General features: G+C 37.3%; 1 protein-coding gene across 1 annotated transcript; it reads right to left on the bottom strand.

The window, feature by feature from the left end:
- Positions 1–23,118: 23,118 nt before the first annotated feature.
- On the bottom strand, positions 23,119–61,831 carry LOC308696538 (protein NLRC3-like; the record flags this gene model as incomplete). The annotated part of the gene is made up of 6 exons (XM_081375332.1): positions 23,119–23,122; positions 34,973–35,134; positions 35,946–36,119; positions 41,701–41,874; positions 46,280–48,235; positions 61,563–61,831. The coding sequence occupies 6 exons, from the start codon at positions 61,829–61,831 to the stop codon at positions 23,119–23,121; spliced, it is 2,739 nt and encodes a 912-aa protein (XP_081231458.1).
- Positions 61,832–68,678: the final 6,847 nt, after the last annotated feature.

Genomic DNA, 68,678 nt, shown 5'->3' with positions numbered 1-68,678 from the left:
TTCCGACCTTTAACTATCGTGTTAATTGATGTTGATATGCGCGAGGGAGAGAGATACAGCGCTCGTGTCTGAAGATGGTGAGAGTGCGCGCGCGGCCGGGTCTCGGTCTCTCTCTCTCTCTCTCTCTCTCTCTCTCTCTCTCTCTCTCTAAATAATTCGTTGTTACGGCGACTTATTTGTTCCCTCGTTTTAATAAATCGTGGACTCGTTGAACTAACAATTCCCTCCCTCACTTTGATTTAACGAATTACAACGTGGCCACAATATAGTAAAACGAGGGAACAAATTAGTATAACGTGCTGAGGTATTATTAATTCGTGGCCACGAAACACTATTCAGACAAATCCACAAAAATATAGGTCTTTTCCGATTGAGTGAAAGGAGCAAGGGTTTCACCTCTATATTGCGGGACGAGATGCGCGTCTGTTGATGTAACGCACTGCTGTCTTGCCTGGGCTTATTTTGGTCGTCTTTTTGTTGGAGCGAACTTGAACTTGCATAACAGCGAGCCGGTGTTACGGATCAACTGGGGATCATGTTAACTGGGGGAACGCGCGTGCACGAAGATAGTTTTACCTGGATTTCCAGACGGCTACAGATTCGTCGCAGCCATTTTTCACGGATCCATGATTAAAAACGTATGTTTCACCAGTTGTATACACACTAGTATGCATAATAAAGCGATTTGTTTTTGAAGTGTATATTCCTGCGTATTTGACGCAATTTCAAAGAAGTTTAACATACTTTAGTGTCAAGCTCAGAAACCACGTCTATGTTAACATGGGGCATTCGGTTTCATTGGATGAACAGACTTGTCCGCGCACTTCAGAAGACGTGTAAGAATCTTCTTCTTAACATTAGTGGATCATATTTTCTGTAGTGTGTTGTCATGAGTTCTAATCACAAATAACAACAGATGTAGATTAAATTAAAGTAGCTAGACTACCTAAAAGAAACAAATTGCAAAGTCATTTACATTTTTTTCCAGTTGCATTTATTGATCTGCATATAGCCTAACTTTATAATGGATTATTATTTTTTTATATAAAAACACTTGTCAGCTTATTTTACTCTGCTGATTATATTAAGATCTCTTTTCTTAACCAGCTCTGACGCCTCCATATCCTTTTCCCTGGACATAAAGCAGCTGCTTATAGGGTCATGAAGTTAATTATCTCATGAACTTGTAACATTTTCAACAGATTTATAAAATAAAAAATAAATAAAAAATAAAAAATAAATAAAAAATAAAAAATAATTTTGACTCTTCTTCTTTCAGAACAATTCTATATAGCAAATATAGTAATATTGAATTGTACATTGTGTCGAGTTTTCCTGTAGCTCAAACAGTAGAGCGTTGGTGCTTGCAACGTCAAGTCCATGGGTTCGATTCCCAGGGAAAGCAAGAACTGATAAGAATGTAAATGTGTAGCTTGAAATGCAATGTAAGTTGCTTTGGATAAAAGCGTCTGCCACATCTGTACATGTACATTATGCTCAGTAGGAGCATGAACTTGAATGTTGTGTATCTAATGTCTTGTATTGGACATGTAGAGAACACTTTGTCTTTAGTGATTAAAGTCATGTGAAAAACACTGAGAGGCAACCACAAATTGTATTACTGAAATAAGCAAAACATATGATATAGTGATAATGAATTATTACAAATATATACTGATATTCTCTATGGCTAATATTCTCATAGGCCTACATCACTAACCTCTTAATCATTTGTCACCTCACACAATTAGCATGACCCTAGCTCTCTAAAACAATAGGAAATGCTTTATTGTTTACTTTTTTGCTGACCTCTTTAACAAAAGAAATATGACACAATCTTTTTATGTAATATACATTTAAATTATGCCAGTTCTCTTCATTTGACTGGTACCATGAATCTCATTAACATATTCTCTTTACTTGTTATTCATCACATCATGTGCTTTCATTATTGTCGTCTGCTAACCGTTAGGAACAGATTAAAAGGTCTATAAATTAAGTGTCGTTGTTAGGCCATATACTGCCACAGCAAATGGACGCAATTAAAGTTAGACAAATCAAAAACTTTACAGGATAACCAACATCCCGATCGCTGCTCAAGAAAGGAGCGTGATTATATAAAGAAGGAGATGTGAACATTTCACAATGAAGGGTGATGGTGTGTTAAATTGTTCTTAAAAAGATAATACAACTGTGACATTTATTTACTAATATAACATGATTATATTAGATGGAGAGCAGCATAGGTATGAAGGCCAAACTGGCCAATGGGTAAGAAAAATGTATACATATACATTGCAAAACAAGTGACTGTTCTTCATTAACATGTAACTTATTCTATAGTTTGTTCTTCCTTAGATTGAATGTTCAGGATGTTGAAGGTGGGACTGTGTGGTCAGATCTCCCACTGTTGGCAAATACGTCTGTCCTGCATGCATGCACATTTGCCTATTTTTTTCCTTTTTTTTTTTCTTCTTTTGTTATTGTTGCTTTCATACCTGTTAGCTAATAAATATGTTTGTTGAACATTCCTCTGAATAAATGCTGTGGGGGATTCACTGGATCCATAAGCTATGGCTTCTCAATTTTCAACACTCTTTAGGAACATTTATGGAGTGTAGCCTACTGTATGCTTTATGCTTTAACTCATTCCTCAGTAACATTAAAATAACTAATAAATACATGCTTGACATCCCTTTTACCACAGCAGTATTGCTGCTCAATTTAAATTAAGCCACAAATGGGCATCATAACAATAATCTGCGAATACACACGCACTGCAAAGACACAAATGTCAATAGCATAATTTATTTAATCTACTTACAGTTGTTGTCAGATATTTAATTTCATTGAAACGAATGTAACAAAATAATGTGGCCGTGGTCTGTGTCGTGAAATTAAAACACATTAAAACTTCCCTTAACCCTCTGGGCTTCTTCGTAAAATAGTCACACTTAGCTTCCTCCCGCCTGAAAACGGGCGAAGCCTAAAAATTTTACTTTACTTTTTCCCAGGATAACCAATCAAATATATTTTTGTTCTAATGTTTTTTGATTATTATTTAGAATTTTTAGAATTTTTTATGATACTTTGCATTAATTATATAATTTTTATGAGCTATTTTTTCCATTAGAATTAATATATATATTTTTATTTTATTTATTTTATTTTATTTTTCAATAAATGCAACATTTCACATCAAAATAGAGTGCAGGCCTAAAAAAAAAAAATGTTTCAAGTGAGAAGAGCGCCATCTAGTGGCTTCAAAATGTATTAACTCAGCAATCACTGAATGGAACAACACAAATTATATATAATTTTAAAGGCACACTATGCAGCTTTCCGTTTTTGTCAAACAGCGACCCCTAGAGTCGCTGTGGAGTACTTGTATTTAACGTTACTGTCGTAAATAGCACTCGCGCAGAGCCGTCTCTGCACTCACGGCCTGATCCCTTCCGCCCTCTATACCGGTACCTGTTCAATAGGATGGAAGCTGTAATGAGTGGAAATAAGGTGTGGCCCCTTTAAGAGCTGCGCGCGCCCTGTTGAACTGTCGTCGGCAGTCTGTGTTGTATCATGTGCACCTCAAACACCCGTATGCGGGTTATTTCAGTTTGATGCTCATTCTTATCCTACTTTTGTTTATCAAGTAAAGATGTGGATGGTAGAACGGGAGACAGACAGTTACACGAGTTCGACTGGGGAATAAAGTGCAAGTTGTGAGATGCCAATCGCCTCCGTGAGTCTGTCTGGCTCTCGGTAAGCTCTCGGTAATAACTTCATCTGTGAGCTATCCCTATTTCTCCTCCTGACAGAACGCGTTACAAAGCGTCGGACATCGAACAGGCACAGATAACCTCTGAAGATGTCTACTAGTCCATCAACAAGAACGATATTTACTCGAGTCTGACTCCTTGCTCGGGCAGTCTGCCGTTTCCGTTCTTTCGTCCTCCGATAAAGCTTTCCTAGCTTTGTGTGCAGTGCCGTAAAGCAATTTGTTACATCGCGAGACCTGATATCACGCGATACTTCCTGACGCGACCAGCCGGCCCAAAGTTGCAAGGGTGGTTTTTCCGCTCACAGGCGCTCGGGGGATGCGCGACGACCACCATTCAACCCGAAACAAGTCATATAACTATTCCAATGACTCCGAAGCTGTTCGGTTAAGGTAAAAAAGTTACTTAGTGCACCTTTAAAGCTTAGGATCTCAGCTTTTTAATGCATCTAATTACATTTATTAACTCCTAACGAGTGCTGAGTAATATAGAGGAGGGGTTTAGCCGCTGTTTAACGGGGTTCACATTGAGTGTTGTGCTTATTGAGTGACCTGACTTCACCAGAGTGGGTGTGTGTGGATACAGGGCCGGCCCGAGGCATAAGCGAACTAAGCGGCTGCTTGGGGCCCCCTCGCCACCAGGGGGCCCCTAAGCGAGTTTTTTTTTTTTTTTTTTTTTTTTTTTACATATTAATTAAATTAAACAAGTGACATAAATTAATTAATGGATTAATAATTCAAGACAAGAAAATTCTGATTTCATGATCAATATACCTGCCTACAACTGCTGCTGTGTCTGCCAGTGTTTGAGTCATGCGCATAACCTCGCGTGCATAGAAAATTCGTGCGCAAAGTCACGGTAATGTTAAGCCATTTCACACAAATTTGATTTGATCAATGATTTATCCTTTAAATTTAATGATATTCAGAACAGAACAAGAATAAAAAAATAACTATAAACAAGCCAAAACGAAATAATTTAAAGCGAAAGTGAAAGCGGATCTCTCTCATTAGAATCAAAATGTTTCAACATTCGCGATAGATTTGGATGGTAAACTATTCTTTATTATAGGCTTCTTTGTACTTCACCCACGTTCCAATATCGAGGGAAAAAATCATCCTCTTCACAAGCGCAAAAATGTGCTTGAAATCCAATATCGAGGGAAAAAATCATTCTCTTCACATGCGCAAAAATGTGCTTGGAAACATCACAGTGGAGCGGTGCTTAGGCTACGCAGCGCTGAATGGTACGAATTGTAGGCTACTACTGACTATTTAAAAAGAGCAGTGTAATTTTTATATGTTAGTTTGACTATTTTATTATTATATTTTATTACGGCTATAACGAACAGGCTGCGATGTCAAGATTGCGGTGCTGGAATATGTTGTGTGTGTGTGTGTGTGTGTGTGTGTGTGTGTGTGTGTGTGTGTGTGTGTGTGTGTGAGGCGCAGGCGCGATCGAACAGTGGAAACATAAACACATACTCCGTCATGTTCATATAAGACATCATTCAAACTGCAAAGGGTTGCAAAACGGTGGAGGATATTTTGCAAATAAAATTTTTTTTAATATGTTTTTTGACAGTTTGTTTTCAGAAGTTTCAAAGAGTTAGTAAAAGAGTAAAGAAAAAGTTAAAACATTTTTATTTAAGTATCTATTTTTTATTAAGTAGGCTATTTATTTTGTATTAATACATAACCTCATTGTATTAATTTATAATGTAACATTATAGAGTGACATTGTGTCAATAATCGTCAAGCACAGGTGACTCTGCGTGGTGGGAGGGGGCCCCCAAATCAAATTCTGCTTAGGGCCCCCAAAAGGCTCGGGCCGGCACTGTGTGGATATTAAGTGTGTTGTGTGAATTGAGGGTCACAGCAGGCCATCTCCCTCCTAATTAAGCTTTCTCGTGTATTTGTTTTTTTTGTATTTATTATTTCTTTATTTTGAAGTTTTGTAAAGTGGTGTTTGTTTTCCTTTTCTTTTTGACATGTGAATATTGAGCCCTTGATGTTAATGTATTGATGGTTTTAAATTGTGTATTTGAATAAAGCTGCTTCATCTTTAGTACTCCCTGGCCTATGTCTCTCTGCTCACCCATTTCTTTTGGTTACGAACCTGTGCGCCCCCTGTCTTGGGGCTGAGTTCCCGGGATATACCGGGTGGCGTAGTCGACCGTTATATAATTGTTGTTTCATACAGTCCCCTCAAGTACCTGACGCCACTGGCCACAGTATCAAACTGTTTTTCTAACCTGTGAAGACAGCTCTTCAGTGAAGGCCAGCTAGTGTTCTCGTACAGTTTTTTATTCCTTTTGCAAAGAAATTGCCGTTTTTTTAATAAGCAGGAAAAATTTCCGACTTTAAACAAATACCCATTTAAATGCTTAGGATGTTTGCGTTGTAAAAATGTACAGGGAGACTTTAGATTTAAAAACGGTGTCTCGTTAGGCAATGTTTTCTCAGTCAAATCATAAAATTTCCTATTGATTCAATAGAAGGCGTGAGCTCACTAGAGAATACCAATATGGCGGCGCGGGGGCTTCACTGTTTATGACGTCATGAGCGATCCAGTCACTCTATATAGATCAGTGGTTTAGAGCAGCGTTTCTCAAACTTTTTCTGGCATTCTCCACTTTGGAGGTAAGAAAGGGTTAATACAATGTATTTTATTACCATTTCATTTTAAAAACAAAATCAAATAACAGCATTACAAACTTTCAAATAGAGAAAATAAAAGTGCAATTATATTATCACTTTGCATGAAATAAGACTTTGTTCAAAAGTAAATAATAATAATAATAAAGCAATTGTGTTTTGCCTATGATAACATCGAATTAAAATAAAATAAGTGTGGACAAGTTGTGCTTTGCTTCATTTTGTCACTTTGCAAACTGCATGCAAAAAGAACAAACAAAATTGACACAAAAAAAAGACTAATCTTACTCGCTATTTTTTCAAAGGCGACCGTTATTTAGAGCGTATCACTTTATTGTTTCCATGGTGACGCGTCATTGCTAGTCACGTGACACACCGCAACCACAATAGAGCATCACAGTCCCGCCCACAGCCCGAGAGCGCTTAGGTGCCGGAAGTAAATTTCCCATTCATTTCTCCCATTGACCTTTTGGGAAAATCCGTATCTAAAGAGTTTTAGAGCATGTCTGAGGATAACCAGCTACGGCTGAACTCATAAGCATACAACATATCATTTCGAGTGAAAAAACGAAGAGAAAATCCAAAAAAAGTCAAAGGTACAAGACTGTGTACATATTTTCATTTCCGAGCGAAGGAACTACTCATCCCATAAACCACCGCGCCTCACTGAAGTCGACTGAAGCCACAACCGCGAAAGAGCTTTTTGAGCGACTTCCAAATCTGACGACGGCCACGCAAACCTTTTTACACGCATATATATATATATATATATATATATATACACATACATACATACATATATATATATATATATATATATATATATATATATATATATATATATATATATATATATATATATATATATACACACATATAACAATTTTATTTTATATAGGCCTATATATAAAATTGTGTTTTTTTTAAGCCACTACACAGACAGTAATCAACATTTATACCACTCAAGTCAGTCAAAAGAGACAGTGCTGTGACAAAACATTGCATGACAACAAATCATCTGCACAAAAAATACAAAGTGAGCTTCAACAGCGGATGTCAAGCTGATGAGGGAAAGTTACTACACATAGTTAACTACTGTCTGCCTTTTTCCGTCGACTTGTGGCTGTCAGACTGCATATGAGATTTAACGGCGTTGATTCCCATTGTAGCTACCCAACTTAAATACCTTTTTACAAACGCTGCAAAATCCTTCTTTATTTTGACCACCAACGGGCTGCAACCATGTCCTAAATTGTTTGTCTTCCTTGCACTTTCCCATTTTTCTGGTCTAGTTTTATTCCTGTTGTTCCTGCTGTTCAAAATGCCCGCGTCATCTCCGCATCACGGCAACTTTGCTCCGGTCGGAGGCAATCACCAAACTGGTTCCGCGTGTTTTTAATCACACTAACGTACATATTTTGCGACAGCAAATAAAAAAAATTAATTATGAATGCTATATTCAAATAAATTCATAATATAAAATTGTCTTCAAAACGATTTTAATGCCTGTAGGATTACAATTTAATGCTTTTTTAATGCCATTTAAGGCCCTAATTATCGCAAAATCCTTTTAATGCTTTTTAATGCCCCGCGGAAACCCTGTTTTAACCCATTTAATCCACAATAGTGACCGTAAAAAAATGTTTAATTTCTAAGGCTATAAAAATGTTACTAAATGATCTATCAATGCATTTCCAGCAGATATTGCAATAATAAAGGGTCTCAATGAAATATGTGCAGTGTCGCATGTTTACTGTAAATTGTCACATGACCAGAGCTGTTTACTTCCTGTTTGCGCCAAGAGAAGAGGATGGCAGCAAGAAAGCTCCCAAAGAATATGTTAGTAAAGTATGTTAACATAAAGATAGGACATAGATTTTTGGTACACATCATGTTTAAGGTGTCTAGTATTGATATATGCATTTGCAATTACTCAACTTTGTTTAATGTGGTCATAGAACTCACAAACATGTCAACGGCAACAATAGTGACCGGTGGGATAACCCATTGTATCTACATGCTAATACACATAGGCTAACTGTTCTACCTTACTTTCTGCTGCTACCTAACTTTCTACCTAATTTTACACACAGACACACACACAGAAACACACACACACACGCACGCACGCACGCACACACAGACACACACACACACACACTGCACAGGTCAAATAGACCTATATTCAGTCTGTCCAATGGTTGATACAACTCACACAAACACACACACACACACACACACACACACACAGAGAAAAACACACACAGAAACACACACACAGAAACACACTGCACAGGTCAAATAGACCTATATTCAGTCTGTCCAATGGTTGATACAACACACACACACACACACACACACACACACACACACACACACACACACACACACACACACACACACACAGAAAAACACACACAGAAACACACTGCACAGGTCAAATAGACCTATATTCAGTCTGTCCAATGGTTGATACAACACACACAAACACACACACACACAAACACACACACACACACACACACACACACACACACACACACACACACAAAAACACACTGCACAGGTCAAATAGACCTATTCAGTCTGTCCAATTGTTGATACAACACACACACACACACAGAAACACATACACAAACACACTGCACAGGTCAAATAGACCTATATTCAGTCTGTCCAATGGTTGATACAACACACACAAACACACACACACACACACACACACACACACACACACACACACACACACACACACACACACACACACACACACACACACACACACACACACACAGAAAAACATATTTGTTTTGTGGCTACTTAAACATACGAGAGTAGTTTTTTTCCCCGTTTCTAAAAAAAAAAAATCCCAAATCTGTGACCCTGGTCTTTATTCGGAATATGTTCTATAAAAATAAAAAGCATTTGATTTATCATTTGCGATGTCCGTTTAAGCATTTGATTTGCCATTTTCGATGTTGGTTTTAGCATTTGATTTATAATTTGAGCATTTGATTATTTAACTAGAAAAAAAAGTTTGTTGAGACAAACTTTAAGTTGGCTTGAGAAAGCCGGACCAGAGAGTTTAAAGAAGTTAAAAGTAGTTAGAAGTTTTAAGTAGTTTGAAGTTTAAAGTAGTTTAAATTTTGATTGATAAATTAGTTAGAAAGAAAGAATAGTTAGAAAGAAAAAAGATTAGTTAGAAAGAAAAAGAAAGAAAGATTAGTTAGAAAGAAAGAAATATTAGAAAGAAAGAAAAAAAATAGTTAGAAAGAAAGAGAAAGATAGATAGATTAGTTAGAAAAAAGAAAGATAAGTTAAAAAGAAAGATTAGTTAGAAAGATAGATTAGAAAGAAAGATTAGTTAGAAAGAAAGCAAGCAAGAAAGAAAGAAAAGATTAGTTAGAAAGATAGATTAGAAAGAAAGATTAGTTAGAAAGAAAGCAAGCAAGAAAGAAAGATTAGTTAGAAAAAAGAAAAAAGATTAGTTAGAAAGAAAAGAAAGATTAGTTAGAATGAAAGAGAAAGAAAGATAGATTAGTTAGAAAGAAAGAATGAAAGAAAGAAAGAAAGCAAGCAAGAAAGAAAGATTAGTTAGAAAGAAAGCAAGACAGAAAGAAAGAAAGAAAAATAATAGGTAGAAAGAAAGAAAGAAAGAAAGAAAGAAAAAAGAAAGAAAGATAAGTTAGTTAGAAAGATAGATAGATAGATAGATGGATAGAGAGATAGATTAGTAAGAAAGAAAGATAGATAAGTTAGTTAGAAAGATAGATAGATTAGTAAAAAAGAAAGATAGATAAGTTAGTTAGAAAGATAGATTAGTAAGAAAGAATGAAAGATAAGTTAGTTAGAAAGATAGATAGATTAGTTAGAAAGAAAGAAAGATAGACAAGTTAGTTAGAAAGATAGATAGATTAGTAAGAAATAAAGAAAGATAGATAAGTTAGAAAGATAGAAAGATAGATAGATTAGTAAGAAAAAAGAAAGATAGATAAGTTAGTTAGAAAGATAGATTAGTAAGAAAGACAGAAAGAAAGATAAGTTAGTTAGAAAGATAGATAGATTAGTTAAAAAGAAAGAAAGATATATAAGTTAGTTAGAAAGATAGATAGATTAGAAAGAAAGAAAGATAGATAGATACGTTAGTTAGAAAGATAGATAGATTAGTTAGAAAGAAAGAAAGATTGTTAAGTTAGTTAGAAAGATAATAGATTAGTAAAAAATGAAGATAGATAAGTTAGTTAGAAAGATAGATAGATTAGTAAGAAAGAAAGAAAGATAGATAAGTTTGTTAGAAAGATAGATAGATTAGTTAGAAAGAAAGAAACATTGTTAAGTTAGTTAGAAAGATAGATTAGTAAAAAATGAAGATAGGTAAGTTAGTTAGAAAGATAGATAGATTAGTAAGAAAGAAAGATAAGTTAGTTAGAAAGATAGATAAGTTAGAAAGAAAGAAAGATAGATAAGTTAGTTAGAAAGAGATAGGTATATTAGTTAAAAAGAAAGAAAGAAAGAAAGAAAGATAGATAAGTTTGAAAGATAGATGGATTAGTTAAAAAGAAAAAAAGATAGATAAGTTAGAAAGATAGATGGATTAGTTAAAAAGAAAGAAAGATAGATAAGTTAGTTCAAAAGATAGATTAGTTAAAAAGAAAGAAAGAAAGAAAGAAAGAAAGAAAGAAAGAAAGAAAGAAAGATAAGTTAGTTAGAAAGAAAGATAGATAGGTAAGTTAGTTAGAAAGACAGATAGATTAGTTAAAAAGAAAGAAAGAAAGAAATTAAAAGATAGATAAGTTAGTTAGAAAGATAGATAGATTAGTTAAAAATAAAGAAAGAAAGATAAGTTAGTTAGAAAGATATATAGATTAGTTAAAAAGAAAGAAAGAAAGATAGATAAGTTAGTTAAAGATAGATAGATTAGTAAGAAAGAAAGAAAGAAAGAAAGAAAGATAAGTTAGTTAGAAAGATAGATAGATCAGTAAGAAAGAAAGAAAGATAGATAAGTTAGAAACATAGATAGATTAGTTAGAAAGAAAGAAAGAAAGATAGATGTTAGTTAGTTAGAAAGATAGATAGATTAGTAAGAAAGAAAGATAGATAAGTTAGTTAGAAAGATAGATAGATTAGTAAGAAAGATAAGTTAGTTAGAAAGATAGATCAGTAAGAAAGAAAGAAAGATAGATAAGTTAGTTAGAAAGATAGATAGATTAGTAAGAAAGAAAGATAGATAAGTTAGTTAGAAAGATAGATAGATTAGTAAGAAAGAAAGATAGATAAGTTAGTTAGAAAGATAGATAGATTAGTAAGAAAGAAAGAAAGAAAGAAAGAAAGAAAGAAAGAAAGAAAGATTAGTTAGAAAGAAAGAAAGAAAGAAAGAAAGAAAGAAAGAAAGAAAGAAAGAAAGAAAAAGAAAGAAAGCAAGGAATAAAGAAGGATTAGTTAGAAAGAAAGAAAGATTAGTTAGAAAGAAAGAAAGAAAGAAAGAAAGAAAGAAAGAAAGAAAGATTGATTAGTTAGAAAGAAAGATAGATTAGTAAGAAAGATAGATAGATAAGTTAGTTAAAAAGATAGATAGATTAGTTAAAAAGAAAGAAAGATAAGTTAGTTAGAAAGATAGATATATTAGTTAGAAAGATAGAAAGATTAGTAAAAAAGAAAGAAAGATAGATTAGTAAGAAAGAAAGAAATATAGATAAGTTAGTTAGAAAGATAGATAGATTAGTAAGAAAGAAAGATAGATAACTTAGTTAGAAAGATAGATAGATTAGTAAGAAAGAAAGAAAGAAAGAAAGAAAGAAAGAAAGAAAGAAAGAAAGAAAGATCAGTTAGAAAGAAAGAAAGAAAGAAAGAAAGAAAGAAAGAAAGAAAGAAAGAAAGAAAGAAAGAAAGAAAGGAATAAAGAAAGAAAGAAAGGAATAAAGAAAGAAAGAAAGAAAGAAAGAAAGAAAGAAAGAAAGAAAGAAAGAAAGAAAGAAAGAAAGAAAGAAAGAAAAAGAAAGAAAGAAAGAAAGGAATAAAGAAGGATTAGTTAGAAAGAAAGAAAGATTAGTTAGAAAGAAAGAAAGAAAGAAAGAAAGAAAGAAAGATTGATTAGTTAGAAAGAAAGATAGATAGATAAGTTAGTTAAAAAGATAGATAGATTAGTTAAAAAGAAAGAAAGATAAGTTAGTTAGAAAGATAGATAGATTAGTTAGAAAGATAGAAAGATTAGTAAAAAGAAAGATAGATAGATTAGTAAGAAAGAAAGAAATATAGATCAGTTAGTTAGAAAGATAGATAGATTAGTAAGAAAGAAAGATAGATATGTTAGAAAGATAGATAGATTAGTAAGAAAGAAAGAAAGAAAGATAGATAAGTTAGTTAGAAAGATAGATTAGTTAGAAAGATAGAAAGATTAGTTAAAAAGAAGGAAAGATAGATTAGTAAGAAAGAAAGATAGATAAGTTAGTTAGAAAGATAGAAAGATTAGTAAGAAAGAAAGAAAGAAAGAAAAAGAAAGAAAGAACGAAAGATAGGTTAGTTAGAAAGATAGATTAATTAGAAAGAAAGATAGATAAGTTAGTTAGAAAGATAGATAGATTAGTAAGTAAGAAAGAAAAAAAAGATAGATAAGTTAGTTAGAAAGATAGAAAGATTAGTAAGAAAGAAAGAAAGAAAGAAAGAAAGAAAGAAAGAAAGAAAGAAAGAAAGAAAGAAAAAGAAAGAAAGAAAAAGAAAGAAAGAACGAAAGATAGGTTAGTTAGAAAGATAGATTAATTAGAAAGAAAGAAAGATAGATAAGTTAGTTAGAAAGATAGATAGATTAGTAAGAAAGAAAGAAAGATAGATAAGTTAGTTAGAAAGATAGATAGATTAGTTAGAAAGAAAGAAAGACAGATAGTTAGATAGATAGATAGATAGATAGATAGATAGATAGATAGATAGATAGATAGATAGATAGATAGATAGATAGATAGAGAAGGTTTGAAGATAGATAGATAGATGGATAGATAAGGTTTGAAGATAGATAGATGGATAGATAAGGTTTGAAGATAGATAGATAGATAGATAGATAGATAGATAGATAGATAGATAGATAGATAGATAGATAGATAGATAGATAGATAGATATAGAATGGTAGTTTAATTGAGTCTAGGGCTTCAGAGAATTTAGATTTGAGATTTTGGTTTGTGCACTAATGGGCCACCGTAGTCTTGGCTCAATTTGAGCAGTCTGCAATGAAAGTCTATGGGATTTTTATGATTTTTAATATTAATTTTTAAGAAAACCGTAACTCAAACCAGTCTGAAAAGATATAGCACACCAAGTCAGAACAGTATGAAGGTCTGACCCGAGTTTGTAGCTTGAACGGTCTAGGGCGAGTTAGTGTCCCAAAATTTGCGGTCAGAAAAAGAAGAAGAAGAATAATAATAAGTTTAAATAGGATTTCAGTAAGTTGGCTTTCTCAAGCCAACTTAATTATGACAGGTTTATAGCCTACTAGGTTGATAATGAAAATTAAAAATCAAATGCAAGTGCATATTGATTTGTTTGTTTTTTAAACAGTTCATGCTTTCCCGAATGAGAAAATAAAATTGCATTTGAGCATTTGATTTATCATTTGAGCAGGCCACATCCACACATTTCCCTCGTTCTAAAAATAAATTCCGTAAACATAGCGTCGTCTCAAGAAATATCTACGTACACACAAAACCACTGAAAACGATGTAGTCTGCATGCCAGACCATTATGTGGTGCTGTAATTCTGCCACAGAGATAGGCCTACACTAAAAACAGAGAAGACAACCTTGCGCGCTGTATACAATAATATTAGGCTCAGTAGCTGCTTCTTTTCTTTTTTCTTTTCACCAAGAACTTTATTGAACAATATGAACAATAGGCCTGGTACAAAATAGGGATGAGTGATGATATTTGATTAGTTAGTGGATGCATAAAGCTTGCCACAAAGAACCGGCAAAAGTAATAACTATGAATGTGTCAAATAGCCTATAGCAAGGAGACATTTTAATTGTTTATTAATAAACTAGTGTTTTCTGTGTCAGTCTCGGCTGCAAATATGTTGACGATGCTGACTCGCCATCTTTGCAGTAGTGAACGTGCCTATAGAGAGAAATGCACATTTCAAACGGAACCGGATTACATTAGAGAACAGTTGTCTGTTTCTTTTAGTTTTGAATTGTTTTGTTTAAAAGTAAACATTTCAAGCTTTCTGTGGATATATTTATGAGTTTCGGTTCATTTACGAGACGAGCTCCAGTTCACGAGCAATGCAATCACGCCGGCGCCTCCATGTCCTGATTATACTGTCTGCTATATTTGTTAAATTTGCTATATATATTAAGTTCAACGTAATCAACATACACTTCTGGTCAAAAGTTTTAGAACGGTAAGATTTTTTTATGTTTTTAAAAGAAGTCTCTTCTGCTCACCAAGGCTGCATTTATTTGATAAAAACAATAAAAAACAGTAATATTGTGAAATATTATGACAATTTAAAATGACTGTTTTCTATGTTAATATATTTTAAAATGTAATTTATTCCTCAGATGAAAGCTGAATTTTCAACATCATTACTCCTGTCTTCAGTGTCATATGATCCTTCAGAAATCAGTATAAATATGCTGATTTTATGCTCAAAAAACATTCATCATTATTTTCAATGTTGAAAACAGTTGTGTACAATTTTTTTTTAAAATTCTTTGATGAAAAGAAAGTTCAAAAGAACAGCATTTATTTGAAATATAATATTTTCTAACATTATAAATGTCTTTACTGTAACTTTTGATCAGTTTAACTCATCATTGATGAATAAAAGTATTGATTTATTTTATTTATTTCCCCCAAAAATAAAATGAAAATTCTTACTGACCCCAAACTTTTGAACGTTAGTGTTTAATGTTACAAAAGCTTTCCATTTCAGATAAATGCTGTTCTTTTGAACTTTCCATTCATCATAGCATCATGAAATAAAAATGTAAAAAACTGTTTTCAACATTGATGTTATTATTTACTTGATAAATGATTTTGATTTACTCATAAATGTTTCTTGAGCATCAAATCATCATATTAGAGTGATTTCTGAAGGATCATGTGACACAGAACTGGAGTAATGATGCCAAAAATTCAGCTTTGATCACAGGAATAAACTACACTTTACTATATATTTACATAGAAAACAGCTGTTTTAAATTGTAATAACATTTCACAATATTACTGTTTTGTTTGTATTTTCAATCAAATAAATGCAGCCTTGGTGAGCAGAAGAGACTTCTTTTAAAAACATTAAAAATCCGACTTTTGACCGGTAGTGTAGATTAAATTAAAAAATAACATTATTTAAACATAAATATGAAACTAAATACGTTTTATTTAATGGCTACAACACGTAGGCCTACAGTACAGAGAAATTTAAGGTCGGAGTGGAATTTGAGCGAACGCGTTTTACCAGTGAGCATGAGGGGTAGGGCTGCGTTTTTCCAATAATAATCAAATAAATGTCTTAATCAGACAACAGACAAGCATCATAGCATAAGAAAGAAAATATAAAGAAACAAAGAAGTAAAATAAAGAAATAAAATAAAAATCCATTCAAGTAAATAATAACAAAAGAGATAAAAGAGGCTCAGTAGGTTCTGCAGCACGAACACAAGTATGTAGTCCGCAGTTGTTGCTGTTACGTGACTTAGCGGTGTCTGACTGGGCACGTTTCACAACATATACGGATTGGCTGTACACACAAAAACGCAAGGGTGTCGTTTTCAGATTTCTCCACTCTGGGACCCGGTTTAAAAGAATAGCGGTTTCAGTCTCCCGAAACGCCGGATCTGGACGAAACGCCGATACGATACAAAATGTTTACGTATACAGCTAAACGTGTCTCCGTGTGGACAGGGCCTGAGTGAGTAACCTACAGTGGGCAATTGATGTTGAAAAGACATCAAATTGACTTCAAAACCAATCCATGACATTGATTTGATGTAAACTGAATGTCAAACATATCGACCAAACCAATTTCAGTGTGGGTATTAACTTTCTCTTTTCACCTAATTACCACTGGAAGACATTGCCTTTCAAACTGACCTTAAAATGATATGCAGTATCTTGATCAAGTCTTGACTAACTTTTGACGTCAAATTGATATCAAGGTGCCCGCTGGGTAAAAAAGCTTGTTGGTTTAATTAATTACAGCGAAGTTAAGTTAAGATAAACTACATTATTAAATAAGTGCACTAACAGCTGCTGCTCTTCTCTCTTCCCGCTCTCTACATTCATCCTTGATGAATAAAAGTATTGATTTCTTACATTTTAAATCCATCTTTTTGGCGGTTAGTGCAGTTTACAGCACAACAGCTCCGTCTCATCTCTGTTTCTGCTAGATATGCTGTAAAGATTGCTGCTTTCTGCCCCCTAGTTGTGCGCGCATCTCTGTGATGACGTTGCACAGAAACCCATCTATGAGTACATTCATAAGCCACATGTTCACACAAAACATGAAAGCACACAGCCAGTGTAAAACACAAGCTTTTACACAGCACAAGACAAAACACGACATGAAAGCACGCGGCCAATGTAAACACGAACCGTGTGCTACACAGAACACAACAACACACAGCGAACTCGAAAAAACACACGACAAGACAGAGCGCACGAGAACAAGTGAATGCACATCCTGCGCGCTCACAACAGAATACAAACACGCGGAGCATGAATGTCCGAATCCCGGCACAGAACCAAAGCCAAACTAGACCAGGATCCAAACATGGATTACCATGATGATAAATAGTGTACACTTTAAATCAGTGCAGGGCTCCAGACTAACTTTTCCACTGGTTGCACTGGTTCTACTAACTCTCTCAGTTGGTCGCACCAGCACATGATTTGGTCGCAATCTTTTATGTTTTGTTGCTACCACAGTGCATGCCGATGAATAGTTGTCTTAATCTGCATAACCTAGTTTTGCACTGATGTAAAAAGACTGACAGTGACACGAAACCTCATGTTGGAAAAATGTTTTAATATTTTAACTACCAAAAGAAAACCATTATAAAATCCTAATTTATGCGTTTCATCATCAGTGCGCCATGCGCGTGTACATGACTGATAACAGGAACTTTAAGCAGCAGCTGCTGATACAATGGGAACGGTTTCCTGTTGCGCACGCGCTAATTGTGACCGTTTTACAACTACATCGCTGCAGACGCACACAAGTCAAATTCACACTGGAAGCATTTATACAGTGTCAGAGCAGCGGCTCCAAAGCTATATATATAATTGAGCATTTTTACTATACAGTTTTTGTATAACAGTAAAATAAATGCGCTCTCTCATTTGATTTGGGTAGTGCTAAAGCCTATATAGGCTACATGTCTGTGTATTACATTGTAGCGTTTATACGCCCACGTATAAATATTATTAATTATTATTCATAACGAATTATGATCAATAATTAATAATTTAATTATTTTCAATTATTTACTGTAACAGAATCAATAATATGATAATTTATCAGTTCATCCAATGAACAGAAAGCATAAACAATTATTAACTCTAGGAAATATAATATCTTCCTGGCCAAGAAAGAATAACCCCCTAACAGTAAATTAAGAAATAGGGTAAAAGCATAGGTAACTTTTGATCGAAGTTCAAGACAATAAAATTTGATAAGCACATACACAAGCAATCTCTTTTCAAATACAAACAATACTTTGTTGATTATATACTAACACGTACAGCTAATGTCTAACACAAACACACACACACGCACACACACACACACATTCATACGAGTTGCAGAAAGGAAGAGAGTGAGGGAAGAGTGGGTTTAAGAGTGAAAGGATGAAATCTCACGATCCCATAAGCACTTAGACATGACCTGAACGAACCATCAAACATTAAATTAACCCTTCTATCGTTTTAGGCAGGTTATTAAAGTTAAAATACACCAGTTTAGCTTTCAGTCTGGAGGTTACTTGCTTGTCTTCTCGTTCCTTTTTGGAATTCCTTTGGTCAGCGTCAAAGGGGTTCGTTTGTTGGTTATGGTCTTCTCGTGCTTGGATAGATGCGGCGAGAACCAGTCACGTGTGGCTGGCGGTTGCTGATGGTTGAATGAGTCTTTGAAGTTGAAAGCGTGCGTTGCAGCCGCGAATCAGGGAACGAAACTTTGCAGCAAAACTTAACTTAAAACCGAGACTTTCAATCGGAAAATAAAGGAAGACTTAGAAAAGAAAAGAAGACTTAGACGAGAGTAGTAAGACGGCTTGAATGAAACTGTTTAACCCATGTTCTTCAGATCTTGATTTGGGTTATTTCTGCTCGTTTGTTACATGGTACTAGTCTGCCGGAACTTAGAGAGCTTAGAGCTTTTAGAGCAGCGAGAGAGATTCGAGAGCAGCGAGAGAGAGAGATTTGTTTTTGGGTCTAAGGTTTTAAACTAAAAGTTTGTCCAACCTCCAGGATGAGTTCTGACCAATTAGACACTGGCTTTGTTTCATCGTAAATCTGGGGTGTTGGTGTGTTTTCTAGCTCTTAAGCAGAGAGGACAGAGGCTACAGTTTAGACATGATTTCTAATTAAAAGAAGATCAAAACATATTACACCGATATCATTCAAGCCATCTTGCTAGTTGTGTTCGTAAGATAGCATTGATATGAAACAGTACACACTTTCATTCATTCACTCCTTCTAATAGTTAATATAATAACTATTACCTGAATTAAATGGGATCAAAACATATTATCTTATTAAAATATGCATATAAGTGGTGGAAACAACCCAGGATTAGGTAGTTGCATGATTGTTTGATCATGAGTCCATTGAAAATTGTTCTTGAATGATTTTATGTATAGTTATTGATAAGAATCAGTTCTCTGGTGAAGAGACAGAACTCTGTTTGTTCAGAGGTCTTAAGGAGGAGGGGTCAGGAATGCTGTGGTGTCATTTCTGAACCAATTTGTCTTTTAAAAACCCCCTCATATTGACAAGTTCTTCCTTTAGCTGGGCTCATAAAAGTTCTTAGTTGGGGGTTTTCGTTGGTTTGGTCATTAGAAGGGTCTTTTGCAGACTCTGTGGCGCCAGGATGGGTGACTTATGGCTCTGGACTGTGAGGACACTGTCTTTATCTTAACCAGTCCGTAGTTGGCCACAAAGCTAGCCATTGACCAGTTATTTAGTTAGTGTTGGGGGAGGCTCTTTTAAATAGCCAGAGTGATGAGGATCATTTGACGTTCTGAACAAATCTTCTGTTTTGTTCGGCAGGAAGTAGAGAGTTTGAATTAATTTTCTGGAAGAAAATTAGTCTGTGGTTGATTTCTTCTCATTGTCGTTACATATCCCCCCTTCGGTCGACGATGTGTTGAGTAGAAGACATCGGTGAACGCTTGAGAAATGGGTAGAGGAAGCAAACACAAACAGCAAACAACAAGACAACACCTCCATGACTGGTCACTTTACTGGTGCAGGGCATTAGATTACCTAGGCATAAACAGGTTCACTCTCTCAATATAGTTAATCACGTTGACTAAAGTTTAGTTCAATTTTAGGACGTTATCCTAATTTGTTTTGGGACGGTGATTAATTAATTTTGTGACTAAATTTGATTTGTTTGTTTTATTCTCTTCTAAATTGTTCTAGGTTTAGACCAATTTACCTTTCAATTTGTGATTCGAATGATGCAGGGAGTTCTCTGGCTCACATTCGTTTTGAGGTGACTTACAAATATTAGGCGTGGTGTGTCAATCCTATTATTGTGACCTTGACCCTTATGGGGCGGACAGGCATTTTACCTAATAAAAGAAGAAAAGGAAGGAAGGAAGAGGTAAAACAAAACAAAGCAGTTGAGTGTTCCTCCTGATATGACTTGTAACTACTGTTGCACAGCTAAGGTGTCAGGGATCATGATGTAATGATAGGTGTTCTCAGGTGTACTTGTTGGATGAGTAGTTAGTTGCCATGTTTCCTATGGTAAGTGTAGCTAAGTTGTTAAGCTAGTTTCTGAAGTTAGTTTCTACCTGTGGGGGAAAACATGTTTGTTGAATGTTTTGCACAGTAGAGGCGGTTAACTTCTGTATGTTAGTGAGTATGTTAGGGATGTTGTGTAGTGTATGTATGTATGTATTAGGGATGTATGCATGTATGTATGTATGGTCAGATCTGTTTCAGTCTGTTTTGCTCCCCCCTTTGCTTGATGGCTTAGCTTTGATGAGCTTGTTGCCTCTTTGCCTTGGAAAAGGGATCTTCGGTGATCTGCTGGGAGTCAAACCAGTAAGGCAGGAAGTTCTCTGGCAGACATTGGGAGGCAGTTTGGCATGGCTGCGTGAAGCTGTGGTGCAAAACTTGGTCTCCGTTGTTGCATTCCTCCGATGATACCTTTTGGTTGTGACAGACTTTCTGACGTTCTGGGCTTACTGTTGTTTCTGTAGCACACATATGGTTCTTGAGTTTGGAGCTCGTTTGGTGGTTTCTTTATGAGTGATGGGTAGCCAGGATGGTGTTTTCTGGTACCTCTGGGTGTTTGTCAGTGGTTGACTGTGAGAGACCACTTTGTTCTGTGTTGTTGTAGAACAAGTGGTTGTCATCTTCATTATGAAGGTGTATCAGATGAATCAGTGGTCTTCCGTGTTCAGCCTGTTTTCTAGGAACACTTCCAGTCGCCTCATTAGTTGCTCCATGTCTTTTGAGGGTAAACTGTCTTGTTCTTGGGCATACTCAGTGCTGTGCTTAACTGAGTGGTGCCGAGGTGGGTTTCCTGAGAAGCGTGGCTGGTCCCATGACTTTTCCATGTGGTTGGTGTGGTATCTGTCATCAGCATGGGAATCACGTTCTCTGTGCTTCTTACGAAGAACTGTGGTGTTGTCATGCCACTGGTTGTCTTCCAGTGCAAGGCTTGTGTCTTGGCTGAAGGAGTTTGAAACTGTGGATGTTTTCAAACCTTTCTTTGAGGACATCTTCTGTTTGATGTGGGCCTTGTGGGTCAGGTCACGTAACTGTTGAATTGTCATTGTGTCTGCGCAGGCCTCGAGACCAAGATGATGACTTAATCCGGGGTGCAGGTTTCTCAGAAAGAGGTTTTTGAAGTTCACATCCTCCTCTTGTTCAGGTGAGTTATGTGCACCAAAGAAGGCTTGTCGAAAACGGTGGTAGTATGCTTGGGGAGTCTCGTGTCGACCTTGTTTGGTTTCCAAGGCGATTAACACACCGTGTTCTGACTCTGGGCCTGTGAATTCTTTTATCAGTGTCTCACATAGCAGCTGGTAGTTTGACTTGACATGAGCAGGTTGCCGGTCTAGGAAGCTTCGTACCTCTGAACTGGATGTCGATCTGAGGAGGTAGAACTTGTCTCTGTCAGTCACATGTGGTCTCACTTCTAGGTGGAAGTTGATATCTCGGATGTGGGACTGGATGTCCGGGCATTCCGTGGAGTTCGGGTTGAACTGAGTGATATTCTTAACCAGCTTGTTGAGATCTTTAAAGGTCATCGCCGGTGCAGCTCTGGGGTCTGCCTGGATGAGCTCTCGTTGCTTGTTGGCAGGGAACGGTTCTGTGGTGAAGGCCTGTGACGTTTTGGGTTGTGGCCATTCACTTCTTTCACTGTATGGCAGTTCTTGGATGGAGGACTCTGTCCTGCTAGGCAGTGGTGATGCTGAGGGAGGTCTCTCCCTTCTTGGCTCTGGTTTCTGTTGGAAAATGTGCTGGAGTTCATCTCTGACCGCGTAGAGCTCGTCGTTGACGTCATCTCGCTGTTGGGTCAGATGGTTGATTTCAGCATTGCACCTTTCCAGGTGGTCTTTCAGAGCATTAATTTCAGAGTTCTTATCTTTAATGTCAGCTTTAGCTTTCTCTAGCTGATGTTCAGCAGACTGGAGTTGGTTTACCAGGTGTTTCTGGACAGTCTTTAATTCTTGTTTGTCACTTTCAGTGGCTGCAAGGGCTTCTTGGAGCTTGTCAACTTGGTTCTTTGTCTCTTGCTCCACTTTGTCAGGCACTTGAGCTTTCGCTTTGAGCTGGTCTGTGCAGCGTTGAGTGTGCATCAGCTCTCTCAGGAACTCAGTGGTCTGACGCTTGAAGTCGTCCTGGACTTTCACTTCCAGCTTGTCCATGCGGCTCTGGGCACGTGTCAGCTCCTCCTGAAGGTGGGTGATGTGCTTGTCGCTTAGTGTCAGCTGGGCTGTGAAGGCATTGCTTAGGGAACAGATAATCTTGGTTAGTTCCACTTGGTTGTGGTTTTGATTCTGGCTTGAATCATGTGTCAGGAATCTTCTCAGAATTATGATTATTATTAAAAATAATAACAGTTCAATTGTCTTTGGTGTGAGGCAGTCCATAATGCCTCTGAGCCAGGCGTCCACGTCAGTGGGGTTTGTTGTCCACGGCATGTTGGCACGCTGGGGTGAAGAGACTGACACAGATCTGTGTGGGGTGTAAGCCTATGTGGTTGAACAGCTAAGTGTCGTTTCAGTGACTGTACAACAATAGTGAAGTGTTGTAATGTCTAAGTGTTGGTCTCAATGTAGACAGGTAGGCTAGTGAGGTGGAAACTTTGTCACTCAACTAAGTGAGGGAAAGAGAGAGAAAAGGTTAAAACAAATCTCAATTGCAAGGATTTTTTTTTTTTTTTTTTCAGTGGGAGAAATATTTTTATAAATATTTCCTATCAATGAAAAACTGGTTTAAACTCGTGATGTTTCACTCAACTGAGAAAGGGGAAAAGAGAGAGAGGTTAAAACCAATTTCACTAAAACAAGAAAGAAAATTCTTAAGTAGGAGACATATTATTTTTCTCATAAATGCTGCCTATCGGTGAGAATCTGTTTCTAGAAAGGTAAACAATATTATTGTTTATGTTTACAAGGAAAAATAATACAATAATAATGCTGATACCTTTTTCCGAGTTTTACAGGATTGACACCACACACCGTCAGTTGGACTGCTTACAGCTGGGATGCTATGAAGGCGACGGTTGCTCAACACTTGTCTCTGTTAATTTATCTTGGATAAGATGTTAAATTGTAAATTGTGTTTACAAAACAGAGAGAGTATGGAGAACAAGAGAGGGTTTGATTACAAATCAAATACCTATTAATTGTTTTCTTTGGAAAAATTATCTTTCTCTTTCTTTAGACTCGATTGATGGTTCTTCCAGGTTTGTTTCCTACAAATGTGAAGAAAGGGGATGGAATAAAGCAGGACAGAACAGGAAAGACGTGTAAAGGAGGAAGAGGAAGGAGTGAAAGGAGATTGGGTCCACAAATGGCTCTGAAGCCTTTGTGTCGAACTACGAGTGTAGAATTGATAGTTGCCAACAACTAAACGTTCAAAAATAAAACTTTGTAAGAGAGGGTTATCTCTGATTTATTTGACACTTGTAGTGAGATACCAATGTCTCCTATTGAGGCTCAGGTGTGTTACTCCCAAGCTTTCAAAGTTCAAAAATGTATTCACCTGAAGTGATTAAATCTAAAAGAGAATTTTAGAAATTAGGAAAAATTATGAAATTAGATTTATTAAAAATAAATCGAGAAATCATTAGAAATTACCTGTTTAGGAAAATAGAATTTAAACCCTTTTTAAATCAAATTAAAATTTGACAATTAATAATCATAAACCAGTATTTTCTTTTCAAGTAAAATGCAGGTAAATGAAATTAATAATTGTGAACCGAAATTTCCTTTTCGCAGAAAAATATGGGTAAAGTATAATATGAGACAGGTAAAATAGGAAAGAAGAAAAGACCAACAGGTGTAAACATCAAGGTGTTTAAATGGTTAAATCCCTTTAACGTTGTTCAAACAGACACTGTATTTAACCACTGTCAATGACAACCGTAAATAATGCTTAAGGCTTTAGTATAGGTTAGGCCTCAATGTAAACAACTACCTAGCTTAGCTTTAGCTTAGCTTAGCTTAGCCACAAATGGGTTTGTTTCAGTTTGTTTACACTGTGGCCAGACGGGCTTTGCTGTGGGGTCCGAGTTCCCCCGGAAGCGTTGGTTAAGACTTCCGTGTCACGATTGTAACTATGGCGACAAAACAAACTCTAGTGGGCGAAGTTGTGAATTGCAGCTCGTAAACAGTAATGCATATTACATGAAATGTCGGCACATTTCAAACAATGTTCAAAGAATATGCACGTCGATCATATTATATGAAATGTCGGCGCATTTCAAAAATACAAATAAAGGACACCACTCGTAGCTGTTTTTACGACGTGGGGCTTCACTCGGTTGTTTAAGAGTGATTAACTTTAAAGGACAGCTTTGTGCTGTAATAGATGGAACAAACGATCTCGGCGGATCGTCTCTGTGCAATGTTATCTGAGCACGCAAAAACAACAGGGTTTTTAACTGTTGGTTGAGTTTCAACGTCAAGCTTTACTTGAACACAACTTTAATTCCTATTCAACTACACTCGGACATACGCAGTGTTTACGCGAGAATTAATTGAACAGACACAGATAAGCTTATAGTTTATCACGGGGATTGCCGTGGGACACGCACAGACAACCTGATAAATAAAGATTAATCTGTGAGGAGAATATTCGTCCCAGTGGAACACGCACTGAGTGACGATCAGATAAATAAGGACTAACGTTAACGTTAGACGAGGAACACGCTCATCCGTCCTTTACGTGGTTATTTTAATTACTGCAGTTTTAATTTCGTTAAGCTCTCTGACTGATACGAACACACATGTTATAACGTTAGCTCTATTTGAAAGACTCTGGAACACGCAGACGTCTTAAGCTAATTATTCAGAAATCGGGGAACACGCCCAATTTCTTACCTTATTGTTGTGTGAGATCTTATATCTTCACTTACTGCAGTTCAAGTTAAAAATTTAATTAAAATAAAATAAATTAGGGAGGCAGATTAGACTAGAGTAACAGCTCTGGGTGAATTCACGCAGCAGACATCCATTCAAACAGGGCGCGCGCGGCGCGCTCTCCATACGTCACACACAGACTCTCAGGTTCGGATCTCTTATCCGCATACCATGAAAAGATAATTACTTCGTATATGCTTACAATTTTAGGTTAAACTTCCCGCATTCGTCTCCACCATAAATGTAGCGTTTATACGCCCACGTATAAATATTATTAATTATTATTCATAACGAATTATGATCAATAATTAATAATTTAATTATTTTCAATTATTTACTGTAACAGAATCAATAATATGATAATTTATCAGTTCATCCAATGAACAGAAAGCATAAACAATTATTAACTCTAGGAAATATAATATCTTCCTGGCCAAGAAAGAATAACCCCCTAACAGTAAATTAAGAAATAGGGTAAAAGCATAGGTAACTTTTGATCGAAGTTCAAGACAATAAAATTTGATAAGCACATACACAAGCAATCTCTTTTCAAATACAAACAATACTTTATTGATTATATACTAACACGTACAGCTAATGTCTAACACAAACACACACACACGCACACACACACATTCATACGAGTTGCAGAAAGGAAGAGAGTGAGGGAAGAGTGGGTTTAAGAGTGAAAGGATGAAATCTCACGATCCCATAAGCACTTAGACATGACCTGAACGAACCATCAAACATTAAATTAACCCTTCTATCGTTTTAGGCAGGTTATTAAAGTTAAAATACACCAGTTTAGCTTTCAGTCTGGAGGTTACTTGCTTGTCTTCTCGTTCCTTTTTGGAATTCCTTTGGTCAGCGTCAAAGGGGTTCGTTTGTTGGTTCCCTTTCAAGGCGGTCACTTCGACATTACGTCACTGACGTATATGGGAACTCCTTCCTTCTCCATTTCACTGAAATCTTATAGGCTAACGCCAGCTGGAGACAGCTGGCCAATTGACGCGAACATGCAAATGCTGACCGACCGCGGGCAGTATAAATAGCGTGGGCGCGACAATACGTCAGACTCTTTTTCTTCACGCTAGAAGTCTTATCTGAAGTCATCGTGGAAGTTGCAATAGAGGTTACTCACCATGTACCCTCCCCGCATCCGATGGCTGCTACTACATGCCAGATATGTGCGGGTCCTATTGACTCGCTCTACCCTAACAAGGATCAACCGAGGCCGCACTCAAGGACGACAGGCACGTGCCGGACAGTGCGCGCCCTCAGGGGAATAAACCCGGGCATCAGCGGGGATGAGGCCCACTGCCGCCAGCAGGCCGCTGGTGGGCCCTCTCCCGCCCAAAGACGATACTTTAGCCCGGTATCTCAGCAGCAGCCAACGAGCGCGTTGTACAACCCGCTCGCCTGCACCCAAACACTGTTTCTATAGCAACTCAAGTCTTCCTAGCCAGTCTAGGGAAACGACGGTGTTCAAGTCCCGCTGCGGTCGGACTTCCACCAAAACTTCTAAAGAACAGGCTACTTCACGAAAGACTCCGTCTTCCACAACGTCCTAAAAGTGGTAGTCGTGCGCAAGACGCACGTCTAGAGAGACGAGGCAAAGGCATGGCCGAGTCTAAAAGGGAAGTGTGGATGCTATGAGTCTAGACGCCCCGCTCTGACAATGGAAAGTGCACAGCCGCAATCCGGTGAGTGTTTACCCCCCTTCAGTCTTGACTACGGGGTTGCGCAGTCGTTACCGCTTATGCTGTTGACGCTGGGCCTACGTAACATTACATATTGATGTGCTTACAGCTTATGTTGTCAGGCTGCCCTGTATCTTTCAGTGCAACTGGCCATGCAACTACGTATTCACAGTTGTCGTCGCTACGCTACTGACGCTGTGTTTATGTACACACCGCACACTGATATGTGTTATAATTTTGCCGTTGTATATTGCCCTGTATCCTTCAGTGCAATGGCTATTCTGATTACTACGCAGTGCGTATTCACCGTTGTTGCGCGATGCAACTGACGCTGTTTATGGACACACCGCACACTGATATATGTGTTATGATTTGTGCCGTTATATATTGCCCTGTATCCTTCAGTGCAACTGGCCATGCAACTACGTATTCACAGTTGTTGTCGCTACGCTACTGACGCTGTGTTTATGTACACACTGCACACTAATATGTGTTATGATTTTGCCGTTGTATATTGCCCTGTATCCTTCAGTGCAATGGCTATTCTGATTTCTACGCAGTGCGTATTCACAGTTGTTGCGCGATGCAACTCACGCTGTGTTTATGTACACACTGCACACTGATATGTGCTATGATTTGTGCCGTTGTATATTGCGCTTTATCCTTCAGTGCAATGGCTATTCTGATTACTACGCAGTGCGTATTCACAGTTGTTGTCGCTACGCCACTGACGCTGTGTTTATGTACACACTGCACACTAATATGTGCTATATTTGTGCCATTATATATTGCCCTGTATCCTTCAGTGCAACTGGCCATTCTGATTCAACTATGTATTCACAGTTGTTGTGCGATGCCACAGACGCTGTGTCTATGTACACTATGTGTGTGTTATGCTTATGCCACGATATTGCCCTGTATCCTTCAGTGCAACGGGCTATTCTGATTACTACGTAATCACAGTTGTTGTGTGATGCAACTGACACTGTGTTACGTACACACTACACACTGTTATGTGTTAGGTTTTATGCCACTATATAATGTTGCCGTTGTATATTGCCCTGTATCCTTCAGTGCAATGGCTATTCTGATTACTACGCAGTGCGTATTCACAGTTGTTGCGTGATGCAACTGACGCTGTTTACGTACACACTACACACTGACATGTGTTATGAATTTTGCCGTTGTATATTGCCCTGTATCCTTCAGTGCAAATGGCTATTCTGACTACTACGTATTCACAGTTGTTGCGCTATGCAACTGGTGCTGCGTTACGTACACACCGCACTCTGTTATGTGCTATGATCTATGCCATTATATATTGCCCTGTGTCATTCAGTGAAAATGGCTATTCTGATTACTATGCAGTGCGTATTCACAGTTGTCGTGCCATGCAACTGACGCTATGTATACGTACACACTACACACTGATATGTGTTATGAATTTTGCCGTTATATATTGCCCTGTATCCTTCAGTGCAAATGGCTATTCTGATTGCTGTGTATTCACAGTTGCTGTGCAATGCCACTGACGCTGTGTTATGTACATTGATATGTGTCTATGACTTATGCCGTTATATATTGCCCTGTATCCTCAGTGCAACCGCCTATTCTGGTTACTACGTATTCACAGTCGTTGTCGCTGTGCATAGTCACAGTTTGTCGCTACGGCGACTTGCGCTGCATCTGTGTACACACTGAAGCGTTATGCTGTTATGTTGCCCTTCAACATAACCGACCATTGCGTTTGAACTGCGCATATTCATGCAGTTTCAGTCGCTTCGACGACTTGCGCTGCATTATACACACAGATGTTTTAAAAGTGCACACTGATGTGTTATGCTGTTATGTTGCCCTCTATCCTTCAGTGCAACAACCAGCTGTCCTATCTAACTGTGCATATTCACAGTTCTGTCGCTATGGCGACTACACTGCACTTATGTACGTACAAGGATGTGTTTTTGCTATTTTGTTGCCCTGTTTCCTTCAGTGCAAAACTAGCTGTCTTATCTAACCGTGCATATTCACAATTTCTGGATGTATGTACATACATGGATGCGTTATGCTGTAATGCTGCCCTGTTTCCTTCAGTGCAGCTAGCCATCCTGATCTAACTGTGCATCTCAGTTCTGTCTCTACACAGTTTCTGTCGCTACGGCGACTACGCTGGATTTATGTACATACATGGATGCGCTATTCTTGCGCACTTGTGTTATGCTGTCATGTTGCCCTGTATCTTAGTGCAACTAGCTATCCCAGTCGAACTGTGCATATTCACAGTCTCTGTCGATATACGGCGACCTGCGCTGCATTTAATTGCACATGGATGTGTTCATGCTGCGGTGTTGCCCCGTATCCTTCAGTGCCTATACTGAGCTACTGCGTTAAGTTGGCGCTACAGCGACCGATGCTGTTACGTACACGTGCTACGCTGTTATGTTGCCCCGTTGCCTTCAGTGCAACTGGCTATTCTGTACTAACTCTTATACTCACAGTTCTAGCTACGGCTACGACTGTGTTTGTGTACTTCTGAGGTTCCATGCTATTATGGGGCTATTATCTAACTGCGTATATTCACAGTTGTTGTCGCTACGGCCACTAGCACTGTGTTTATGTACATTCAGTTATGTGTTAATTTGAACTTCCGTACATCGGCTATAGAACATCGGCTATGTTCTACTAGGGAGTGTCAGTTTCCTTGTGACCCCCTTACTGGCCTTTCATCCCCGGTTCATGGACCTCAGAGTTATGGGGCTCCCCCATGACAATCCCCCTCAGGAAGGTCCTGCTTCTACAGGTGATCGGCACGATTGGCACCCCAGCCCCAAGCTGTGGAACCTTCTTGTGTGTCCGCTGCTGGGTCCATAGTTGAGCAAGACACTTCACACTAATAAGTGCTGAGAGCTTCCTTGAATATGGCCTTCCACCTGCTCTCGCCCCAGCGAAGCACTTTGGAGACCTACGCTCATTCTAAGTGAATGATGTTGCATTGTCTCGGACCTGGTGACTGCAGCGTCACTCTCCATCCGATACCAAGCTGCGTTCCGAAGTCGCTTACACCGTTCAGAGCACAGTTTGATCCCTGCCCGCCTTATCTGCTGAGCCGTCAGCCTCGCATGATGCCGATGCTCAGAGTGCTGTTGGCCCTGTAAGGGCTTTGCGGATGTACGTGGATCACTAGGCAGCAGTCTGACTAGCTGTTTGTGTGCTTGGTGGATGGTGCTAGGGACGTGCTGTTTTATACTGAGACTTTCTCCTAAATTCGACGCTTTCAATGTTGGCTTAATGCCTACGGGGTATGCTGGCTGTCTTCTCAGAACACATTCGCCAGGGTTTCAAGTTTGGTGCACTGCCTATAGCGTCGTGGGTTCGGTGAGTTTTATTAAGTGTACTCATGAACTGGTACCACCAGCTGTGCAGTGGTCTGCATTATGCAGAGTTACCATTGCTGCTAACTCTGTGTTATGACTTAAGGTTTCATGGCTGTTTCCGCATTACGCAGTAGTTTTCTATATACTGTTACTCTGTGTATGGCTATAGGTTATGCAGCTGTTACCGCTATTGCTGTCGACACTGTGTTAACTCTTGTGTTTGAGTGCTTATGGTGTTGTGCTGCCCTGTCCAGTGCAGCCTTCGCTTCATTGCATTGGATATGCAACTTGGTAAGGTCGGATCAGATGTTTCTTGGTCTAGTTTTGCCTATCAGTTCGAGTGCTCCTGGCGGTGCTGCTGGCTTAGAACTGTTGTCTCTCGTGGGAGTGTGGCTTGACCCCGTTCAGGGCTTATCTTCACTGCGCTCACGGCGGGATTCTATACAGTTCCCATATACGTCAGTGACGTAATGTCGAAGTGACCGCCTTGAAAGGGAACGTCTCCGGTTACTATCGTAACCTCGGTTCCCTGAGAGGCGGGAACGAGACATTACGTCAGCCGCCGTGCTCGCCGTTTGATCAGCTGTGCTAGCGTTCAGTCTTGATTCTGACGTATTGTCGCGCCCACGCTATTTATACTGCCCGCGGTCGGTCAGCATTTGCATGTTCGCGTCAATTGGCCAGCTGTCTCCAGCTGGCGTTAGCCTATAAGATTTCAGTGAAATGGAGAAGGAAGGAGTTCCCATATACGTCAGTGACGTAATGTCTCGTTCCCGCCTCTCAGGGAACCGAGGTTACGATAGTAACCGGAGACGTTATGGTCTTCTCGTGCTTGGATAGATGCGGCGAGAACCAGTCACGTGTGGCTGGCGGTTGCTGATGGTTGAATGAGTCTTTGAAGTTGAAAGCGTGCGTTGCAGCCGCGAATCGTGGAACGAAACTTTGCAGCAAAACTTAACTTAAAACCGAGACTTTCAATCGGAAAATAAAGGAAGACTTAGAAAAGAAAAGAAGACTTAGACGAGAGTAGTAAGACGGCTTGAATGAAACTGTTTAACCCATGTTCTTCAGATCTTGATTTGGGTTATTTCTGCTCGTTTGTTACATGGTACTAGTCTGCCGGAACTTAGAGAGCTTAGAGCTTTTAGAGCAGCGAGAGAGATTCGAGAGCAGCGAGAGAGAGAGATTTGTTTTTGGGTCTAAGGTTTTAAACTAAAAGTTTGTCCAACCTCCAGGATGAGTTCTGACCAATTAGACACTGGCTTTGTTTCATCGTAAATCTGGGGTGTTGGTGTGTTTTCTAGCTCTTAAGCAGAGAGGACAGAGGCTACAGTTTAGACATGATTTCTAATTAAAAGAAGATCAAAACATATTACACCGATATCATTCAAGCCATCTTGCTAGTTGTGTTCGTAAGATAGCATTGATATGAAACAGTACACACTTTCATTCATTCACTCCTTCTAATAGTTAATATAATAACTATTACCTGAATTAAATGGGATCAAAACATATTATCTTATTAAAATATGCATATAAGTGGTGGAAACAACCCAGGATTAGGTAGTTGCATGATTGTTTGATCATGAGTCCATTGAAAATTGTTCTTGAATGATTTTATGTATAGTTATTGATAAGAATCAGTTCTCTGGTGAAGAGACAGAACTCTGTTTGTTCAGAGGTCTTAAGGAGGAGGGGTCAGGAATGCTGTGGTGTCATTTCTGAACCAATTTGTCTTTTAAAAACCCCCTCATATTGACAAGTTCTTCCTTTAGCTGGGCTCATAAAAGTTCTTAGTTGGGGGTTTTCGTTGGTTTGGTCATTAGAAGGGTCTTTTGCAGACTCTGTGGCGCCAGGATGGGTGACTTATGGCTCTGGACTGTGAGGACACTGTCTTTATCTTAACCAGTCCGTAGTTGGCCACAAAGCTAGCCATTGACCAGTTATTTAGTTAGTGTTGGGGGAGGCTCTTTTAAATAGCCAGAGTGATGAGGATCATTTGACGTTCTGAACAAATCTTCTGTTTTGTTCGGCAGGAAGTAGAGAGTTTGAATTAATTTTCTGGAAGAAAATTAGTCTGTGGTTGATTTCTTCTCATTGTCGTTACAACATAATAATTAAAAGAAAGAGTATACCATCATATTTTTTGGCTAATTTACTTTAGTTTTTTATAATACATCATACACTGTTAGATCTTACCAGGCTTTTTTACTGTAAAATACTGGCAACATTACTGTTAGTTGTACAGTTCTTAACAAAACTAAATTAAATTAAAACTCGAGTTAACTAATATTTCACTTGCAGAAACCGACTGCCTTTAACTGATTAACTGTCATTTAAATGTATTAACTAAAAATTTTAATGCACAAATAATGGTAGCAAAGTATTACTGTGAACTTAATTCATTTGAGACCACTAAAAAAAGATTGTACAAAAAAGACTGAACACCTGCTGTTAACAAGCAGAACCACTGAAGGAAAGAGAAACACTCAAACAGAAAATAGAGAAACACAAGAACTAAAACTGACTTCAAACCATTACACATTATTACACTTATTATTACCCAGTATTTCTTTATTTCTGTCATACATCTACAGAAGTAGTTATTGAGATGTTTAATTGAAAATGTTTGGTTTGATACCATAATAGAGATCAGTGTTTGCTTTAGTTGGGATGATGACTTTTTAACATCAGTTTTTCGCTTGCTGCTTGAACTCTGTTTTTGCAAGTCACACATGTGCATACACACATGGTTTGTGAATGCAGTTTGTTATATTGATTATGATGACATACTAACATATAGCCTGTTCATTTACTAATCTCATTCAGTTTAATCCTGTATCAAGTGTTACATTACCACCACTATGAAACTACAGAAATGAGTTACAATGATATTTTTTTTTAGCAAATCATGCACAACCAAAGAAACAGTTACACTGACTTGTAGAAACACAGATATCAAAATTCAGCACGTCTCTCAACAATGGTGGCAATTATTGTTCCCAGCAGTGCATGCTGGGAGTTTTATACTATCCTGGAACCCAGCATGCATTGCGACATGAATGTTGATGTCTGTGTGTGTCTGAGTCATGCAGTAGTTCAAAATGTTTTAATGCAGTATATGATTTCAATATTCTTCAGAATAACTGATTACAGAAAGATTGATGGATTTCATGAGGTAGATTAACATATATATGACAAATATTAAATAGCCATTAATTCAAAGCTTATACACAGGACGAGATCAGAAAATCATATCCAAAATGATCATGACATCATCACAACAGCCAAAAACACCTGATCAACTTCCTCTTGACTTTGTCTTGCCATAACAAATGTGTTTTATAAGCTCACAGTTACAGCAGCCAGAGGGAAACTAATGTTATAAAGTCAAGGGCCAAGAGACCAACTAAAGCAAATACTGATCTCCATCATGGTGACAACAAACTTTATTATATTCAATAAAACAAACTAAATATCTGTTAATTCTCAACTAATTCTCAACTTTTGTACATGTATGAAATAAATAATGTTAAACTGGTTTGTACACTGGTTTCATACTCAGTGTGGCTGGAAGTCAGTTCTAGTTCTTGTGTTTCTCTTTTTACTGTTCTTGTCTCTCTGTCCTTCAGTGATTCTGCTTATCAGGTGTTCATCATGTAGGGAATAGTGAATGAGGGTATAGGGTGTGATTTTGAACACAGCCTCAGACTGTTGACTTTGACCGCTGTTGATTCACAGTATATTCCTGTAAGCTATTTTCTCAAAAACAATATATACAAATATTCACAAATATATCAAAGAATGCATCGTTTTCTACGGTAGATTACTGTTTTAATGAAAAATGGTATGATACTGTCAGAACTTTTTTTTGACAGATATTATATGATATTTGTGGTTTTAAACCAATCTATTGTATAAAGTGCTGTAACAATCATGACATGACTAGACGAATAGCAGAGCTGCTTTCTTTACTGCTGATTTCTCATCACTGTATTTTTGTTGTGTTTGTTATTAAGAACAACTTAACGATTTTGAGCGCTGTTAATTCACATTATATTCCTGTAGGCTATTTTTGTTTTCTACGGTATATTACTGTTTTAATGGAAAATGGTATAAAATTGTCAGAATTTGGCCTTTTTTTACAGCAAGGGTTAACAGTGTGCGTAACACGAGAATGAACCTCATTGGTTCTTGCGGAAGATCAAACATGCTCCGTAACACAAGAATAACTCACACACATTCTCACACATCAAGCAAGCATGTCTAAGCTTCCGTTTAACACAACTGATATGTGCGTTGATCAATTTTATATGTAAATAAAAGAGTCGATTAAATCTGTTATTCATATAAAGTGATGTCTCTTCAGAAAATTTGGATTAAACTAAATTCAAATAGTTTAGTTTCACAATCTCTTTATGAACTTTTTGAAGCATTGAAGTGGTAGCACTGTCAATGGAGGAACAGAAATATCTCAGATTTTATTTAAAATTTCTTCATTTCTGTTCTGAAAATGAATGAAAGTCTTACAGGTTTGGAACGATATGAGGGTGAGAAAATAATGACAGAATTTTCATTTTTTGGTAACTAACCCTTTAAAAAAACAAAACCAATCACACCAGACAGGATTCTTGTTATATTACTTAACATACTTGAGTTTGTCCAGATGGGTGAGAGTATCAGAGAGCAGCTTCAGTCCTGATTCTCCTGGGTGATTGTAGCTCAGATCCAGCTCTCTCAGGTGGGAAGGGTTTGAACTCAGAGCTGATGCCATAGCAGCACAACCTTCTTCTGTCACCATACACTGAGATAATCTACAACAACAGTAAGTGACCATGTTAGTGTGCTTCATCTACTGGTAGCCTCTGATTGATTTGAATGAAATCACAGTGTTGTAAAATATGCAAATTATCAGATACAAATTATCTAAAGGATCTAATTGTAAGTTATAATTTCAAAATAAAAAAAACTCTATTTTTACCCATAAAATCTAAAAGAATTAACCCTCTGGGGTTGACAGACATACCGGCACCTTTTGATTGTTTTTTTCACATAATACAATACTAATTTATGTAATTTATGGTAATATGGTTATACAGCAATACATCATTCGAAACTGTAAAAAGTTTACGTTCATTTGTGTCCACTTGCAATCAAAACAAAACAAAAACAGGATGTTTTCAGCCGTCTCTGTGAACTTTTTTCACAGAGAAGGAAAACAAAATTCTGCAAATATTTGTCACACAGACAAGAGTAATATATCTGTAGATACAAGATATAAGTGTCTACTTTTAAATTATCCTATTCAAAATGAAAACAAATATTCTCTGTTTATATAATCTATATAGGAGAGAGAGATGTAACTGTCTCTCGTGTCAGCTTCCAGCAAATGTGAACATGCTAACAGACAGCACACGGTATTCATATGGTAATGATCTGAGGCAATTCATGCAAACAGAGTCAACACCCACATCAACTCAAATGCATCATGTTTCATCAGAATGATCATATTCATTTAATTTATTTTGGGATGCAGTGAGAAATAATTCTGGAATAAAAATAATTTCACAATAAATTTTCTAGGATATGTCCTTGTGTGGTTATTTTTCACAGACCCTCAAATACCTCAGTATGTTGAGTTGACAGTTTAGACTCTTCAGTCCAGCACATAGCAGATTCACTCCTGAATCCTGCAGATCATTGTTACTCAGGTCCAGTTCTCTCAGGGAGGAGTTTGATGACTGTAGAACTGAAGACAGAATTTCACAGCACTGATCGGTGAGCTTACAGTGTGCCAACCTAAACAGGGGAGAAATAAGAAACAAATCATAACAAAAACAATATTATTAATACAGACTGGTGTTTTAGGGCACTGTATGCATTGTCTGATGTTTTTGAGAAAGGTCTGCAAAGAACATGAATGTAAAGACCCCGATATACTTCAATGGAAATCGTTCTCTTAAAAAATTTGTTTTATTTAAATCAATAATTTCAGTCACCACTACTTTTTTCATGATTCTCTTTCACACATACATAGAAATAAATAAACAGTGAACTCGTGCAAATACGTCAGTTGGTAGTAACAAGGTTTATACAACAGTAGATTCACATGTCCACATTAACTCTAAAATTTGGAATGCAGTGAGAAATAATCCTGGAAGAATTTACCTCAGAAAAAGAGCAAAACTGTGGTTTCCTTTTCATTATGAGGACTTGATACATATATGGATATCATTTAAGATGAGTTATTTATTTTTACATTAGAAAATATGCTATTTTTTTTTACATAAACATGCACTATAAAAAAGTGAAAGTGCAGTTGTTGCTTTAAGGAGGTACTTCTTCTCTGGCTCTCAACGAAGGCGGTTGCATTTTCTTCCCCTCCTCTCCCTTACCTACCCTGCTTTGCTCCTCTCGTCTTGTTTAGTCTACGGTCTTGTACTTTGAGATACTCTCTCCGCACTGCTCTCCAAACTAAGAAATTATGGATTTGATCAACTGGTCTCTCAACGCAATTGACACCATCTTCTCGACGAGAAGCTTGGGCTCGGGGGACCTTACTGCCCTGCCGGAACGTTCGCAGCTGGCTACACGATGGACGCGTGGGAGAGGTGGCGGGTCGTGTGTCTGGCGGCTCTTTCTGCGGAGGACATTAAAGATATCTACCTATTCGGAACCATGATAACAGGTCTTCTGCTGATTGGATTAGGCATTGCCCTGGTTTATCAAGGAATGAAGAAGACGGTGACAGCTGTCCAAAGCCCAACAGGGCTGCCCGTCATGATTGAAGCAGTGGGCAGAGCTGTCAGCACTCAGACTGTGACTATGAACCACAAAATGGATAACATCATGAAGAAGCTCACAGCTTTGCAAAGGCAAATGGATCGTTTCAGAGACCAAAATGGACCAGGAGAATAGCCGTGTAAATTGGAATGCGGCTACTCGCCCCAAGACCACACAATCCCAATCTTATCTGCTTTCTGATTAATATGATTAAAATATTTATTTATTTATAAAAATGTTTGCAACCTTATGCTGCCTGTAGTGCTTTAGGTTATTTTTTTTCGACATCAATCTACACTATATAATGACCAGTTTATAGTTTGACTAAACTATGACCAGCAATAGTTTAATTGCTTTTATTGCTCTCTTCATTTGAAAGTGTGTTTAAAAGTAAATGTAAATGTACATCTATCTCAAGAATACAATCTCACAATCATACAAAATTCAACATCTCTCTCTCTCTCTGTGCGTGTGTGTGTCAGGTGAGGAGAGGTGAGGCTGCTTCACCATCGAGTATGTGATGCCCATGAATGTTCAGCTGACCAGTGAGTCGACTATCAGCGTTCTGAGTAAGTCACACACACACCTTCACGACAAGCAAAAACCAGCTTTACTAATGTCTACAGCCGTCGTACTCATCTAGGTTTGTCCCAGACTTGACAAGAATTCTCTCTCTCTCTCTATCTCTCTCTCTCTCACACAGTTTGGACAGTTTAGAGCACTGATCTATATAATGACTGGATAGCTCATGACGTTGTAAACTGCCAGCACGCAGTGAAGCCACCGGAAGTGTTCGAGCGGCCATCTTACGGTTCCCTACCAGCAGAGGCTCCAGCGGCCGTTATACAGAGATTGGTGGCTTCGACGGCACTTTTAAGAGGACCCGCTGTGCAGCATACAAGTGTAAAACGACGTAGAAAGGATGTAGAAACACTTCCCACAGGATGTAATTCAAGCCCTGTAAGTAATCATTTATATGCGCAATTGTCGCTATGCCCGTGTTGTTTTTTGCGGAGGCAAGAGTATTTCAAAAACAAAAACCAACAACAGCAACAACAATGATAAAACAGTCAACAGTAGCCTATAAGAAACATCAGAGCAGCATTAAATCACAATTAAAGGGTAACTAAACCCCTGGTCAGAGCCTGACTCCACCCACTGGCAATATTTGAAAAATTCTAGAAAAGTGGGCAGACCCCAGCGGAGATAGAGGGGACGAACCGTGAGCGGGGGGGCGTGAACCTGAGACCTGCTGTCAGACTCTCTAAAATGGACAGTGACTCACAGGGTCGCAAGACGACGTAAAGTACATGCATCTGATGAGTTTTATCGAGCTGATGTCAATAGCGCGCTCTCTATAGGCATATTCATATTTTGCCGCTATGTGAAAAAATCCGGCAAAATGCGCCGGCGCGTTTGTCGACCCCAGAGGATTAACTTTAGCCTAACCATAAATTGTGATTAAAATATATATGATCACTCACATCAAGACGCCGCTGCGGCGGTGGAGTCCATGCAGGAGTAGCAGCGTTTGGCACTGCGTCGCTTTTCAGCGCGAGCTGTGTGGAGAAGCCCATTTCCACCTCTATTGCGTTGGAAAAGCAATCTTGCGTAAAATGCAGGTTTCACACTCACGGTCTTCCAGGCCAAGTGCATGCAACTACTGGCGCCTAATTTCCAAGTCTGCTGGAAAGCTATGCAGTCCTATGCATATATATATATATATATATATATATATATATATATATATATATATATATATATATATATATATATATATATATATATATTACTACTATGATTATATTACTATGACATTGTATGAAAAGTTGTTTTCCTCAGCAATTATAACAACTAAAATAAATAAAAGAAGTTTATAGGTAAGAGTGACGGTTGAGACGTTTGTTACAACGCTCTTAAAGAAATCCCTTTCCTCAGGGACTTTTCCTCCTCAGTGAAACCCTTACTAGAGGCTTCATGTAAACCGTTCATTGTCTGAACTGGCTCAAACTAACATGGCGGCATCGGGCATATAACGCTATAGCTCAAACTAACGTGATTGTTGTAAAGGTTTTTAAACAACAAAACACATCCACTTGCACATATTTGACAATCGGAATATCAGATATGTCATGCTATAACTAACACATTTGTGAATATTTTGAATAAAAAAAGGGAACCACATACAGGGACAAAAGTATGACAGACTCGAGCAATGTTGCCTTCGACGTGTGATTTCGAGAACACTATAGGGAACGAGCATGTTCTTTTCGCCTGTTTGGACACTTTACATACGTTTGCACTGCCTGTTTAATTTACCTGTTTATGTGTTCATAACGTGCGTTTTGTCCTACTCAACGTGCGTTTTAAATAGCAGATCACACGTCCTGACGCGCGTTTTGATGCGAAAACCTTCCTTTGTGGTTTTCTGTGACCAAAAAGCGCACGTTAAGAACACATGCGTTTATGGCGAAACGCACGCTTTTGACGTGTCAGTGTGCAATCAGACGCCTGACCAGGCGTTTATGAATACTTTGGCTTGCCATAGTGCATTTGCATGAATAAGAGCGCATCATATAATGTGACGCCAGCCAAAGGATGACCGAAAAAAACGGATGCTGCGTTAATTGCGGTAAATATTTACCACTGAGTCTTCTCCTCCCTTTTCTACCAGTGACGCTTATCCAACTTCCCAACTACTCCCTGTGCAGACGTCAACAGCGCAACTGGGTTGTAGGTTGAGGTCACAAATGGGTTGAAATTTGTATGAAGTGTTGATTGTGTGAGTAGGATACGTTTAATACAAGATCTGGCAATTGGACAACCTTGGAATAATAAATTGATGTGGTTATTCATATAACGAGGTTTAGGCCATGCAAATTACGGGAGTTTCATGGGAGAAATAACAAAACGGGAGGGGGGTGTGAAATACAGGAGACTTCGGGGGAAAACAGGAGTGTTGATAGGTATGCACGTTAGCTTGTTTGAATTGGAAACGGTTTACCTGCCGCCTGCGTTCTGCGCATGTTGCTAGCGCGTGATGTCACACTTGCGCACAGCATAGAATTACCGCGAGAGCGTTTAGAGAGCCGACTGCTTTGTAAGTTTTCGAATCGCTCTCGCTGTAATTTGATGCCCCTACGGATTGGGCCCATTGTTACCGAGACCCGATTTAAAATTTTATTCCATATCGGAGCCGATACCCGAAACAAATATCGGATCGGAGCATCCCTATTACCTCCCGCGCAGCGTCAGATTACGAGAAAATAAACTGACACTTTTCAAAGTCTGTGATTATAGCACCACTTAGCAGTAAAAGGCAGCAAATACACATCCCCAAATTTACCGCCGCGGGTAACAAGAAGTAACAACTGTACTTTTAAGAATTCCATGTGCACGCCCAAATCATTCTTTGCTATAGTTAACAATCTCACTAATCCACCACAACATGTTATTTCTGGCTCTACAGTGCTTGTGAATAGCTTTTCTCAATTATTTTCAGACAAATTTAAGTCAATTGAATCCATTACCAAAGACACCAAAGTGACTCAAATGTTCATTTGATGTAAGCTGATTCAGCTCATTCAACAAACTCTCTCTGCTTTCACTCTGACTACCTCTGCTGCCATAAGTGATCTAATTATGAAGTCTAATTCCACATCCTGCCAGCTTATATATAATATCTAATTTACCATTCTTAAGCAAAATACTTGAAAAAGTTGTGGCTTCACAACTGAGATCATACTTAGTTCCTAATGGTCTTTTTGAACCTTTTCAGTCAGGATTTCGCCCATCTCATAGCACTGAAACTGATCTTCTTCGGGTGGTTAATGACATTCTTCTGTCCATGGATTCAGGGTTAATAAACAAGTGCTGCATTTGACACAGTCTCCCATTAAATACTCATCTCTCGCCTTAGTGATATCGGCATCACTGGTTCAGCTCTTTCTTGGATCATTTCCTACATCAGCGACAGAAAGTATTATATCACTATAGGTCACTGCTCCGCTTACACTGGGTGTTCTTTAAGGTTCAGTTCTTGGCCCACTACTGTTCATCATTTATATATATCCACTTGGTGACATCATATACATGCATGAACTTCAATTTCATTGCTATGCTGATGACATTCAAATTTACCTCACCACCAGCTCTAATAGAGCATCCCTGTCTGACTCACTTACTGCATGTATCAGGGATATCAAGCATCGGATTTCCCCGAATTTCCTCAAGTTAAATAATAACACAACTGAAATATTGATGTTTGGCTCTGCTGCCTCAGTCAAAAGGATGGACCGGTCCTTTGATATTGATGGGGTTTATGTTAAGCCTTCTTCATCCATCCGTAACCTTGGTGTTGTATTTGACTCAACTCTTTTTGCTCTCATATTTTTTCTGTTGTTAAAAACTTCACATCTTCAATCTTCTCTAGCTGATGCTGACACCTTAATTCAATCGATTACAGTATGTTTCTCATAATGTGGCTATATGTATCCTTATGTGTTTGCAATGTGTTTGTGGGTGTGTAAATGTAATGTACAATGTAAAGCGACCTTGAGCTACGGAAAGGTGCTATATACATAAAACTTCTAAGTACCTCAGTATGTTGAGTTGACAGTTTGGACTCTTCAGTCCAGCACAGAGCAGCTTCACTTCTGAATCATGCAGGTCATTGTTACTCAGGTCCAGCTCTCTCAGGGGTGAGTTTGATGATTGTAGAACTGAAGCCACAACTTCACATTGCTGATCAGTGAGATTACAGGCTGCTAATCTGAAAAAAGAGAGGACTCTTGTTAAAAGGTTATGATCAGTCAAGAGCTTGTTAATAATGGAGAAGCTTTTGCGTACTGGAGAGACGTTAGAAAGCGGGGAAGGCCTGGGTTGCACTTTTATTTTACATTACATGCACTTACATGTTCTTACAGTGTACTTATTTTAGAAAGTACTGGGTAATATAAGGTAACTGCATGGGTTAAGGTTAGGTTTAGGGCAGGGTTCCTCAAACTCGGTCCTTGAGGGCCGCTGTCCTGCAGAGTTTAGCTCCAACCCTGATCAAACACACCTGAGCAAGCTAGTCTTCAGGATCACTAGAAATACACAGGTAGTTGTGTTTGATCAGGGATGCCGAGGTTGCTTTGTTTCTCTTGGTGGCATACAAAATGGGATGGACAGGCAAACCCACCCCCCAACCACTTTTGCTAAATGGGTTAACCCTCTGGGGTCTGAGGTGTTTTCTTGGCCCTGGAGGTGTTCTGACATGATCTGGCATTTGTGCTTATTTCTGTTACTTGTGACATTTTCATGGCTAAAGTCTGACACTGTATTCAGCACAAACTCTGCTACAATAATATGTCAGCAGCATGTATGTAAAAGTTTGTAGTTTTGAGATAATGACGTTTATGCATGGTTTGTGAAAAATGTGGTTTGTGCAAACAACTTCAGTGTTTCTGAAGAGAGTTTTAGTGAGAGTGCAGAACGCAGTAAGTAAGTGATGGCTTAAAGGGGAGCCCTATTGACGATCTAAATAATAGTTTTGTTTTTCATGCTTCTAGAGGACCAGTGGTTACGTTCACACTGTAAGTGATAACTGCATTTAAATGTGGGAGTGAATCCGCTAAATTTTAGTCCTGTGAGTCATGAAATTGTGATGATTGACATAGTAACCATAGCAACATTATGGCTTCTAATAATGTTATGATTTTTGTTACATTTACACTTTAGTCATAAGTTCACAAAACACCCTGCAGAATGTAACATAACATTATAGAAATTGTTATTTTTATTTATTTTTTTAATAAGAAGGATCAAAAAACATTGATTCTATTTAGTACTGCCCTGAAAAAGCTTTTTCACATAACCAATGTTAAATAGCCTAGTCCACAAGACAAAATACAAACACAAAATACAAGACAAATTACATAGGCTTGATTTTTAATATTGTGTGTCATTACTTGAATGATCCACAACTGTTTTTTTATTTTATTTTATGTAATGGTTTTCATGAGTCCCTTGTTTGTCCCGAACAGTTAAACTGCCCAATGGTCTTTAGAAAAAATCCCTCAGTTCCTGCACATTATTTGCTTTTCCAGAACCTTCTGCATATTTGACTCTTTAATAGCAGTGACTATGATTGTGAAATCCATTTTTTCACACTGGTGACAACTGAGGGACTCGTACACAACTATTACAAATGCTGCAAACATTTAGTGATGCTCAAGAAGGAAGCATCCGTTAAGAGCCAGTGGGTTAAATTTTTGAACTTGATTGTTTGTGTAAATTGTTCTTATTTAAAAGTTAATTAATTAATTTAGTCCTGCCCTTCAGAGGCTAAATAAGATAAGGCATGTAAAACAATAAGGCATGTAAAACAAAATAAGAAAATTTAAACATCACCATCATCTTGCTCAAAAGTTTGCCCCTTAATGCATCGTGTTGCATTCTTCAGCATTACCTTGCAGATTCTGAAAGATGTATAATAGGTAAACGTATGACTGCAACTATACATTGCAATCATTTTGTAAGGGTTAAAATATTAATTTAAGAGCTCAGTGTTGAGACCCTTCACCGGAATTTAATTTTGAGAGGCGATCTTACCAATCATAATGCAGATATACACCATTTTTGTCCAACAAACAAACCAAACCAGTTAGTAGATTAAAGTCTAGTGGACTTGAACTTAAAAAATGGTGTGTATTGATTTCTTTTTGCAGTTTTGATGTTCATTCATGTTTAAATTGTGCTATAACTAGAAGAGATAATCAGTTCACGTGCTGCTTGAACTGAGGCGCTACACATTAAAGTGTCAGTCATGTTTGAAATTACTGAGACATTATTTCACACCAAAAGTAACCTGCTCTGTCTTGTCTGTTGGCGCATTGTCAGTGTCCTCTTTGCTCTGCAATATATTTTTTACTGTGTACATGATGTGTGGCATGAGAGCGGAATGAATTGTCGGATGTAGCAACAGTAACTAAGAGGGGCGGGTCTTAATACAATTTATCTTAATTTGTCAATTTCAAATTATTTAAATCTTTGTGGACTCGGCCGGACTCGACTCAGACTCGGACGTTAAGGACTCGGACTCGAGTCCGACTCGGTCCTCTTTGGACTCTGGTTGGACTCTGGTTGTAGCAGATATATATGGCTGCAAAGCGAATCCACAAGTGCACCTTGTTACGACTGAAACGCTTTTGGAAACATTATTTTAAGATAAAAAACGGCCCTCCTTGGACTCGGACTTGGACTCGATTGTTAAGGACTTGGATTTGACCTGGACTCGACAAAGGTGGACTCGGACCCAATAAATTAACTACAATATAATTTAATATATAGAATGCGAAAAACTACGTTCAGAGCAGTATGTCTGAATACATAGTATTTGAAAAACAGTCCGCGAAAAGTCGCCGGATAACCTACAACTTCTGGCAAGATTCTGAAGTGCGCATACCCTGGACACTTTACTATCCCATGAGGCCAAGGAAGAGGTTTTATGAATGGCAGTGAAACGACGTAACTGACGCTTGTAAGTCACATAATAATGACAACATGGCGGATGTAGTACGTCCAGATTCCATTCATACTAAACACATTCATACTAGGGCTACACAATGTATCGTTTCAGCATCGATATTGCGATGTGTGCATCCGCGATAGTCATGGATTGATGGATAGCCTTGGATTATTTGCTAAATTTAACCATCATAGAGTAAAAGTGTATAAAGTGCACGTTGTTAAGTCGAGTCAGGCATCAAGCGCAATAGGACTTGCGTGCCATTTTCTTTGCGCACACACAAAGCCACGCAGACAGCACGTGAACACCGAATTCAGTTCCCCTTTCTCTTTTTTCCAAACTTAAACGGACACATGCACGTAAAATTAAGTTAAAATGTCCGTCTCGGCGAGTATCCTCATAAACACAGTCGGTTGTGTGCTGTAAACAATTGAGAAAGAAAACGGATGAGTGTCATTTATATTAGGTCTGGGCATTCATCTTAAAGGGACAGCAGCTTAATGTACCCGCAGCTGTTTGTGATACCAATGGTGATCAAACAACACAAGAGAAAGAGAAAATTACTTTTGTAGCTTTAACAAAGATAAATTGTATTAATTATGGTAATTAATTATATTTAGTTATATTTCATTTATACATTGAAGACTGTTATTTTTACATTTGATTATTCAATTTCTGTACCTGAATACTGTTAGATTTACCTGAAAAACAAAGCACTGCTCATTTCAATTATATCTTTCTTCTATTGTATTTATCTATGCTCATAAATTATTATTTTCTATGCAGATTCACTTCCCTACAAAATCACCCGTATTATTCTAGACTGATTAATTCTATTCAAATAGAGCTATTCAAATCAACTGGTGAAATTGTTTATTTATACATTGATTAAAGAAACATATCGGAGAAAAACTAAATATCGCAAGTTACGTTTTTTCCAATATCATGCAGCCCTAATTCATACTATATATATCATCCATTTTTAACAGTCGTGAAGGATGTTCTAATTCAAATGTAGTACCCACTCGACAGTACGCAACTGCGGACGCACCATGAGCGTTGTATAAACAGTTATTTCAGCGTTTAATGGGAAACATTTTAAATGGCAACAGAAAACTCGCCAATTGGAGTGAAGAGACATTTTCATTATTAACTTTACTGTCCAAAAAGTCCATATAGAGAAAAAAAAAAACTTGATAGTACTTGGCAATATAATATGAGGATGTGCAATGGAAGAGTCTCCATGTAAACGGGTTGCATGCAGCGTTCATCCAATTAATTAATCTAACACCGCAAATGTGCAAATACGAATGTTAACCGAGGTTTAGGAGTGTACAGCATGAAACATCAGTTTATAAATACCCAGGATTAATTGTTAACCCCGGGTAAATTATGATCAGTGTAAAGGTTTACAATGACCCAGGGTTGACTATTATTATAAGTGTGAAATGTTATTTTAATACATCATCACCGCAGCTAGATATATGAGGTAGCCTAATTTTAAAAGTGTGATTTCTAGACCAGGAAAATGAATATATTTTTCTAAAAATGCTTAATCCTTATCCAGCAAATTATGAACAATGGAAAAAACTAAACTATTAGCCTACATGAGAGGTATTATGTTAATATTTCAATTCAGTTGATATGTTCATATTTTCACACTCACAGAGCTTTTCTGCAGTTCCTCAGAGCAGGTAACAGTCTCCTTCGACCCTCTTGTGATGATATGATGCTGTACTTTTTAAGGTCAAACTCATCCATCACCTCCTCTGACATCAGGATCATGTTTGCCAAAGTTGAACATTGTGCAAGAGAAAGGTGTTTGTTTTTTGTTCCAGATTGTAAAAATGCCTGCATTTCGTCAACAAGAGAACTATCCTTCATCTCAATCAAGCAGTGACACAGATTCATCCATCTTTCAGGGCTGACACTGTCTTCTGGACTTTCTGTGTTTTCGTGTTTTTTAAGGTTTTGGATTATTTCCTTGATGCACCATGGGTTGTTCTCTGTGCGAATCAGCAGATCCTTTAAGAGTCTCTGATTGGACTCCAGTGAGATGCCATGAAGGAATCGAAGGAAAAGATCCAGGTGTCCATTTTTACTCTTCAAGGCTTTATTCATTGCTCCCTTCAGAAACTCATCCAGAAAAACAAACTTACACTGAGTTCTGGACTTTCCTGTCAGGAACATTTCCATAACTTCACCGTTCTTGTGTAAATAACAGAAAAACACATACAGTGCTGCAAAAAACTCCTGAAAGCTCAGATGTACAAAGCTGTAAACCTTCCTGTGATAAATCACAGATTCCTCCCTAAAGATCTCAGTACAAATCCCAGAATACACTGAGGCGTCCGTGACGTCTATGCCGCTCTCAATCAGGTCCTCCTCGTAGAACATCACATTGCCCTTCATCAGCTGATTGAAAGCCAGTTCAGCAAGTTTCACAATCACTTCTCTGTTGGACTGCAGCACTTTCTCTGGATCTCTCTCTTCATACTTCTGGTTCCTCATACTAGTCTGAATGAGGAGGAAGTGTATGTACATTTCAGTCAGAGTTTGAGGGATTTCTGCACTGAGGTCTTGTTTCAGGATGTTTTGAAGCACAGTGGCTGAGATCCAGCAGAAGACGGGTATGTGACACATGATGTGGAGGCTTCTTGCTCTTCTGATGTGTGAGATGATTCTGCTGGCTTGATCCTCATCACTGATTCTCTTCCTGAAATATTCCTCCTTCTGAGGGTCATTGAATCCCTGAATTTCTGTCACACGGTTGATGTAGTTTGAGGGGATCTGATTGGCTGCTGCTGGTCTGGTGGTGATCCAGATGAGAGCAGAGGGAAGCAGATCTCCTTTCATGAGGTTTGACATCAACACACCCACTGATGAAGACTCAGTCACATCAGAAACTGTCTCACAGTCTGAAAACTTCAGTGTAATTCTGCTTTCATCCAGACCATCAAAGATGAACACAACTGTACATTCATCATAAATCTTTGAGTCCAGATCTTGAAGTTCAGGATGAAAGTCCAGCAGAAGTCTGTGAAGACTGTACTGATGATATTTAATCAAGTTCAGCTCTCTAAATGGAAGCACAAACATGAAATCTACATCCTGATTGGCTTTTCCCTCGGCCCAGTCCAGAATGAACTTCTGCACAGAGACGGTTTTCCCGATTCCAGCGATGCCTTTAGTAAGAACAGTCTTGATTTTGTCTTTCTTCTCTCTTCTCTTCTCCTCATATCCTAGTTCAGGTGAAGGATCAAAGATGTCATTGCAGTTGATTGGAGTGTCTTGGAGGGTCTTGTAACTTTTCTCCATCTGTAGCACCTCATGTTCTTCATTCACTCCTTCACTCTCTCCCTCTATGATGTACAGCTGTGTGTAAATCCTGTTCAGGAGGGTCTGATTCTCTTGTAGTTTGATTCCCTCAAATAAGCTCTCATACTTGTTCTTCATGCTGGTTTTGTGCTGGTCTTTGACTCTCTGCAGATCATCATGCACTGGCTGGTGAGAATCGAGCTGCAGGGCTGCTTCTGTGTCATGATGACTGATGTGTTTCTGACAGGAGGAGGATGTGCTGGTCTGACAGGACACATCTCTGATCTGGTCAGCTCTCACACCACTGAAAACACATTAAGAAGACAGAGACACAAAAAACTGTTAAAATAAATATAAAAATCATACTACATGTAGATACTGACTTCCTAATATATTACATGGAGATCCTCAGAGTTCTCGCACAGATTTTATTTACCCATGTTGCCAACAAACTGTTAATTAATTATGAACATCAGGCATTTGGGGGCAGATAATGTCCTGCAAATTAAAAGTAATGAGACATCAATATGTCAGTAATCAAAATGTCAAATGTCAAAAATGTTCGAATAAAAGAGAAAGGTGGCTAAAATTCTTGACCAGATTTAACAGAAACCATTATTTTAAAATATCACAGAAACACTGACATGAAAAATGTTCATGTGAAATGATTACATGCAATTGATTTACTTGTAAATGGCGACGGATGATACTTAAATCAACAGTTATTCTGAAGAATATGTAAAGTTTACTGTTGAAGCTAAAGGCACAATAATTAACATGATAATCAACAGCTGGCTTACTTTTCCATTTGTTGACATGACATGGTTTGATTCAGATGGTAAATATCGTATTAAGTTGCGTGTCCAACTTAGAGATAATCACCATATTTATAGTGAAACCATTATATTTAAAAAAAATTATATTAATCATATAATAAAATATCATTAAATATTATTGTTACTACTGTAAAGCCAATATCATTTTTTATGGGATCTCATTCAAAGCTTTCAGAATCTTTAGTTTTTAAATATTTTTTCTGTGTTTTTATAATGAAAAGTTTAATTTTAATGACAGTATATTATTAAACAAAAATGCATTTCTTTTATTTATTAAAATAAACAGAACTAAAGTGATTGTTTTGAACAAGTACTAACTTATATATTATGCAAAACACATTACTTTATTGCTAAAGTATTTGTATCAATACTGGGGGCCTTTTGCCCCATCCTGGTGAGTCTTTTAAATGTTATTATAACTGTATGAGGTGGCAATAAGTTTTTTTTTGTTTTTTTTTTACCCAGACTCTGGATAGATTTTACGCAGACTATAGTCTATATAGGATAGTCGGGGGTAAAAGGCTTAAAGGTTATTGCCACCTCATACATGTACAGTATACGATTTTTTACCAAAACAAACCACTTTAATGATTTATTTTCCACAAAATGTATTGATCCATCAATATTCAATTAAAACATGTATTTTTTCTGTATTCATATTCTATGCATAAAGAGCAAATGGCTCTGAATAGAGAGTGAGATTCCAGAGGTAGCCAGAAAAACATACTCCAGTTAATATTAGATCAATACTATTATTAAATCTACAACTGCAGACCTGAGTTCACCTTCACTGCACAACATTTTGACAGTGTTCAGACCCTCAACATAACAATAATCTCAGACAGCAGCGTTTGATCAATATCATCAGCTCTGTCGGCCTAGAGAAGTTTTAGATGCTGCTCTGATCAGACTCTTCACTGAGAGCAACATCATTCCTCTGAAACTCAAATAATATTGGCATTAATCAAAATAATTATGCTGATTTGTGCATATATGATACATACATCTTCTGTTAGGCTGCTTTTAAACAGTTTATATTCTAAAAAGTTCTAAACAAATAAACTGTGGTAACTATTTCGATGGTTCACTTTAGACATTCCACTAACCAGAAGTTACTTTGCAACAACATGTGAACTACAAGTCATTAGAGTATGAGTAGACTGTTTAATATCTGCTAAGACTTTATTTTGATGATCCTCAACAGACATTTTACTGACTATAAGCAACTTTACAATTACATGTCAACTTATTCTACTAACCCGAACCCCAACACCTTACCCTATATAAATGAAGATGACTTGACTTGACTTGACACTAACCTAACAGTCTAATGAAAGTTAGTTGACATGTAGTTGCAAAGTTACTTATAGTTAGTAGAACGTCTAAAGGCACTTTTCCACTGCGTGGTTCGACTCGGCACGACTGGGCTCAGTTCGGCTCTCTTTATTTTTGGCTCGGTTTGCTTTTCCACTGCAGTTTAGCACCTCTTCTAAGTGATCATAGGCGCCGATCTCATGGTCCAGCACCCACAGAAAAATAAGAGATATATTATATTGATTATAACCAATAAAAAATCGAGTGCAGTTTTCAGACACGATTATCTTCACTTTTTTTATAGTTTATTTGAGGCCGTTTCTATGGCGTTATTTTAATGACAAATGTCGAGAGCGCATCCAAGTAATGCGCAAGCACAAATCCCTCAACTCGCAGGCGGATCTCCTTCACTCTCACACAGAACTGGACGCTCGTTCTCAAACATACAGTCTCAGGATCTTGTCTGCTCTCGCTCAGATATTACGTGTTCATGCTCAAACTCAAAATCTCTCCTTGCTATTTCTCTAGAACGTTCTTCTCTCCTGGATTTAATCTTGCCAGAAGCTTTCAACCACCAGACTTTCACGATTGACTGATGAAATAACACGAGTACCTTTCAATTATAAAGAAATTACGGATTCGCCTTTATTTCATGAGATAGCATTTTCAAGCTGATTTTAGTCAGCCAGTTCTCAAGTTATTTTATTATTTAATAGTTATTTTTGAGTTAAGTACTTATTGTAAATAGGTATTTATTGAATAATGTTTTTTAGTGAACCATTATGGAGAGAGCGAGAGCGTGACTCACGATAACACTCAAGGAGAGAATGTGCCTTTGTTTGGTTGGTAACATAGGCGTAACTTGCGGGTGGGACATGTCCTCACCACTTTTAGTGTATGGAGTGTGGGCACCGGCAGAAACATAAATCGGTGCCTATGGGTGGGATTATAGACTGATCATTATAGTTGTGCAGCCACCTCGTCTACTGACCACGATACACACATTTCTTTTTTCAGGTTGCGTGCGGCGTCGTTTAAAGCAAGTCGTTTAAAAAAGTTGTGTGGACAAATGATCCTGCAGTGGCTGTTGCTGACTATTTAAATCTGGTGGGTTTGGTGTCTCATGTCACAAATTCAGTGACGCTGCAGTGAAGATCCTCTCTGACCAAATTAGTGATCTGCAGTGTTTACACGTCACATTTTAGTCTCGGTACGGCTCGCTTGGAACCTCAACTGAGGTTTTATTAAAAAAAGTACCAGGAACCAGGAACTTTACACAGTGGAAACTGACCTTCCTAGTTCTAAGCTTTAATGTCAGAGGTCATACAGATGATTTTCAGCAGGCATCTGAAAGTTTAACTGGTTAGGGCCCTCACAAGCACACTCTGAGTCTGTTTTCTTATAGAAATGAAAATAAGTTTACTAATTAAAAGTTGAGCAGTTGTTCAATGGTTTCTGAGTTTAGTAGGTTTTTTGTTCAATAGCAGAGCAGTTTACCAGTTATGAAGAGCTCAATTCAGCAACAGTATAAGCAGCTCAACAAAACATAGTGTTGTTTTTCAGCTCAATTCAGTTCAATAACTGTGTCGATGTTCCAGAGATTATCAAATTCAATTCACCTATAAAGCAGATTGTTAAAGCAGTATTGTCATCATCCAGCTTAATTTAGTTCAAGCTTTTGTCACTGCAATTAAATCAATAATTCTATCATTTAGGGCTGTGCAATTAATTGCAATTGATTTTTCGATTTCGGCTTCATTTCATGAATAGTCAACCAGTTCTCAAGTTATTTTATTATTTTATTATTTAATAGTTATTTTTGTTTCAAAATCCACAGATGCCTGAGGGGATTTACAAATGCACAAGAAGAGATTCACAAATGTGTGCAGCGATTTACAAATGCACAGAAAGCGGTTCATAAATAATAGGCTTGCTACGATAGTCGGTGTTACCGGTGTTACACGGTGTTCAGTCTCAACACAGGTTTCATCACTTGCCCACCGCAAGCCGCAAAAATTTAAAGCGTTAAATATAATGAATATTTTACACAATTACGCAGTATCCGTTTTTTTTCTGTCACCCGTTGACTAGCGTTGTATGATCAGGCTCTTATTAATGTGAATGCTTTTAAACCATTCAAGCGCGACAAGACTAAAGAGACCGCGCTGTAAGTCCTGCCTATTACACACACACACACACACACACACACACACGACCCACAAAAAAGACGCGCGTCAGTATCGAGTTCTCTTTCAGGCTTGAACAAACCATAACACACACAGATTATACCAAAATGTCCGTTTTGTCGAGTGTCTTCATAAGAGCAGTCTTAAATGATTTAAATAAAGTCTTAAATTAACGTAGAGATTTGTGAGAAAATGGGACACGTGTCAGATCACGTTTCTGTCAGCAGCGGCTGGTCTTAAAGTGCCATTAATGTAAATCAAAGAACAAAGGTAAGAGAGTAAATTAGGATTTACGTAAAAATTTATATGAATTTTTGGTAGATTTACAATGCTAATAACCATGGAAATGCGTCATTACAGTCTGTAAATATATCTTAACAACACAATGCAATCACTAGTAAGACTTCCTGTTAACCCCCTGAGGTCGGCTATCGCGCCGGCTCGTTTTTTTCCGTATGAGTGCAAAAAAATAAATAAAATAAATTTTTATCTTATATGCTTGTGTTATACATCAATCTATCCTGTTAAGTGTGTATTTATTTTGTGTACACTCACAATAAAAACAAAGTGTTGTGCTTTTCGCCAAATAAAGAAAAATAAACATGATGCGAGTTCTGCTTTCTCTCTGTCAGTGAAGTCAATTCTGAAACGCGTCCGAAAATGAACCATAACTCAGCGAATACTCAGTCAAACAGGCATACAGACACACAGGCATGAAGCTTGAATTCTCTCCTTTTAAATGAAGTAATATATATAAAAAACAAATATTCTCAGCTTGTGAAATCTGTATTAAAAGAGAGCGATTTCAGTCGAGCTAATTAGATCTCATTCACATGTAATGTGACCCCGCGCGCTATTCAAACGCAAATGACTGAGGCAATCCTGCAAACTGTGAACGCCCCCATATCAGCTCGAGAAAACACATCAGATCATTGTACTTGTTTACACAGTCTCGCAGCGCTGTGAGGAATAATAATATAATGGTAAATTTACCTTAGATGTACGAGGAGCAACAGATCCGAGGCTATGGAATAATGTAGTACGGTTTTTTTTTTCATTCTCAAGTGCGTCGCGTTTCTGTGCATGAATGAATGAATAAACGGCAGAGATGCGCGCTGTTTACCACAACTAAAGACGGTTTAAATTTGAATCGTTTCTGTCTGTGAATGTTTCGCTTTTAGCAAACTGTATTGCTATAGGCTACTGAGTAAAAATCGAGTGAAATATGTTGAAATAAAATGCATTTGTATAAGCAACGTATTAAACTGCAAATTAACATTTATATTTCTTATTATAAAAACGAAAGTTACTATGTTACAGACATATGAAAGACAACATTTCATTGATTAGTTTTGAATAGATTATACATTTTCACTGTAAAATATCTGCCACCTCAAATAAGCTTTTGTTTGACAATTTTTGCTCATATGTTAAATATAGTATGTTTTGTCAAAAATAATCAAATAATATGTTATAGTGTTTATTCCAATGTAGCCTAGGCTATATTCAAGTAATGAATCCTTAACTTTGAAATATGTATGATAAATGTATACTTTAGTTTTTACAAATAAATATTACACTTGAATTGTTGTTGTAATTGTAACATTTTTAATAAAAAAAAAAATACAAGGTAGATGTAAACAAACTAATAAAAGGTAAATATAAGCCTTTTCTTTAAAATAATATTTTATTTTGTTTTATTAGTGACAAATTTGGGGAGAGGATAAATATTCCAAAACTGAAAGTTACTAATGATATTATGATGGCTACAGATACTGGGAGTGCTGTTGCCCTGGTCCTCTTAGATCTGAGCTCTGCCTTCGATATGGTTGATCACTCAACCCTTATTTCTCGACTGAAGAATTTAGGCATTCATGGCACTGTTTTAAATTGGTTTCAGTCTTTTTTAATTAATAGAACATTCTCTGTATGCATTGAAAATTGCACTTCTTCAGCAGCACATCTTTCCTGCGGTGTACCACAGGGATCCATTCTAGCTCCGATATTATTCTCTCTTTATTTGTTACCATTGGGTTCTATTTTTTCTAAACACGGAGTGTCATTTCATTTATATGCCGACGACACCCAATTGTACTTTCCTTTTAAGCAAAACAACTCAAGCTCTTTAGAAGTCCTTCTTGCATGTTTTCAGGAAGTGAAGCTATGGCTTACACACAATTTTTTAGCTCTTAATGAAAACAAAACAGAAGTAATATTGTTTGGACCAAATGATCGCTACGTCTCCGGTACTTTAGATCTTGATGAGTTAAATCCTCATGTTACCACATCAGCAAAAAATCTAGGTTTCCTGTTCGATTCAGGCCTTAAGTTTGATCAACAAATGAATTCTGTTGTTAAATCCTGTTTCTTTCATTTACGGCGTCTTGCAAAAGTAAAACCTTTTCTCTCTCCTAAGAATTTCGAAATAGTCATTCATGCGTTTATCACTTCACGACTAGAATATTGTAATTCACTTTACTTTGGAGCTAATCAATCATCAATTGCGCGCCTTCAATTAGTACAAAATGCTGCCGCCAGGCTGTTGACTGGTAGTCGAAAGTTCAATCACATTACGCCTATCCTAACCTCTCTAAATTGGATACCAGTCAGAAAGAGAATAGAGTTCAAAATCTTAATTTTTGTTTTTAAATCATTACACGGCCTAGCACCGGGGTACCTATCGGACCTAATACACTACCACAACCCACCCAGGTCACTTAGGTCTAGTAACCTTGGATTGCTCTCTGTACATCGATCGAGACTGAAACATCGAGGTGACCGAGCCTTTGAAATAGCAGGCCCCAAATTATGGAATAGCCTACCATTATCAATTAGATTAGAGACGTCAGTTGCCACTTTCAAATCTAAGCTTAAAAGACACTTTCTTAATTCTGATCCTTAATCTACTTTCCTAACCTGTAATTGTATTATATTCAATGTGTTATTTATTCTAGTATGCTTGTAATCATATTGACTGTTCTTGCAATTTTACTATATCCTTGTATTGATTATTTTGTCCTGTTCAGCACTTTGGTCAACCATGGGTTGTTTTTAAATGTGCTCTACAAATAAATAATGAATGAATGAATGAATGAATGAATGAAAATACAGTATGAGAATTAACTGCACAATTACTAGACATGTTTTCCTTTTCATATTATAGGCCAATACTAGATGCTTCCAACTGTTGCTCTTGCATTCTTTCTTGTGACACACCTGAATGAATGCCTCATTAAGTATGCGGCCCCATTGTCTCCAGGTGCAAACCACTAAATATGCATGATCGTTGACGCCCACTCCGCATATTGACTTTCCAGACAGAAAGTGTTTTGTAAAATTTAAATCAATGTATTGTGTTATGTGAATGATTAGGCAGGATAATTTTCACATACTTTTGAAGAAAAAACACATGACAACGACATCCATTAGTCAAAAGTCTTATTGACACATATTTACTATGTGTATGGTGGCCTTATTTCAGAAACTTTAGTTTTTAGTTTTTTAAAAAAAACATGCATAAACATTATTCTCTCAAAAATACAAACATGTACATGCAAGTTGTTCACATATTATGGTAGCCCTGTTTGTGCTAAATAGAGTGAATTTACACCTTTGCCATTAATATGTTTATAAGCAACTGAAAAAAGCACAAATGTCAGGGCATGTCAGAACATCTCAAGGACCCCAAAAACCCCTCAGACGCCAGAGGGTTAATAAAGTATCTGGTAAGAATCTATTCCATATTAACAATGCATTAAATCACATTACACGTTAATATAAATAAATAAAACAAATTAAGTGATGTCTCTAGCCTGGGAAAACCCAGACAACTTCCGGCAAATTCATATTTGGTCGAGAAGTAAGTCTGGCAAAGAGCTCATTCAAGCCCATTTCCATGGCCTAGAAATCGCGGCACCAATCAGAAACGTTGAGGCGGGCTTTACACAATGACGATCGCTCTGATTGGTTTTAGGTCTATCCAATTGCGCCCAGAGGCATTTGAGTGACGTCCATTCAACTTTTAAATGCATTATTCAAATTGCAAACACATGGGACAGTCTCCATGAAAGACCCACTGGCAGATGTACGTGCTACTACATTTCTCTCCGAAACGGTAGGAAATTAAATTAGATTTAATAGAGGATTTTAACTGTGACACGATGATTGACAGGGCAGTTTGACAGGATGCACGTGACAAATCCGTCCGATAAAGATGACGAAGTAGTATGTCCCAAAGCTTGCCTACTTTTTTGCTACACATTCAAAAGTAAATACCTTTTCTTCACAAAAAGAGTACATACTTTTATGGCATAGTGTAACTTAGGCGAATTGGGACGCAGCACATGGCTTTACACATGACGATCGCTCTGATTGGTTTTAGGTCTATCCAATTGCGCCCAGAGGCATTTGAGCGACGTCCGTTGGTGACGCCCCTTTGGAAATGATTTGTCTATGGAGCTTTGCCAGACTATTACTCAGTTACTACTGAGAATGGTCTGGTTTTAACCAGGCTATGATGTCTCATGTCTGAAGTCAAGGAGGCTTCAAATCACATTGTAACCAATGACATTTGAGGTTATTAAAACAGTAAGTCCCGCGCCTCGACTGCCAAAAAATAAAAGTGTTTGAGCGAGCAAAAGCAGCAGGCGAGAGGAGATCAAGCGCGAGAGCAAGGGGAATGATCATGCGCGGGTCTGAATGAACGTTTCCTCGTGTGTAGATCTGTTATCCTCTCGCGAATGTCATTTACTGCGCACGTCTGTTGTGCGCTCCGTTAATTTTCTCATTGATTTGCCACCATACAACGGGCATAGTTCAAATGACTCTGTACGCAATTGGATAGTCCTTCAACCAATCAGTGACACGAAAACTCCAGGAAGGAAACGTGTTAACAAATGTGTTGGTTTGTAGCATTGATCAGCGGTTTGCAAAAGCAGCAAGTGCATCGAGCAATTTTTGCAGTTTGTGCAAATAAAACTTGAAAGCGATTGGTATTTACAGCCACTCGAGCGATTTGTTTGCTAAACTAAATAAGCCATTGAGCATTGTTGAGAGGTTAAACGGAATTGGATTGACGGTTGTGCGAGAGACGGGTAAATCAGAGTGTGCTTGCTGTCGCTTCTCTATCGTCGTGGGGTTAAACCCGCCAATAGCGCGCCATGTGGATAAGCCAGTTTGTGATTGGTTCCCGCAAATTTGTAACCGAAGCAGCAGAGATAATTGTACAGGTTTCCAGCCTGAGCTCCAGGGTGAAATCAAAACGCCCCATATCAAGCTGGGTTTACCCAGTTTAACTGCTTTCTCCATTTCTGTAAATCCGTTTTTATGAATGAAGTCTCTCACCCATTGCTCTATAGGTTTTTTTTTTCATCAACAGCCGCTTGCACCCCCAGCTGGTGAGGTCGACTAACAGCAGATGGAGATTATCAATCAGCAATCTACTGATATTCCTGCCGTTCCCGGATGTCAAATGTTGAATTTTCTGTCGAACTTAAAGGAGAACTCCGGTCAATTTTAACATTGAGCTCATTTTTTTGTACATTTGGAGTGCTGTCAATACAGAGAACAACGACAAAAATCGGTGTTGCCTACACCAAGTTATTCTATTTTTAAAATTTGCACCCTATTGACATCAATGGGGCAAGTAGTAAGCCTGCTTTTTAGCCTCTTAACATCCTTTAAGTGTCATTACAAGTGCACAGAAAATGTGAGTGATTCCTTCCGAGTGAACACGGGTGAATCTGACTGCAGTAGATGTTAGAGATATTAATAAAAATGAAGTTAATTCAGCCAGCGCTCATACCTGTGTTTACATCCTGTTTTCGGTGGAAGGCCATAGTAATCGATTGTCGAGTTCACGCGCGTGATCATAGGCACTAAACCTATGCGCGTGAACTCGACAATCGATTACTATGGCCTTCCACCGAAAACAGGATGTAAACACAGGTATGAGCGCTGGCTGAATTAACTTCATTTTTATTAATATCTCTAACATCTACTGCAGTCAGATTCACCCGTGTTCACTCGGAAGGAATCACTCACATTTTCTGTGCACTTGTAATGACACTTAAAGGATGTTAAGAGGCTAAAAAGCAGGCTTACTACTTGCCCCATTGAAGTCAACAGGGTGCAAATTTTAAAAAGAGGATAACTTGGTGTAGGCAACACCGATTTTTGTCGTTGTTCTCTGTATTGACAGCACTCCAAATGTACAAAAAAATTAGCTCAATGTTAAAATTGACCGGAGTTCTCCTTTAAACCACTGAATTTGTAGAAGCGAATTGGTAAAGCAAAATAAAATGGACCGAAAAGTGCCTGTTAAATATTATGGGTTGCATTTTTAAACAGAATGAACATTTTGGAAGTGAAATATTAAAGGTGAATATGGATTATTTAATTTTTAATAATGAAAACGTGTGAAATGTTTTGAATTGAAATATTCAAAACAAAAAAAATAAGGTTACCTCGTCTACCACCTAAAATAATTAAGGTAAGACAATTTAAAAATATGAATAATGATGTATTCACTCAAGATTTGTTATGTATTAACTGGAATAGGATGGAATTAATCCCTTATGTTGATAATGCTTGGAATTTTTTTTATACTGAGGTATCAAAAATTATTGATAAACATGCTCCATGGGTATCAGTTAAAGTGAAGGGTAGACATCTTCCATGGATTGCCGGTGACTTAATATATCTTTTTAAGCAAAGGGACAAGGCTTGGGAAAGATACCACTTAACAAAAGATTTAGCAGATTGGACTGAATATAAGCGATTAAGAAATGTTTGTACTGTTAGAACTAGAAATGCCAAATCTGACTATTATAAAAACTCATTATCAAATGATTTTAAAAATCCGAAACATTTTTGGAAAAAACTCAATTGCCTGTTGAATAAATCTAATAAGAGTTCCCTTGTAAAAATAAGAATAAATAATAATATCGTTAGCGATCCAACTTCTGTAGCTGATGCTTTTAATCAACACTTTTCTTCTGTTTGTAATTTACGTCCACCTGATTTCTGTTACTCCAACTTTGTAAACGGTAATGTTGCAAAAAGTTCTTTTTCATTTACCACAATTCTTCCTATTGAGGTACAGCAGGCAATCTCCGAAATTAAATCTGGAAGTGGAGTCGGTGTAGATGGTCTAGAAATAAAGTTTATTAAAATTGCCTCTCATGTTTTAGCATACCCATTATGTGATTTATTTAATTTATCTATATCTACTTGTAAAGTCCCAGTTATGTGGAAGTGTGCTAAAATAACACCTTTATACAAAAGTGGTGATCCTTTAGATCCTAACAATTACAGACCAATCTCAATTATTAGTAATGTAGTAAAAGTATTCGAAAAAATTATTTACAAGAGACTGTTCAAATATATTAATGAGTTTTCAATCTTTTCTCCACATCAATCAGGCTTTAGACCCAATTTTTCCACTACTACTGCTCTTACAAAATTTGTTAATGATGTTACATTTTCTTTAGGTAATAATCTGTCCACTGGAGCAATATTTATAGATCTAACCAAAGCGTTTGATCTGGTTGATCACTATATTCTCCTGGATAAATTATATAACATTGGTCTCTCTGAACAGTCCATTTTATGGTTTAATTCATATCTTCATTGCAGACGCCAGTGTGTAATTATTAAAGGTTCTCTCTCTCAGTTCATGATAATGGAAAAGGGTGTTCCTCAAGGTTCTTGTTTAGGCCCTCTTTTATTTTCAATTTTTATTAATGACCTCTCTCAAATGTGCTCTGATAGTCAAATTCTCCTGTATGCTGATGATACAGTTATTTATTGTTCAAAACGTGACATTAACTTGATTCAATCCTCACTGCAATTTGATTTCAATACTATTCAAAAGTGGTTTTCAGATAACGGACTTATATTGAATAAAAGTAAATCGTATAGTATGTTATTCCCCACTTGGTCTGCCCGACATAACCAGGGCGATAGCTTATCAATTAAATTCTCAGATGGTACACTTATGGAGAATGTTGAGAAATTTAAATATTTGGGCCTTTGGCTTGATTCCAGCCTCTCCTTTAGGTCTCATATTGAATCTATAGTGAGAAGAGTAAACTTTAATTTAAAACTATTATATCGTTCAATTAATTGTTTCTCACTACTGATTAGATTAAGACTTGTAACTCAGCTATTATTTCCCATTATTGATTATGCTGATTTTGTCTATATGAGTACAACAGAATCATGCCTGAAACCCTTAAACGTTGTTTATAACAGTCTCTGTCGATTTGTGTTGAGATGTCCGTTCCTAACCCATCATTGTTATATGTATCAACGATTGAATCTTTTATCACCTAAGGCCAGACGTCAGTTACATTGGTTTCAGTTTGTTTATAAATGTATCTTTTTTAATTATCCTCTTTATTTGAAGCAATATTTAGTCCCATATAGATCAACTTATGGCCTGAGACACCTTGATCATCTATTTTTTTCTGTCCCAAATATTTCAAAAGAAGTTGGAAGACGTGCCTTTAAATTCAAAGCTCCTTCTGATTGGAACAGCTTACCTTGTTCCTTAAGGTCCATCTCTTCCTTTTCACTCTTTAAGTCAGCCCTGTTAACTCATTTACAATCCTGTGATCAATGCAAATGTTTCTCTATATGACTTTGTTTTGTTTTGTTTTTTTTGTTTTTTTTTTCAAATAAGGTTCTCTCCTGTAATATTCTGAAAGTATTTTATATTGTTTATATGAATATGTTTTGGATAGAGGAGGGACTGGTTGGTTGAATGTGCTGAAGAGCTTTATGTGTGAGTTTGTAATTGTGTGTAATTGTTTGATGTTATTTTGAGGACCCCCTCGAAAATGAGATGTTCCATCTCAAGGGGTTATCCTTAATAAAATGAAATGAAATGAAATGAAAATTCACAGCTTAAATATACAACCATGTTGAATTTCAGCCCATAAAAATGCAAGCCCTAAAAATACAATGCATTAAAATGCAAGCAGGGTAAATGCAATGCATATTTTTTCAAGCAGTGCAATTCAACAAGCTTTTTTGTTTCAAAAACATTTGTCATTATTTTACTTCCATACTAATGAGACTAACTAGTTATCTGGATTCCAAGACTATCATCTATAAATATATTCAATTTGGATCCATATTTTATATAGCCTTTTTGCCCTTTATTTGTACAACTATTTGTGCAACCATGCAACACTTGTTTTTGTCTGTATGCGTGTTATTAACAGTTTTTAGAGGCGATGAACCAATATAATATCTTGACTGACCAGACAGCCCTGAACTTCATGATACTCACACAGGGTCAGAGGTCACAGATGGTCCATCACTGAGTTTAGGGGGATCCATCATGGAGTTGTTACTCTTCATGGACACACAGCTGGATACTGGAGATGGTCCATCACTGAATTTAGGGGGATCCATCATGGAGTTGTTACTCTTCATGGACACACAGCTGGATACTGGAGATGCTGCTCTCTGAGTGTAAACAGATGCCTCCTCCTCTCTATCCTCAAACACACTCATTTTACAGGTACGGTCCTCCTCTCTCTCCTCACACACACTCATTTTACAGGTACGTTTCTCCTCTTCCTCCTTGATGTGACACTTTACTTAAAAGGCCTGTAAGTGAACACAGAAAACATGCACAAAACACAATTGATTGTTGACACATTTTATATAAATGTAATTTAATTCATTTTAACTTAACATCAACAGTTTTTCTGCAGTTAATAGTGTGTGTTTGTAGAGCAACATGTCCGACATGTCGGCGTTTAAACACTGGATTCAACTTCACTTTAATGACACTGCAGAACTCTTGCAGGCATTGGCATAGATTACGCGGGGGACGTGTCCCCCCCACTTTTTATAAAATGTAAATTCGTCCCCCGCACTTTTTCATAGGGCAAGTGTGTCCACGACAAGCTGAGGTTTTCGCGGGTGTGTATAACCTACATCGAGATTTAAAATCCAAAGAGTCAAGGATAGTCTACATACGTGACTTTCACGTTTCCATGGTAATCAGTCACTCGTGCATCACGACACGCCCATGCTCGCACCCGCGCGGCCGCGCCCAATCCATTTTTTTCATAGAGGTCGCAATGAGTTCAAAATGGCAAAAAACTCTTCAATCCTTTTTCACGAAAAAGTCAAGCACTGTAAGTAAGTTGTCATGTGGTATCCGAATTGTTTTGCACAATGATGAATAACGGTCCGTGTACTTTTTGGTCATTTCATTTCCTGTTTGGAATGGAATAACGAGAAATGAAAACCAGCTCGTTTATTCGTTTTTTAGTTAAGTTTAAAAAACGAAAAATTAGATTTTGGCTCGATTTTTCATTTTTCGTTTGTAGTTTAAAAATCGGATTATGGGTTCGATATTTCATTTGCACATGTGGGCGGCGCTGAAACGCCCCTTTCATCTGATTGGCCAAAACGCTCCGCCTTCAGTAGCCTAAGCTACGAGCTTTTCTTTCTGTCAGGCAGAGTCAGTACGAGTGCGGCACTGACAAATGCACTTTAATAAAATAATGTCTGAAATCACCACTCACTGTTAACTACGCACAATAATATGTTGCTGGTTCACGTTCGTGCTGCTGCGACTTGCAAGCGACCCCAATAATGTGAGCCAAAGTAGGCTATATGACAGATTATTTTAGCATCATGATGTATTTCCCATTGATAAATACAGTGCAAATAGTTCCGTCTCTTTGAATAAAAGGGAAGTGGAAATAAAAATCAATAATAGGGTGAACGGTACAATGATAATATATCCGTAACATTTAGGCTAGCACTCTTGTCTTTTATTTACTTCAAAAGGCAGACAGGAGTGTTACACGTGTGACACATGTATGCAGCATGCTATAAATAATTTTGATAGAAAATTTAATAGAAATAAAGTGTATATAATTATGAATATAAACATGTGTAGCCTACTCAGTTCACATGAAAAGAAAGACAGAAAAGAGAGTAGCTAGAATCACTGAACGTACATTAATACTGACAAAATTTGCAGGTTTGGGATTAATTAAAATCATGTAAATTGAAGAGCATGGCATAGCTTTAAAATGTTATTAGTTTTATTATAAAACTAATACAATTTTATTACATACTGAATTGGTCGATGTTTCTCTGAGTTTTCTTTATTATGTTGGCTTAAGAAAGCCAGCATATTTGAACATTATTATTATTATTATTATTATTATTATTATTATTATTATTATTATTATTATTAGTATGAGAAATTGACTCCGCCTAGAACTTTAATGCTTCACCAATCTCAGCTCAGACCTTCAGACTGGTCTGGCTCGCTTATACAGTATCTTTTCTAACTGGTCAGACTTTACTTTCCCAAAAAATCCATTGACTTTATCTGAGCAATGAAGGCCGTACTACTTAATGCTGTCCACTAGAGGGGGCGACAGGATAATAAGTCTTTTCTACTCTCTTTCCCTGTTTGCTTCAGTTTAAATGACAATTTATTTCATTCATAAATATGTTATATCCACTCTCTAGTTTATTTTAAGATACTGTTATTCACACTGGTTTTTGCATTTAATGTTTGTCCATCTGGAACTTTTATTTGTCATGAGCTCTATATTTTAAGATGTAGCCAAAAAATATGATTCAACAACACAAACTGTTTTTACTCGGCAAATATGTTTTCCTTTCAAGTATAGGCTATAGCCTACAAGTTATCCTGCTTTTTGCCATGGCTTTGCAAAACAAACAATATTTTGTCCACACAAGATGTTTAAAAACCCTGCATTTTTGTGAAGACGAGCGCATAAAGGCACATCTATCTATCTGTCTCTCTGTCTGTCTGTCTGTCTGACTGAGCTTCCTTTGAGAAAAATAGCAGACCCCCTTTTTTAAACTTATTTAAAACGGTGGTCTGCTATATTTCACAAAGGAAGCCCATTTGTGCGGTCGTTGGTGTTATATGAGAAGGTCGACATTCTGAATATGAGCCTACTGTAAAATTAGCTGTCTTAAAAATGCGGATTGATCATGACTTATTCCAGACGCCTCCCGGTGCTATTCGCATTGGAATTGTGTAATCACAGATTATGAACAGATGTTTTACACAACAAGGATATATTCCCATTGGGTTGTTGGGTTTTCAACTTTAGACATAATTTTTTAACTTTTATAGCTACTGTACAAACTGTGTTAAACTTAGCTAACTCTAATGTAACAGTTATGGGTAGGTCATCTACGCACATGTTACGGACATATCATGGTACAGTTCAGCCTATTATTGATTTTTATTTCCACTTCCCTTTTATCCAAAGAGATATTTGAACTATTTGCACTGTATTTATCAATGGGAAATACATCATGCTAAAATAATCTGTCATTTACTGTGGCTCACATTAATGGAGTCACACTTGCAAGTCGCAGCAGCGCGAATTACGTGACCAGCAACATATTCTGCTTCAAATATTGAGCGTAGTTAACAGTGAGTGGTGGTTTCAGACATTATTTTATTAAAGTGCGTTTGTACTGACTCTTATTCTGCCTGACAGAAAGAAAAGCTCGTAGCTTACTGAAGGCGGAGCGGTTTGACCAATCAGATGAAAGGGGCGTTTCAGCGCCGCCCACGTGTGGAAATGAAATATTGAACCCATAAACCGATTTGTAACCCACAAACGAAAAATGAAAAATCGAGCCAAAATCTCATCTTTCGTTTTTTAAACTAAACTAAAAAACGAATAAACGAGCTGGTTTTCATTTCTCGTTATTCCATTCCAAACAGGAAATGAAATGACCAAAAAGTACACGGACCAATAACTCTGGCTATTTCTCTTGTTGAATAATTAACAAGTTTTGTTGTAAATTGAAAATATTCACTACCCGCACAAACGTGCACTTATTTTCAATCTTTTTTTATTCGTAATGTCTATTATTTTCACAGATGTTATCAAAGCCCTTCAAATTAGAATGAACATGGTGATTGTGAGTTTGTATTTTCATGCATTAACAGCCTGCTTGAATCAGGCAGCGTTGTAACATAGGCTACATGATGACAAACTTTAAGTTCTCTTGAAAAAGCCTAACCAGAAAGTTTTAAAAGCTTGAAGTTTGAAGGTTTTCAATTGGAAAGTTTTAGTTTAGTAAGACAGATAGATAGATAGATAGATAGATAGATAGATAATACACTGATGGTAACAAAGTTTCACTGTTTCAATTTGAAATGAAAGATGGAGCATAGGCTACATTTAATAAAATTAAGGAAAAAATGCCCTTTATAAAGGTTAAAAAAAACGTATTTCTGATAAGAGTGTTTTCCAACCGTGATGTAATGAAACATTGACAATTTAAGTTTGAAGGGAGCCTCTGTTTAGTCTATAGGAAATGTAATTTTGCCAAAAGAAGAACTTTTATTTTAAATAAATGTTATTTTTAAAGCAGCCTACTTCAGTGTGATATTTTACCATATTATCATGCTTAACACTGAGAATTTGAATAATTGTTATCTAATGATCAAATATCATAGGTTTGGGTGGTTGGCGGGTGGATTATTTATTTTTAACAGCAGATTCGGGTGACTCAAAGTGCACCAGATTAATGAATTTATCTTTAAAATGTAAAAAAATTATTCCAGGGGGGCATGCCCCCGGACCCCCCTAGAGGTACCGAGCTCCACCCACAAACACAGTAGGCTATATGATGGTCTACGAAACATACAAATTTAACTATCTTATTATTAAAATACATGATCAGGATTTTACCACCTCCGCCTAGTTTTGAGCCAGGAAAAACCCTGCATGTGCAATATAAAGTACTGAACATCTTTCTTTCTTTCTTTCTTTCTTTCTTTCTTTCTTTCTTTCTTTCTTTCTTTCTTTCTGTTTTATTGCTTTAAAAATAAATAGCACATTAAGCCAATTAAGCAAAAATCTGTCAACAAAATTTGGAAAAAAACTGGTATTACACTTGACATTCTGTCCCCCTCACTTTTGAAATGATGGCTACGCCCCTGCTTGCAGGTGTTTTTCACAATCCGTTTAGTCGTCTCGCATTAAGCAAATATGATGTTACTTTTAATGTTTACCACACTTTCTTTCCCCATTATTACTGCGTCACTCAACACACATTATATAGATTATAAAAAAATTATAATTAAATACGTACTTAAAGTCAACCGAAGATTTCAACATTAAACTAATATTGTCCTGTTAAAGAAAAAAGTAAGTGTAACTTTTTTTTTTTTTTCTGCTATTTTATGAGTGTTACAGTTGACGTGTCGTGAAGTAGATAACGAAAGTAACCTTAAACACTTATCATGTAGGCCTATTTGAGTTCGAGTTCGTCAAGGTGCGTTGAGACACAAATACTCTGTCGACATTACAGCTATGATAAGTTTAACGAACTTACTGTCACATGTGAAGAGATTGATGATTTGCTATCTTCCTAAATGTCGTCTTTACAGTCATCGACTGCTTTCGATTTCACTGTGAGACAGGTAAGTTAAATGTCACAGGTAAACATCCAGCAGCTCCTCCTCGAATGGATTCTTTTCTCACTTCCGGGTTTGGAACAAGGAAATAAATTACAAGTACAACTGTGCCATATAAATGCGAGACCATAATAAAAGAAAATGCGTTCACTACCACAATTTGTATAGGAATAGAAAAGTAAAAAGTAAAAAAAAAACATTTGGGGATTCATTTGTTTGGACATGTTAAATGGAAATATTGGACATTTTAATGGAAATACACAAACAAAAATGCTACAATTTAGAATTTTGCTAATTACCAAACTACTACTTTTGAACATTCCGTTGATTAACTTTGCAACTCCACATCAGTCATTAGATTAGATTAGTAGACAGTCTGCTTAATATCTTCTAACAATTTATTGTGATGGTCCTCCAACAGACATTATAGGCTATGTAAAAATAAAAGGGAATAAATAAAAAGAGTCAAAAAGAGTCTCTTATTCTCTAGCGTCTTCTGTCAACAAAACCATAAAGTTTGGTATTAGTAAACATGCATTTCAAATCGTTCATGTTAAAATTGTAAACCTTCATGTATGGATGTAATACCCTGCCTCTCAATGGCCCTCATTTATCAAAAGTGCGTACACCAAATTTCCAGCGTACACCTGGCGTACACCCAAAACCACGGTGACTTTGAGATTTATCAATATGGACGTTGGCGTACGGCACGCTCAAATCCTACGCCAGCTCAGGAGGTGGTGTACGCACGTTTTGAGTGCGGGAATGCGCAGAAAAACAATTCCTAACACCACAAAACGCACTGACAAACTAAAAGATATAATATATTATGACCCACTGTAAAAAAACAACAACATAGTAATTATAAACTTCAGTGTTTATTTTTGTGCAACATGGACTTCAATGTTTCATTTGTGTGATTTGACCAAAGCATTTGAATTGTAGGCATATGTATTCCAAGTTGCGAGCCTGTGCGCTTTACCTGACGTTTCAAGCCTTGTTTATACTTTCGCCTGGCTCCGCAGCGCGAGTCTCCGCAGACTGCGCGCGCACCTCCCCAAACGGACGAGGCGTTTATACTCGACGCGCTCGCCGTTGTACTATTCTTTGAAACGATGGTTAGGCCAGGGTTAGGCCCGGCAGATGTGCACGGACTGGGTTTAGTAATGAAAGGCTTTCAATGACCAAAAAAAAATAATTCAGACTGACAAAATAATAAAAATGACATTCTTCTTCTTTTAAATAATAATAATACAAATAATAATAATAACGACATTCTTCTTCTAAATAACAATAAGCGTCATTAATAATAAAAATCTAGAAATCAATTTTGTTTCTTTCCACTTCCCTGGTTTCGCTTTCTCTTTCTCAAAGAAGTTTCTCTTCTTTGCCGTCTTCCGTGTGTCCATGGCGTAAAATGAGGGCGTGGGGGGAGCGGAGACTTGAATATATAGGGGCGTGTTATTCTAATGACGATCGATTTCAGCCGCGGCATTTATCAAGGGCAGGTATTGCGTACACCAGAATTTCAAAGGTACGCACAGCTTCATAAATCAGGCGATGAGAGGAGTGTAAGCATAATCTTACACCAATATATACGCCCGTTTCTACGCAAGAATGATAAATGAGGGCCAATGTCCATACTATCCATCCTAAACAGTAGGCCTATGTGAGATTAAAAAAAATGTGTCCCAAAGCATAGTATGTTGAAAAGAGTATGCCAGAATTCCCCGGATGGTCTACTATTTCTTTTTTTTTATTTTATTCCTTTTTATTGCATTTTAACTATACACATGTACATACACATTACAATGTACCAGATAAAACATAAATCAACAAACAAACAAACAAACAAAACAAAACAAAACAAAACCAAACCAAAAGCTTCTCAGTATTTTACATTAATATACAACACCATACAATACCACCTCTTTTCTTAGTCTTCTATCAAAA

Source organism: Scardinius erythrophthalmus (genome assembly GCF_964197995.2).
Source record: "Scardinius erythrophthalmus genome assembly, chromosome: 1".
NCBI lineage: Eukaryota > Metazoa > Chordata > Actinopteri > Cypriniformes > Leuciscidae > Scardinius > Scardinius erythrophthalmus.
The sequence above is the reverse complement of the archived record's forward strand: the minus strand, read 5'-3'. Positions and strand labels throughout refer to the sequence as shown.